Raw genomic sequence first — 58,801 nt, forward strand, 5'->3', positions numbered from 1 at the left:
AAATGACTTAAAAGTATTTTAAAAGTAGCTAACGTAATACAAAATACAAAACCAATGGTAAAATACCGGTAATCTACCTCAATTATCTCAACAACTATTAGCAGAATCATCACACATAATTAAAGAATCTCAAAAAACATTTATAAGGATTTTATGTAAATATTTTCATAAGTGCTTAAACTATGAAAAATTGCCAAAATAAATAGCCAAACAATAAAGCACGAATATCAAAACTTTGAATTTATATTTCGCCGTTTTTTGTTAGTTCTATCAACATAACATGACATAAATTAATAATATAATTAACTGAAAATATTTGGTTTGCGTTTACAACCGAAAATTTGGGACACGTTATAATTGTTCCGAAGTTAATGCAAGTTATTTTAATAACGCAAGTAAGCGTATCAGATATATTAATTCATGTAACAATATGAGCTAAATTTATTTTCTAAATGAAACGTATGAACATTAATACTAATAGTTCAGTTTATAATAAACTTGCATCTGTATGTATCCTACATACAAATCTGTGACAAGGTTATAATTCAGAAATTCATTAAAAAATAAAATAATTATTGAAATGCTGTGCCTTTATTTCAATAAACTTTACTCAGCTGTCAAAGTTGAGGCCTACACAAACAAAAAAATCATTTTCTCAAGATCAGTTGCTATAAAAACTTATTTTGACCATTCATATAACCCGACCTCCCTTACTTTGTGCAATAATCTTTACTAAAATTAGTCTTTGTTTGCACAATAACACTCAGTTCTGACACGTTATAGTTTTAAAAGAGATGGTTATTTATTATTTAATTCATTTTTGTTGTTTTAGTGTTATTTGGGTAACTATATTACACACAGTCTAGCAGTTTGTCAATTCATATCATCAAACTACCATTCAAACCCGCGCTCGTCGGCAGTATCACCAACGAAAAGTATGCGCGCAGAACGTGAAAATATTCGTCCGCGGATCGGGCAGGCCTGTACACTTAGGCCATTCGATTTTTCGCAGTAATCACTCGACAGTGCACCAACTCATACGCCTCACTGAAGAGATAACAAGCGCCTTCAACGTAAAAGATTATGTAGTTGCGACGTTTTTAGACGTAGAAAATGCCTTCGACAGAGTTTATCACGCGGGGCTAATCCATACAAACTATATCAAACTAATTTCCTGGTCTGCTATACCAAGCTAGTCGCGTCCTACCTAGAAGACAGAACGTTTACAGTATCAACTTAAAGAACTATGTCTGACATCAAACAATTAAGAGCAGGCGTACCACAGGGCAGTATTCTGCGCCCTGTTCTATTTAACATATATAGCCTTCTAGAGATTTGCCACGCCCCGAACACCGCCTAGTGAAGTTAGGCTGCTATGTGCTATGCAAACGACACGTTTCTGTATAGCAGATCATACACACTTCACCTAGCCACTACCAGACTGCATTAGCTTAGATTAAATTAGGCTAGGAAAAAAAACTGATGCATTAGCTGTGTGCTAGCAATGGTGTACGACCTGGCTTAGCAAAGTGAACACAACGATGTCCGAAGCTATTTTGTTTACTCGCGGAAATCTTCCACCTGTAGAACACAGGCCATAAATACGTTTGTTTGGCGAACAAATCCCACACAAGGACGTCGTAAAATATCTAGGCGTCCACATGGACAGGAAGCTTCTCTGGCACCATCATATAGATAATAGATGCCTAGAGAATTCAAGCTGAGGTTAGACTAAGCTCACTATATCCAGTAATGAGCAGGCGATGTGGAGGCACAGTAACGAACGGTTTACTGCTCTACAAAACACTGATTCACCCTATTATTACGTACGCAGCCCCAGTCTGGGCAACCACTGCGAAAACACATTTATTAAAGCTGCAGCGAATTCAGAATAAATGTATTCGAATATCTACAGACGCTCCAATGTATTACCCTACAGAAGCCTTGCATTGTGAAACGGACACGGAAACTTTGCAAGACTTTTGCATTCGAACCCCAGAAACATTTTACGATAAATGCGTAAATAGTTTAAACCCACATGTTTTATCGCTCGGAAATTTTGATCCGGACGTAAGACAAAAATATAAGCGGCCGAAATCGCTCCTTGCCCACCGGCCGCCCTAGTCGCGCGTGATTGGCCGCGCAGACTGCCGGCCTATGCGCGCGGAGCGAAAAAGCACAGTTCTTGCAATCCTAAGCTGGCAGCTCATAGTATTAAGTATTATTAAGTATAATATGGTTCTAATTGACATACTACGCCCAACACCGACGCAGCGCTCCCTGTAGGTCCTTCCGTGTAGGCGAAAAATACTGTCGTGTTTCGGCCCAGCGCAGCAGGGCTCGAATTATCGTCTGATTTTCCACTTTTTTGGTCTCCTGAGACCCTGAATGGCGAAGCGCCCAAGAATAATCCCATACACATGTACACATTCATACTGATATTTCTAGTTTAAGCATGTGTGCTGGCTGGCATCATGGCGGGAACACGGACCAAACAGTCCAAGCTCACCACCTTCGCTTAGTAGTGCTTTTTTACTCTGTCCAACTCTTCTTCCAGAACAACTCTTCTGTTCCCGTAACCAACCTGCTTGCTAATTAATACATTAATTTTGCATCCATCATGAAAGAGCCCAGGGTTTTCCCTCTGTCAATAGAGGTTTCACCTGGGCCCACCTTATCTAGTGTTAGTCTAGAGTAGTCAGTGAGGGGAGTTTGTCATGGCACCAATGGTGGCCATGGCTGACCAATTCCCTCCTAGCACATGATGCATGCGACCTCTCCTGCATGGCTAACCCCTGCATGTAGGCTTCGGCCTGAGACGGACCTAGGTCTCTCCCTAACCCAGACCCTCCCAAATACATTTGGTTTTAGTTAGGTTAAGAAAAAAAAAGGAAACGCACAAAGCATCTAAGTAATCCATAAAACTTATTTTACTCTTAGCAGTATTTATACTTATTTCACTTAAAAATTTTAATTTTGTCATCACATGTATTCACTAAAATAAAGAAAATAATTATTTCCTCATTAATGGAGCACTATGATACAATTGTATCTGTAGGAGACTTTAGGGATAATACTTTAGAAAAACAATGAAACTACATATTTTGATTATCATGTATGAATAAAATGTTAGGTATCTGTTACATAACAACACTGACTGACAGCATTTTGACTCATACTCTAGCTCCTATTTTTAGAGTTAAAAGTTATTTTATCTAATTATCGTTAGCTTTAATTGCAATAGCAAAGTTAAGTCTTCGAATAGGCAGCAATAGAAGTTTTCCCGTTTTCAAATAGAATAACAGTGAACTATCACAATGGCAGAAAATGTTTTATACACCTGAACCGCGTCCTTAAGGATGGCTCCTTGGTGCTACGACTCTCGTCTTACCAGCAACAAAGCGTGTTGCATGGTTTGTTCTCACCACGTAGAACAATACCAAGTTGTCATAAATAAGAGCACAACGCTTTGGTAGTGTAACGTTTTACACGCAACTTTTTGTCAAAATTGAATTATTATAATATTCTCGTTCCTTTCCCATTATCGACTTGAAAAATCGGCTTCCACTGATCTTCTCAGGGCCGACGATACAACAGCGACTTCCGCCAGATTGTCCGCGAGTTGGTATTCACTATGTTCCCAACAAAGAGCTCCTGTATTGGAAACCTCCAGGGCGTGACTGACTTGCCTCTTCGCCCTCCCCACATGCACACAGCCCGGGCGGGCGCCCCCGGCTCCAGAGTGCCTGCAGCTGTCGCCCCCGGTTCTTGTTGCGAGGCGAGCACCCCGAGTCGTCCAGGAAACAAAGCTTTCAATCTGTAAAAAATTTGCCCAAAGCTGAATTTTTGCACAGTGGTAGAGCCTACTATGCTTAATAACATACCGAAAGTTTACTGCTGTAGACCTTGTACGTATCACCGAAAACGTGCAGTTAAGTCCTAGATGGCAGCGACTTACAGCAGTTCATTAAAATGATTCGCGTATACGCAGTTATTAACGTAGACTCTCCGTAAATGCATCCAAATAATCTAGAAACGCCATTTTACACATTTATGTTAAAACATTTTCAAAATGTTAATACTAAAGGTACGATATTAATCGATGAAGTAATAAGAAGTGTCTTTTATTCACAACAAAAGAATTAAAAACACGATTAACATAAAGATATATGGTCCGCCGTAATAATCACTTTTACAAACGTTGTTGCATATTTTTAAAGCTTTAAAATGGTATATTGGTTAATTCTCTGACTCAATTGACCGGGCCTCTGAAAGGTTCCGAGCGTCGTAGTGTGTATCCTACCGTGTGGGTACTTAAGTCGCTCGGGTTGGAACAAATTTTGGTCTTAGGAAACAAAGTTTTTTAACATATGGAAAATTACATAAAACCTGAAATTTTGTACAGCAGCAGTATCAATATTTCTTAGTAACATATCAAAAGTTTACCGCTGCAAACCCTGTGCGTTGTACCAAAATCGTGCAGTTAAGGCCTAAGTTACAATTTCTTGCATTGACGCACAAAAATAAATTTTGTAAATGCAATTTCTATAAAATAATCTCATAATGAAGCCCAAAATGTTCTAGGAACTTAACTTCAATTGTTAAAAACAAACACATTTATAAAGATTAAATATATTTTCATTAAATAGGTAGTAGATTTCATTTCACTCCTTCTTTGTATCAATACAAAATAGTGATAATTCAATAAAATTGATTCAATTTTATTCATAAAAGTATGCAATCATTTCATCAATATTTTGTTATGACGTCACGTTAAACTATCGTCCATAAACCGACTTTACAGACAACCAATTTTTTTTTAATTTAAGAAAATAAAAATACAATTACATAAACATGAAAGGCCCCACGTAAAATTCATTTAAACCAACGAAGTTGCATATTTTTTAAGCTTTAACAAATGGTATATTGCTTAAGAGTGTGACTCCATTGATCTGCCCGCTGGCGCTGAAGCGTTCCGAGCGTCGTAATGTGTAGGCCTATTCTACTGCGGGAGGTGCTGAAGTCACTTGGGCTGCGGTGAATTTAGCTCTTAGGAAACTAACACTTTTAATATAAAAAAACATAAACGCTGAATTTATTTAGTAGAGTTAGAATCAACGTTCTGTAGTAACATATCAACAGTTTATCGCCCCATACCTTGTGCATCACTCAGAAAACTAGCGGTTTTGTCCTAAATCTTAGCTCCTTGTTGCGCTCTACAAATATGAATTCTACAAACGTTTTTATTATTGTATCTTCTCAGTTATCAAATAAAATTAGTTTTCAAAATCTTTTATACTTTTTAAAGTTTAGAAGTGTGTGTATATATATATATATATATATATATATATATATATTAATTCCTGCGATTTTGTAAAAAAAAACATTTCGCAAAATTTTGTTGATACAACTTTCTTATTTTGCATTATATTTTTTACAAAATCGTAGGAATTTATATATATATATATTTATATTTATATATATATATATATATATATATATATATATATATATATAATGCAAAATAAGAAAGTTGTATCAACAAAATTTTGCGAAATGTTTTTCAAAATCGCAGGAATTTATATATATATATATATATATATATAAACCACAGGAACTTGAAAGTCTTTTAAATTAAGTTTCTTGATATTTATTAGTTTTTAAATGGTATATATTTAGTTGTCTACAATAACCTATTGGGTCGCTAGAGCCGTTAGAGCGTCGCAATGTGTACTGCTCTAGGCTTCATGCTAAAGTCGTTTGTGTTGGAGTGTTTTAGTCACAGGCAACAAACATATTAAAAATAATGATAAAAATCGCTAGTAAATTCCTCCAATTAACTAATGTAAGTAGATGCAAAAGTTTATTTGATTTTATTACAATACATCAGAATGAAAATATTTACCTAAGATAAAAACCACAAACCTTTATGGGCGCTATGAAAACTGTAAATGTTTTGTTTCTAACAGACCATGAAGCCTGGATAAAAAATAGATTACGTTACTGAAGTGATAGAATAAGACAATAACTATCATATATTTATTTGTTGATTAGTAATGGTATTAATTTTAAATTCTTTACTTAGTTTTTCTAATCTGGTTTTTCAGTCTTTACTAAAGCATTTTTTTTTTTACGTTTACGAACTGAAAACATGCTCTCAAATATTGATATTGTGCCTCATCTCCAATGTGACGTCATGCGTCCGATGCCTAGAGTTATTACTTTAAAGTTCATTAGTGTTTCGATTTTACCATTTCAAACAGATTTAGTCAAATAAAAAATAAAAGCTTAAATCGTTCTTTATGAGAAGGAAAGCTTTCCCAATTTTTTTTAGATATTTGTATACATAATTGTTAAACTTGGTATTTTTGGGTGTTCCTGTTGACAAGTTCTAACAAAATTGTTTATTGCAACTTTATGGAGCCATCATAACTTAAGAAAAAATATTAGATTATTATCTTATTTGCGATAATTTAACTGATTTTTTGTTAAATCGAATAAACGTAACATATCTGCAGCAATCCCTAAACTAAATCTTCGGAACTTTGAAACTTGGCCATGAAGGTCGCGTGCAACGCTCGTCGCGCCGGCTTGCTGCGACCAAAGCACCGCCGCAGGACGGCACACACGCCGACGCTTAGGCTATTCTAGCGATTCAACTAATTGCGCTAGACTATAATAGTTATACCGCCTTAAAGCTGAATAAGTTAGCAAAAACATCTATACAGAAGATTTTCACATTGGACCCTTGTTTTGTATGTAAATCATACTTTTATTTCAATGAATGTTTAAAAAAAAAACATAATCAATAACGTTATCAACTTTGTTTCATCTTTTTATTCAACATTGAATTTTTTTTAACGTGATCGTGTTGAATAGTGTTTCTGGATTATTTTTATGCACTTACAGAGAGTCTACGTTATTAACTGCGTAAACGGGAATCATTTTAATGGACTGCTGTAAGACTCTAACTTCTAGGACTTAACTGCACGTTTTCGGTGATACGCATAAGGTCTACAACGGTAAACTTCAGGTATGTTATTAAGCATAGTCAACTCTAACAATTGGCAGAAATTCAGCTTTGGACAAATTTTTCACAGATTTGTGATTCTTTTTGTATTTCCTAGACAAGGGCCTGGGCAGGGCGACACACCCCGCGCATGCCGTGAGTAAACGCTACGGTTCCCGCATCAACTCCCCTTCGGCGAACTGCAGGGCACTCCCGGCGGCCAGCACGCGCGAGCGAAGCTAGCGAATGTACGCCCGACGACAAGAAGGCTATAGGGATGTTAGCTTCCCGGGTGTAGCCAAGTCGGGTGACTATAAGTTTATAGATGAGTTGACACTTTTATAGCCTGAGCGTCTTAGCAGAAACGAAACCTTTCTTTATACTTTGAAAGGTCGGGTCGTTGCGCTCGTCATTAACCATTGGAGCAGCTCCACAACACGTCCTCTTCCGATGGCAGCGCAGATTGAAAATTTTCCACCCCTTGCAGAATTAGTAAGACATATCAAAAACGTATATACAATAATTAAGTATGCAATAAATAATAAAATCTATAATATTGGTTCAAATATAATGAAATAAATAAAAATATCAACATATTTGTCGGGTGAAGCTATTGCCTGCAAGGAAAACAGGGCGTGTGAACTTGTTTAGGTACGACGGCATTAAAAGTGTCGGCCCAGTAAAAAATTATGAAAGGAATATTTTGTTAAGAAAGATTTCAGCATTCATTTGATACATGGCTGATGTTCGACCAATACTTGCTATCAGTCCTAGACTCGTTATCATATAATGGCAGTTTTTGAAATATGTACCTTGTTAGACCTTACATATATAAAAAAATACTTTTAAAAATACTTATTTAATTAGTTAAATAACAAGCTTTACACATTAAGTTTAGGATCCCGTAGTTGGAATTTATTATTTCAGTTTCTGAACGGAGAAATAAAATGGTTTTTTCAGGGCCTGTAATGGGCGGGTGAAGCTATTGCCTGCAAAGAAAACTGAGCGCGCGATCTTGTTGCTGTCCGTCGGCATTAAAAGTGTCGGCCCAGACAAAAATTCTGAAAAGTATTTTTTGTTAAGAAATGTTACAGCTTTCATTTGGTACATGGCTGATGTTCGGCCAATACTTCGTATGAGTCCTGGAGTCGTTTTAATGTAATGCAAGTTTTTGAAATATGTACCTTTTTTGACCTTATATAATTTAAAGAATACTATTAATAAATACAATTTTTTTTAGTTAAATACAAAGCGTCATATCTTGCGTTTAGGACCTTGTAGTTAGATTTTTATATTTCAGTTTTAAACGGAGAAATAAAATGGTTTTTTCAGGGCCTGTAATGGGCGGGTGAAGCTATTGCCTGCAAGGAAAACTGGGCGCGCGATCTTGTTGCTGTCCGTCGGCATTAAAAGTGTCGGCCCAGACAACAATTATTATTAGTATATTTTATTAAGAAATGTTACAGCTTTCATTTGGTACATGGCTGATATTCGGCCAATACTTGGTATGAGTCCTGGAGTCGTTTTAATATAATGCAAGTTTTTGAATTATGTACCTTTTTTGACCTTATATAATTTAAAAAATACTATTAATAAATACAATTTTTTTTTAGTTAAATACAAAGCATCATATCTTGCGTTTAGGACCTTGTAGTTGGATTTTTATATTTCAGTTTTAAACGGAGAAATAAAATGGTTTTTTCAGGGCCTGTAATGGGCGGGTGAAGCTATTGCCTGCAAGGAAAACTGGGCGCGCGATCTTGTTGCTGTCCGTCGGCATTAAAAGTGTCGGCCCAGACAAAAATTATGATTAGTATATTTTATTAAGAATTGTTACAGCTTTCATTTGGTACATGGCTGATGTTCGGCCAATACTTGGTATGAGTCCTGGAGTCGTTTTAATATAATGCAAGTTTTTGAATTATGTACCTTTTTTGACCTTATATAATTTAAAAAATACTATTAATAAATACAATTTTTTTAGTTAAATACAAAGCATCATATCTTGCGTTTAGGATCTTGTAGTTGGATTTTTATATTTCAGTTTTAAACGGAGAAATAAAATGGTTTTTTCAGGGCCTGTAATGGGCGGGTGAAGCTATTGCCTGCAAGGAAAACTGGGCGCGCGATCTTGTTGCTGTCCGTCGGCATTAAAAGTGTCGGCCCAGACAAAAATTCTGAAAAGTATTTTTTGTTAGGAAATGTTACAGCTTTCATTTGGTACATGGCTGATGTTCGGCCAATACTTGGTATGAGTCCTGGAGTCGTTTTAATATAATGCAAGTTTTTGAATTATGTACCTTTTTTGACCTTATATAATTTAAAAAATACTATTAATAAAGACAATTTTTTTTAGTTAAATACAAAGCATCATATCTTGCGTTTAGGACCTTGTAGTTGGATTTTTATATTTCAGTTTTAAACGGAGAAATAAAATGGTTTTTTCAGGGCCTGTAATGGGCGGGTGAAGCTATTGCCTGCAAGGAAAACTGGGCGCGCGATCTTGTTGCTGTCCGTCGGCATTAAAAGTGTCGGCCCAGACAAAAATTATGATTAGTATATTTTATTAAGAATTGTTACAGCTTTCATTTGGTACATGGCTGATATTCGGCCAATACTTTGTATGAGTCCTGGAGTCGTTTTTATAAAATGCAAGTTTTTTAAATATGTACCTTTTTTGACCTTATATAATTTAAAGAATACTATTAATAAAAACTATTTTTTTAGTTAAATACAAAGCATCATATCTTGCGTTTAGGACCTTGTAGTTGTATTTTTATATTTCAGTTTTAAACGGAGAAATAAAATGGTTTTTTCAGGGTCTGTAATGGGCGGGTCAAGCTATTGCCTGCAAGGAAAACTGGGCGCGCGATCTTGTTGCTGTCCGTCGGCATTAAAAGTGTCGGCCCAGACAAAAATTCTGAAAAGTATTTTTTGTTAAGAAATGTTACAGCTTTCATTTGGTACATGGCTGATGTTCGGCCAATACTTGGTATGAGTCCTGGAGTCGTTTTAATATAATGCAAGTTTTTGAATTATGTACCTTTTTTGACCTTATATATTTTACAAAATACTATTAATAAATACTATTTTTTTAGTTAAATACAAAGCATCATATCTTGCGTTTAGGACCTTGTAGTTGGATTTTTATATTTCAGTTTTAAACAGTGAAATAAAATGGTTTTTTCAGGTCCTGTAATGGGCGGGTGAAGCTGTTGCCTGCAAGGAAAACAGGGCGCACGATCTTGTTGCTGTCCGTCGGCATTAAAAGTGTCGGCCCAGACAAAAATTCTGAAAACTATGTTTTGTTAAGAAATGTTACAGCTTTCATTTGGTACATGGCTGATGTTCGGCCAATACTTGGTATGAGTCCTGGAGTTGTTATAATATAATACCTGTTTTTGAAATATATATAATATTTGACTTTTAAATAATTTTAACATTACGTATAAAAATTTACTTTTTTTTAATATTATTAACTAGCCTTACGTTTTGCCTTTATGACTTCGTAGTTGTATTTTGGCTTATATTTTGTCTATTTTATGATTGGGTAAATGTTTTTGAAACGCGAAAACTGTCATGGCCGCATTGTATGTGTGCGTCTGTTGGTGTTGCTGTCCAAATGCATAATTTTGACTCCGGTTGGCCAACACCGGTGTTCAAGAACCTCATGAGTTACGTTTCATATGGTGAATTGTTTGGTAAGTTTTAATTATTTATTTGCCAGTTATTGTTATAAGATAAATATTTGATATCCTTGATATTTTAGATTTTTTTTTTTGTTTACTGTTGCGTAAGACAGTTCGTAGTTGTTATTGTGGTTTTTTGTTATAATATTTTTGTGTAAATATGATGGTATTTTTTTTTTACTTAATTTTAGCATACTAAGAATTATTGTTTATGCTAAATACACATGTCTCGCTACACTGATAAAAAGTTTTTGAAGTTTTTTTTATGCTATTGTATTTTAAAGAATGATATTGTTCAGTACCTATTAAAATGTAATTAAAAAATATAAATATCGTATATTTCCATCCAAAAAAATTTTCAGTGACTGTAGATCCTAAATAACTTGTTTTTGTAAATAGGCAGAATTATGGATTTAATTCATTTTCTTTTAATTATAAACATAATTTTTCAAGAAAATTAAAGAATAATTTGGTATACAGAACTAGTAGGTTATATGCTATGAGGTTATTAAACCACATTTGGATTATAATAGCTTTTCGCCTCCATCCAACATCTGTTTGAAAATCACTCTTTCGACCATGAAGCTAGGCAACCGATTTATAACTTAACTTAGTTCAGCTGTCAAAACATTTAGGCTACCCAGATCTATTCTGCCAATAACCCAGGCTTTTTCTCGCTGAGATTTATTTCAATGTTGTTTGCTGTTTATATCATACATGAAAAGGAACTGGAAAAATTCAGTAAAAGCCACACGGCTATTGTAATTCTAGCTTAAGTGTTGAGAATGCTTCACCTGGTTCTGTTGTACCTGATAACAGTGCATTAGCATCTGACCTCATCTTGGGCCTATAGTGACATCATTGTGCTGTGACTGATGTTATATGTTTTCTTTTTAATAGTTATCGAGGAGAAAGTATGTGCTGACAGTTACATTTTGTTGTTTTTTTGTTAAACATAAACAGCAATAAATCTAGTGTACCACCTCTGTTGAAAAATATGACCATAATGGTATTTTTTAATACGGTACTATGAATATTCCCAGATAGTCCCACATATTTCTAATTTTTCAATATCAGCTAGACTCTAAGAAACTTGGAAAATAATACATGGAAGGGTTATGATGACCAGGGAAATTGTGGGGTAAAAAATTATTTAAAAAGTAAAAATATATGTGCTTAAAACTGAAAATAGTGAAAACTCTTTTCATAATAAAATAACTTAAAAACAGAAAATAATCTAAAAATATTACCACACGCACTCCGGTAAGTAAAAAGGCGAAGTTTTGTGATAGCACAGGGATTAATATTGCCTAATTTATTTTGTCTTCAATTGACTTTTTTTTAAAATCCTTTCTCTTCAGAAGGGATATTTCTTGCATCAGTGTAATTTAGGCTATTTTAAGATTTTTTGATTAATATTTACTCATTAACAGCTCCAACCACACATTTTCATTTATTTCACAGCCCTTCATGATAAGCGAGATTTTCAGACTCAGCTGGACTTTAAAAAATAGCATTCTGAGAAGTTCAGTATTTGGTAAATATGTAGATTAGCGGTATTTGCGAAAAAAAAAATGTTAAAAATCCGAAAATACTTTTATTATAATTATGCTCTTTCACTTCCTCTTTTCATATTTAACAAATATCGCCCAACTATCAAAACTAAAAAATTCGATATCTCCTAAAGTATTTGGAATTTCTTATATCCGCCGGGTTTAATGAAAAGAGGAAGTTAAGGAGCATATAATAAAATAATTTTTGGATTTTTAACATTTTTTTTCCACAAATACTGCTAAACTACATATTTAAATTACCCAGTATTTTATTAAAGATTTTTAGATATTTTAACTGTAGCTAACTAGATATAAAAAACCTTGATCTTTAATTGGTATGGGAGAGATTTGTATGGTAATGGTTCCTTATGACATCCTATCCAAGTTTATCCCTTGATCCTAAAGACATGATCCTGAATACATTGATCTTAATGGCATGATCCTGAATACACTAATCCTGTGGTACATTATGCTTGCTGTTTAATTTAGTAATTTAAAAATCCTGGACAAAACAAAAATATTGAATTAATAATATGTTAAGAAGTAAAAAAAAATCATTTTAGTATTTTTGTTTGATCTGATATTACGATCATAATTCATTATTACAACACATTTTTGTAGTATCCAGGATTTTTCGATGTACTTAATTAAAACAGCAAGCATTATTTACTACAGGATCAATGTATTCAGGATAATGCCATTAGAATCAAGGGGTAGACTTGGATACGCAATACAAAATTTTGACCCTCGATTTAAGAAACGGGGACATGAGGAAAAGAAAAATCAAAAACCCTCCAATTTTGTAGGCAGTTTAATCTTTCTTATGGCACATGCACTCATGATAATTTGAAATAAAATAATATTTAAAGAGCAGAGCAGAACCGTTAAGTTTGAGAGGCTTAAACAGTGGGACAGGCTTTGCTTTTTCCCAATTGTACTTTTTTCCGTCCAAGCGGAGCAATGTTGTTTTCATCTATTTCCAACAGTTGCACGCACAGAACTACCGGTTAGATGGCAATAGAAGGAGAAAAAAATAACACTCCCTCTTGTCCCATTAAACTTATTAAACTTTTGGGGGGGGGGGGGGGGGGGGGGTGTTATGCGGCAATTTGCACTACATTTGTGAAGATAAAAAAAATGGAATGAAACAGACAATTTTCCATTCCTTAATGATGATTGTTTTGACGACTGTCCCAAACTCACATTCTGTCAGTTGGGCAGGAATGAAATTTGTGTGGAAACAACTCGTGGGAAACACTCATAACCTCGGATGTAAATGTAATGTCTGACCAGGGGAAAAAGAACTGTGAACTTGGATCTAAGTTTCCTAGCGGGTTGGGGTTAACCTTGATAGCCTTTAACAATGCTTGCCTGAAAATGTGCTTGGCCTTGGGAGGTGTCGGAGTTGTCACTCGTCAGCTAACAGAATGTTAACTCCCAAGATTGTTCGAAGGCCACTGTTGCTACGTCTGCTTGGTTCTTCCATTGTGAAATTCTTGGTCTGTTGACTTCATTTAATTCCACTCGTGTCTGGATACAAATTGTGATGGTAGACGATATGAAACACTTATAGCTCATTTAATAACACAACAAACATTAGATATAAGTACTGCACATGTTTGCTTCACCTAAGAAATTGATATAAATTTATAAAATTTAGATTTGTTGATATGTTTGTTGATTAATTAAAGAACTTTCATTCCACCATTCTGATTTAAGTAAATGTACTTACATAATTTTATGTAGAATAATACAACATGCAACTAAACTGCAACTAAATAAATAAATAATAAATGTACTTACAGAATTTTGAGTAGAATAATAGGTACAACATGCAAATAAATAAATAATTCATTCATTTTATTTATACAACTTTTGACTGAACGTTAAGTTATGTAATTATGTCGGTACTGCAGAACATATATATTAAAAATAACATATATTTACCCATGTCTAGACATTTATAATCATAAAATATATATTTTCTAGTGGTCAGTATGTAAATGGGTTTATTATTTTCTTTTTAACTTACAAACTAATGCCTAAGTATTGAATTAAACTAGTGCACAAAACCTTAGATTAAACATAATGGTTAAGTATAATTATAAGTGAAAGGTTTTAACCACACAGATTTTTATTTTTACAGGTTAAACAAGAATAATAAGAAACTTCTGGGCATATGAATCCTCACATGTTATCATTTTTGTAATTTTGAGTTTTTTATTTATTTGTTTAAAATTTGTTACATGCCTACCTATGGCTCAAGGCCTAGGATGGTAGGTACAATACAAGCAACACAAATATATAAAGACAAAGAAAATTAATACCAAGACAATAACAAAACAATTAAAAACACAAAAAATTAAAATAATTATAGTAAAAAATATTTATACATCACAAAAAAAAACAAAAAAACAAGAAAAACAGTTACAGATAGCAAACCATGTAGCATGATAACTTAATGAATCTCACAAATGCAGGATTGGGGAAAAAAACCTGTAAGGTCTGTTAAAAAAAGAGTTTTAATTTTTTTTTGGTGAAATCTTTAGTACTGGAAGTGACATAGCTTTTCCTGTTCTGTACGGAACAGGAAACAAGTGTGCAAGTTTAGTCACGGATGCAAAAACTGGAGTGGCGTGTGACGCAATGCTCTGATAGCGTCTTCACTTGATAAGAGTGGTGGCCAGATGTGATCAGTTTAACCATCCCTTCACGAGCAGTTGCAAGTGTTAAATTATACTGTGTGCTAAATTGTTGTTGATTAGGGGGACAGTTCACGTCATGAGCTCACTGTAGTGTGCTCGATATGCGCGTCAGTCTTGCTAGACGCTGCAGAGTTCTGCTTAGTAGTAATTATGGATATGGCTTGCATTTTTAAGTAGGCATTTTAAATATTTGTGCACTATTAAACATTTAATGAGTTTTATGGATTTTATTTTATTAGTTTTATTCATTATCTTTTTTTATAAAATATTATAACTGCTTCATTATGCCAACTTAAGTTACTATTATAATTGACTAACTATGCATATAATTATTTTAACAGATTGGATAGCTTTGATTGTAATAAACAATGTAGTATATATGTAATAGCTGGAGAATCTATTTCTGTAAATCATTGGTAGAATTATTTTGTTTTGTATAGAAATTAAATTAATAACTTTATACATTAAAGAGTTAGTTTGTATTCATTATTATGTAACTTAAATCTTAGAAAAATTGTAATTAATTGAAATTAGGTTGCAGTAAAATGTTCATCAATTAAAATATTACAAATTTTAATATTATAAGTAGGTAATGAATGTTTCTTGTTATAATTTTATTGTAACATTTGTTTCACATTAGAAACAATAGCTTTTTCCTAGCCAATTGTATAAAGTTTTTTTTAATTTCCTTTTATAAGTATAGTTTTCCTTATAGGAGATTACTATCTGTTGCCCAAAACTTATTTAGGAAGTTTTCCACAAAGAGTTTATGTAAACTGTGGGTGTAAAGTTGTGTACAAAACTTGACTGAATTGTACTGCCTGCAAACTTTTATTTGCTTACATTCTTACTTCCTGCAGCTAGTAGAATAAACAAACATACAGTTTAATTCTAGGCATTAAATAAGATCTGTTTCACATTTTCACAGAGGTTTTCTGTTACTTTGTTAGCATCATCAGCTATATAGTAGAGTCCCGCTAATCCAGACAAGACGGAACTGGATCTTCCCAGATTGGGTGGAATTTGACTTAAAATGTGTGTGTACCAGTTTTAGATGTGTAAAACATAAAAAAATATTTCTCCAAAAATACAACTTAAGTAGTTTTATGAATACTACTGCATACATAGATCCAAGTCTTTATCCCACAAACTGATATAGGATAAACAAAACATCAAAATTTATTGATTGTTTTAAAAAAATAACCACAGTACATTACTGATAAAAAAATAAAGATTAAATTCTGAACATGTATGTTGAAAATGAGTAAATCCTTCTCTTTATTTTAATCCACTGCGGATTAACCCGATATCCGGATGAGTCAGGTCGGAGTAGCGGGATACTAGTGTACTTGAATTGAATTGCATGCCTGTTCTGTTGGGAAATGTGAGGTTGGATGATTGTGTTTCTAATTAAGTTGTTGCAAATGCATAGTTGAGTTGGAAAACCAGTCACCTTATTTTCCATCTCTGTTTGGAGGCAGTGGTGGTGGAGTATTTGGATCCCGCCAAGACGATCCGTGTTTGAATCCCGTGGTGGGTTTGCAGTGAGATGGGGGCCTTCCATGTCCCCACTGCTCATCATTCGGTTAGTGTTCCATTCTCATCTCTTCACTCTATTCCTCATCATCTGTAATGACTCTGATGTTGACGTGAATATTAATCCCTAATTCACATTCATTTTGATCATTGGATCTGCCAATGGTAAGCGAATGACCATGTTTCACAGACTCAGTTTTGCTTGTTTTAGGATTGATAATAATAGATCATTATTTTTGGTTGCACAGATCCGTACACTTCCTTAATATCCTTAAAAAAAAAGTCCTTAATATCTTTTAAGGTCCCATTAAGGATACTTATATTTTACTCGGTCCTTTAAAAATTCAATTTTTTTATTTTAGACATAGAAAAAAGGTGTGATGTGTGTGCTTTTTATTCCTTTGTTTTGTACTGTGGCTGCAAAAAAAATGGTTTGCACATGCATTTTGCAAGTGTTTTGCAATGCTGAATATATACGTATTACCAAAAATACTCTTTGTGCCTGCATTTCATTTATCAGTGGCGAAGCATTTATAAGTTTAATTTTCTGATTGTAAACTATGGGGTAAAAATAAAATTATTGATGGTCATGTATATTTGAAGTTGTTAATATACTTAAACAGGGTGGCCACATTATGGAAAATCATAGAAAATTCAGGGAAGTTGTAACAGATCAAGGAAAGTCAGTGAATTCTCTGGAAATTCTGGAAGAGGCACAGAAGTTCCCCAGTGATAGTAATTTCAGGGAAAATATACTCCAGTGTGTACACCCAGACTGGGAAAACTTTTTTTTATGGTCTTTAGTGCATAGTCATACTATAAAAGGGCGTATGCTAGGTTGTATTGGAATTTTAATTTTTGTTACATTATTTTAGTTTCAAATTAAGTATGATGATTGTGGTGGAGGCTGAAATTTCTTACTTTGTTTCAAAAAATTGCAATATAGTTAAATTATTTAAAAAAAAAAACTAGTTAGGAATATTTGAACTTTTTGTTAGGGAAATTTCATTACAAATTTGTATGGACAGCCTGTTACAGCTCTGTTACACATGTCATGTTAATTTTTTTTTTTTTCATTTTTTCATCATTTTAAAGGCTACTTCTAAAATTTGAACTTAATACCACCATTGCATTTTGGTTGTTCTGCCACAAATATTTTCAACATATTTTCACTTAGTTTAATATCATCATTAACTACTTCAAGCCTGTGGTCGGGTCAGCAAAGAAAAATGTCTATCTTTCTCCGTAACTCCACTATTCCTCATCCTAAACTCTATTCCATTCTTCTCCTCTCTCCTGCACGTCTTCAACTATCTGCTCTGCCCACCACCTCCATGTTCTTGGGGCCCTTTTTCTGTGTACTATAGTAAATAGCAGTGGGGACAATGCTGCTTCACTCCATTGGCTTGTTTGAACTACTTCATCATCCCGCTTCCAGTTTTCACACTGCTTCTGTTTCCCTTGCACATAGTCCTCACTCTACTTTTAACTCTTCTTTAGTCCCAGATTCTTCCAAAGCTTGCCAAACACACTTGTTTTTTTTTTTCCTCATGCTGCTGTCGTACGCCTTCTCCACATCCAGGGATATTATTACTAAATCTTTCCCAAATGCATATCTTCTTTCCATCAGTTGTATGGCCAAAATCAAGTCCATGGTAGACCTCCCCTCTCGAAACCCTTGCTGCTCCTCACGCCATTTGCCTGCGATGCCCTTCCTTATCTTTTTTTTTCCACGATCTTCTCATACACCTTTGCCCAGTGGCACGTCAAAGTGATCCCCCCCTATATAGTTCTCACATCTGTTAGTGTATCATCATGTAAAAAGGTGTGCGTATCCTTGTAATTTTTATCGAAGGCAGGTTGCCGTGGTTGCAGGATGCGTAGGATGCGCCGTCACAATCGCCCAGGGGCACCATGGAGACAATAGGGCTGCTGTACGAGGCACGTCCCACCCGCCACACGCTGTCGGCGCACGACATCAACCACCGCCGGTACCTGCGCTGCTTCGCGGCGTGCTTCGCCTGCCTCTGCCTGTGCGTGCTGCTGTACGTGCCCGTGTACAACCAGGCGCGGGCGCGGCGTACCGATGCCCGCTCCGGTACGTGCCTCTCACCGGCGGCTATTCCGGTCAGCGTTCGTGCCAATTGCATGTCGTGTGAAGCCTATTATCTTTGAAAGATTTGTGCAATGGGAGTGCATGACTTGATATAAGATTTTGTGTTTTTTTTGTCATTTGTGTTTTTTTTTTTTTGTAGTTTTCTTCTACAGACATACATGTGCTAAGCAATGGCGTATGTCCAAAATCTTACATCAAGATATGAAGCTTGTCTTTCACAATTTATTAGGTTAAGTGCGGTGGAAGGTTAAAATGATCGCAGGCTTTCACGGTCATTGTCAGAAGTTGCTTGGCTTCCGGATTCTAGCCACTTCGTGGCTACAACTTAGAAGCCAAGCAGCGACAATGAAAAATATCTTCAATCCGGCATTCCATGGTTTGGTACGTGGCAGGGTGTCCCACATTCTGGAAAATTCAAGGAGAGTCAATGGATTTACTTTAATTCCTGGATAAGTTGTGGAAATTCCCAAGTGATAGTAATTTGAGGGGGAAAATATCACGCTCCAGTCTGCGATCACACACATTGGAAGTTTCCCCCCCCCCTTCAGTAAAATAAGTGTACATATATGCAAGATTCAGTTTGTGAGAAAGAAAGTGTAGTGGTAACGAGGCCTGGCGGATGTTGAAAGCTGGATTTTGTTTATTCGTTTCTGAAAATTTTGCAGAATAGGTAAATTGTTAAAAAAATAATTCAGGGAAATTTTAAATTTTGATCAGGTGGAAGTAAGGGAACTTTTATTACAGAGTAGTGTGGACACTGATTCACTAATTCATAATCAATCAAAGAGCTCATGTCTCGGCTGTAGACCTTAGCTGTGAGGTCACATTTCTACGCTGTAGGCATTAGGTAGCTCTAGAGTTTTTCATTACTGTCCGTTTTGATTTCAGTACTGTTTCTCCTGTTTTATAGATGATTATATTTCACAAATAGCAGGAATACATTTTAGTCAGTCAGCCAGGCTTCGTGGGTTGTAGTATAATCAGAGCCAGAGAATAATTCTTCTATGTTAACCACACACTACAGATAACATTTCTCATGTAATCTACAGCTCATGTGTATATGAAAAAAAAAAAATGTAAAATTTTTCATTTTATTTTTTTAGAATTGTTTTATTTGATTTTTGTTTCATGAGTTTTATGTAAATTATTTTTTTACTAACCAAAATATAATTTGATTTTTTTTTGTAATATACACAACATCCCATATTTTACCAGAAACATCAATGGTAACCAGTAATTTTATTTAAACATTAATTTTTTTCTTTATAATCATTAATTGTTGCCAAGATCTTGTGCACAAGTACTGTGCAAATTGTGGGTTAAATCCCCATTTAAAGTGTTCTAGATCCATACTCTTTCCCTCTCCCCCATTTTTTATGGCCCTTTTTTTCATCTATAACTTTGGTCTCATTGGTAGTTAATATCTTTCAAACCTTTTTACTTCACACACATTAAAAATCACGTGAAGTGCAATCCCTATCTTGCATTACCTAATTGTCCACTCTTGTCAGTTTTTTTCTTTCAATTTTTGTTGTTTGATCACAAATAGTGATAATTACACATAATTAATGTTCCAATTTTTTTATTTTTTTTTATTTTGCCTTCTTTTGCAAAATGTTTTGTTTGGATTTTTAAAGGGGTTTCACTGTAATTGTTTTTGATAAAAATATTTTTTTCTATTTTTTTTGTTGACAACATTGTTTACTGTATTTTTTTTAATCCCAGAATTTCAGACAGTTGACAGTCCAGAAGATATGTTGTTTCGACAAAACATGCACAGTAAGAAAAGTGGTGTGAATTCTTCTGTAGTTAGCAAGCAGTCATCTTGGAATATTAAGAAAGCAAAGCAACTTTCACGTGGATTAAAAGGTTTGGTTGCTCTTACGTACTTTTGTTGTGGATACCATGTCAACTTTTCCCATGTCATGTCCCTAGTTTTTGTATTAACAAGATTCAATATGTTGCCCTTTGCAGACATGCCAACAATTACGAATCAGTCGTAATAGTTACAAATTTTCCTTTGCAGTTACGCTTGTATGAATTTTACTTCAGAAATTATGATTAAAGTTTAGTTTTACAAATATTTTAAATTTTGTACATGTCAACAACAGTTTGAGATTGTGGCTTCAACGAATCTCTTCAGAAGTAGTTGACCATTTTCTTCGCGTTCAATTTGTCTTTGTTTTGTGACTCTTCAAGAAGGAAAATTGATCTTTTTGGGCCTCCCACATTTGATACACACATTTTGTATGCAGGTTGCTTCTAACTATGCGGTAGTTAGTAGTTTTTCTGATTATTTCAAGAAAATGAAAATATTTTAGAGTTGAACTAATTTTTGTTGCGAATTTTTGTGGTATGGAATAGAAGGTTTTTTGATAGTTTTTGACCACATTCAATTACAACTAATTAACTTTCTTAAAAGTTGGCATCTCTGCCTTTGTCTTTGTGATTGTTTTGTAAACTCTTTGTCATGTCTTTTTTTCAACTATGTAATTTGTGATTGGTACTATAGTCGTGCCGCTGTAGGAAAGGACTCCTGGAGACCTGCCAACGACGACGCACTTTGCGCGAAGAAGTGTAAAGATTGGTCGGCGAGGTCAAAAGGGGTGGGAGGCAGTCCAGGTAGTCGTTGGACACAACAGGCAGCGTTGCCACATCTTTGTGACACCCTGACGTGACATCACACCCTGAGCCGCCACTGTTCTCGGGCACATTCTACAATCACATTCACGGATGCGGACACGAACACGCAGCTGGTAATATAACGAACGTATTGACTGACACGTAATAGTTCAACATTGCCGAGGTTAGCCTTCATTTCGCAAACATTGCACACTCCCGTCTGGGGTATAGTTTAAAGAAAACAGAGTTTGTTGTGTTTCCGGGAGTATGATCTGTTTCCGTATACGTGTGATTGTAGAACGTGCCTTAGTCTGCATAACGTTAATCATAAACCACTATTTACCACTAAAAACAAAACAAGTAAGGCGTTTCCGTAGTTTATTGACAAAAAATATTTATATTGTGTATTAAATAATTGCATGACACACATTATGGCCTACCAAGTTAAATGTTTGTTCACAAAAGAAACAAATTTGTATTAATTTATGAACCAATATCCTGGCCATTTATACGTGTTGGTGGCGACTTATAGCAACGAATTTGCAGATTACGTGTACAAGATAAAGTACAACGAAAATTGTTGTCGTGCATTGTTATGATAATACATAAGCGTAACCGCATCAATTCGTGCTCATAGTTAGAGACTGGAAAAATTTGCGGTTCCAATTACCTCTAGGATAGACTCCACGATTCTCTATGTACTAGAACAAATTGCACCTGCTCATTGGATAATGACTCGTGACATGCGTTACCTGGGATGCTTGTGATTTGATTTTTCTTTCGTTGAAGGTTTTTCACTGGCTTAGAGACTTTCAGGTAAACGGTGGTCCAATCACTGACTCAGAATGAAGGTGAACAAGTTTGGAGTGTAGCCTACCGCGAAATGAATCCGCGAATTTTTCCGGTCTCTACTCGTAGTGAACATTCAGTCACACAGTGGCGACACACCAAGTTCGTCGTACTGCGAACTGGTACCAGCTGTAGGAGATTCGTCAACAGAACTGACGTCACTGTCGCTTTGGCTACTGCTGTCTTGCTGCCCGAGGTTCACAATAATCGCCTCAACAGCAATGTCCCTCGCTCCTTATTGCTCCCAGTCACGAAGAATAGTCTGTTGGGTGTGTTCAACAGCTTTATGCCACTTGTCTGGAGTGATTTCATGAACAGCTTCTTGTAGCAGTTTACTTTTGCCTGTTAAAATGGCGGCAAAGTATTACGTCTTGCAACGAGCCCTTTGACGTGAGCCCAGATAAGTTCTATGGCATTGTAAACAGGGTGGTACGGTGGCAACCTGATGACTCCGTGCCCCGCAATGCGGGCCATTTCATCTACTTTGTAAACAGTGTGTTGCGGTTTGTGATGTTTCACTAATTGTAGTAGCTCAGCTTTCTTCAAATCACTGGTACAGGGAACATTGTGGCGATGTAGCCACTGGATAATGTCATCTTTTCTGTTTCATGTTGTTGGAGCTTTATCAACCTGGACCGAATGATAGTAGGCGTTGGCCATGACAATAATAGACGCGGCGGGTATATTTGGCAACAGTTTGCCTTCAAACCACGACATAAAACCAGCGGAATCCAGCTCTTCGTGATAGTCCCCCGTTTTCTTTGACTGGAACGCCCACAGTGCACCATTAACGAATCCATGAACGGAACCTGCATGACACACTATAACACGACTACCCTTGCCTGTCGGTTGTCGCAGCAGTGCGGATGACGAGTCATCGGTCCATATCTTCGAGACACCATGATTGCTGTTTACCCATGTTTCGTCGATGAATATCACTTTTTCAAAGTCAAAGTTTGACATTGCCCACAGAATCCTGCACCGCAATGCAATTACGTCTGTTTTTTCCATTAATATCTTAGTTCTGTTGAATTTCTTGTACTTGAACCCCAACGAATGTATTATTATTTTTAATGATGTCTTGCCTCCAGAAAATAAACCTGCCTCAGCCAACGATGCAAGTAGTTTCGTTACGTTTGGTATCTCTCCACGTGTGTAGTACTGATATATGTGCCGTCGAATAGCATCTTGATCGAAGTTGTCAATGCTGGTCACAGGCTTGCGTCTATTATGATGTTTCCCTGGCGTCGACAGTCTTTGGTTTTGAGTATCAGCATAATCTTTCTCGTTGCAGATCCGTATAACAGTTGTCTTTGCAATTCCAACTGCTTCTGATGTTCTGTTTACCGCTTGCGAAACAGGTAACAACGGCCCATTGTTTGCTTTCTCACGCTCGAAATACTCGCGCACTCGAGTTACCACCTCTCTGCTTTGCGACCGCAAAACGCACCGTTTTCTACCACCTCCCATCCTGGTGTGTCAGCACACAGCAACTGGCCGTACGCCCACGATACTGCATGGAGCGTTACTGCTGGACGTGGCAACGCCACGCCGCGGCCAGCCAGCGGGTCGTCGCCGGTTGGCTCTTGCACGCGTCACTCTGTCTCTCTCGTTCACTGATGCAGGCGGAGCCAAGTCTGTTCCTACAACGGCGCAACTATAATAACGCACTTTGGGATTGAACTGCGGGTCTGAGTCATGTTTCATGTCTGAAATTTGAAAGTTTTCAAAAGTAGTGCCAATGGTCAATGTTTCTCTGCAACTCTCTGTTTTTGGTTGTCTGTATTGGTAAACAAACATCATTTGATGCTTTGCAAGTGACAGTTGGGAAATGGGTATCGCTGATGCTACTTTTGAGAACTTGTCAAATTTGAGACAAGTTATGTGACACACAAAGTAACATCTTACGCTGAGCTTGATGTTTGACGGATGATGAATGCTGCTTATTTTCTTTTTTGATGCTGTATGTGCTGAGGACTGGCAGATTTTATTGTCAGGGTGGACAGTCTTCCTGATAACTGTCAAGCCAGAGAAATTATATGGTAGCATATTATCATGTGTGTTGTGTAGTTTATGTATTATTGAGATTAAAAATTTTTTCAGTTATTGTGATATTTCGTAATTTTTTTTCAGCCACTACTTTAATTATCACTTTGTTATAATCACATAATGACAAGTTTTTGTGGTCTAATAATTTTAGAAGAGTAAGCAGGTTTATGTGCTCACCACACTACTACACACACTACTACAGAATACAATACTACAGAATTGACTAAACTCTAATACATACTTTTGTTGTGTGAATTTTAGAGCTCTAAAAATCGGATGTATTCTTCTGAATTTGAGAATTTGAGTTTGAGAATAGCATATGTTACATTTTATTACGTGCTTAACAACTAATACACATATGCACACTTTATTTTACAAAACAATGCACTCTCAGGCATTTTAATTGTGACTGATTGATTCACACTTTTTTTCTGCATATATATATATATACACACACACACACGCGCGCGCGCGCGCGCGCGCAATGAGATGATTTCTACTCAAGAAATCCATTAAGTTTAAATTTTGCATCACTGTTATAAAATTTGTGGTAAACCTCCACCAACTCTGTAATACCACAAGTGAAAAATACTTTGTTGCACATGATTTCTAGTTCTTCATTAGAAATATAATCTTCAATGTTTTTTTAGTAGTTAATGTAAACCTTTGATTACTAAGAAAGGTAAATGATTTAGAAGTCTCTAATTTAAAAAAAAAAAGATCTGTGCTGTTTATGTACATTAATGTGTAATGCTTGTTACAAATATTCGTACCCGGTGATTAATATGAATTGCCAATTTATTGTAACTGGTGATGATCCAAAAATTTAATTACTAACACTGATTACTTTACCACCTGATTGAAAACTGAGGATGAGCTATATCATTTATACATACCTCTTCCTATGGCTGTTGTATACTGCCTGACCATCCCTGCACCAGATCTGACGCATTGCACTGCTGATACACGTGCCACTGCAGGGTTCCTTCTGGCATGTTCATTTTCAAAACAGTGGCATCGTGACTGTTATCTGATTAACAACTTGCCATCGATGGAAAATCAGCACTAGTATAAAATGGGAGGGAAAAAATCTTAGCTGAGATCTATTTTGATGCTTTTGGGTACATTATTCATGGTAAAAAAAATCATAATCATTTGTAGCTACCTGTTTTTTTTTTTTAAATTTACTTGCTAAAAGTTATGTTGTAGCAATCTATAAATGAGTCATTAATGGCTGGTGACATATTTGTTGAAATATGCACTGTATGAAAATACAACTTCACATTTAATAATTTTTACGGAAGTGTGTATGTTGGAGTGGTATTTGTTAAACAAGTGCATGCATCATCATTAGAGACAATATTCTATGGTTTTATTGTTTGTATTTTCATAAATTATGTTACCAATTAAAATATGTTATATCAATACTACATTTGGTAATTACTTATTTCACAAAAATTGGGTTGTTTTGATTGTGAAACATGATGCATTTTCAAGATAAAATAATTAGTAAAAGGAAATCTATGGCAGAATTACTTCAAACAATATAAACAAATTGACAAGCATTTGTGTGTTAGAAAATGTAAAAAGGGGTTAGTATGTGAAGCAAGATTAAAATAGTAAAATAATTTTTTTCCCTTTCATTTGGTTGTAAATTTTTGTACACACTTCATGCTAAATATATTATACTCTTTGATTGTGATACATTAAAATATTGTTTTATTGAGATTTGAACATAATTTTGTTAAAATCCTGATAAATTTCATGAGATCAGATGCATTCCTGTGCTATATAATGTTTTAACTTGCATTTCAGCGTCCTTTGGTGTGTAAATCGTGTCATAGTAATTGTTTACATCCTCTGATTTAGGCAGTTCTGCTGGCTAATCATAAGTGGATCTTGGAACCGCTTGCAGAGGACAGTTGGTCCACGTCGTCATTAGTCTGTGGAAGTTGTTCTCAAACTTTTTGTATTTGGGGAAAATTTAAAATCCTACCATCAATTTAAGGTGCATCATGTACAAATTTATGAGAAATGAAAATGAAAATTGACGTGTTGATTCTTGCCTCAGGCAGGGTCTACGTGGATGGTATGGGCCGACACCCGTAGTAGCCGTCTGTCCTGTGACATAATAATTAACACTTGCTTACAATACCGTACTGCAGCAAAACCTGTAGAGTCATTCAAATAACATAATGTGTTAACAAAAAGCGCTGTATATCTGTAATGAAATGATATGATAGAGTAACTATGTTTATTTTTATATCTGGACACACATTTCTCTGTAATACCGTGGGGCACACCAGGGGTGCAGGGAAATGATGGTCTGCGGGGCCGGCTGCTTCCAGTGGACATCGCAGGCTGGTCGCGCAACACCAGCCGCGACCTGCGCCTGTACGTGCGGCCGGACAACGAGACGGCGCTGGTCGCGCAGCCGGAGATCTGCGCGGGCGACCTGTTCCTGCTGATCGTGGTGTGCTCGGCCGTGCCCAACTGGGAGGCCCGCGCCGCCATCAGGGACACGTGGGGGGGCGCGGCCTCGTCTAACGCCAGCTCGGCCGTGCGGGTTGCCTTCCTGCTGGGGGATCCCGACAACGCCACCCTGCAGGTATCCTCTGCTGGCGTCGCACGGGCTGAACGTGACTGAACCTCTGCTCACGTATCGGCAGTGCTCCCAAGAGTTAAGGAGCTATTATTACTGATTCAGATGTCCAGTTGTGCAACTTTGGGGTGTTATTTATTACTGAAACAGAGAAACATAAACATGTACAATAAATCTCGCTCATTTGGCTCGTGCAATAAGAAGGTAAACTGAAGTAACTTAACATTCATATTAATAATGGAACTTATGTAATCTTTTTTAATATTAAGTGGATTTAAACCTTTGTGATTTTTAAATTATTTAGTGGATGAGTTAGCTCATTACTGCATAGGAGTCAGTGTTGATTATTTTTGTAGAGCCTAGAATTTGGCAAAAACTTTATGGCATTTGTTTTAGGCACTTTTCATTGTGTGAACGAATGTGTCGAAAGTTATGCTAATGGTAATTATTGACTAGTATTTTAGTAATGATCTGTCTGTCACAAAGTGTTATTAACTCCTCTATTGACAACTGCCATTATTTTTTTGGTATTCCCTGTGCCCCAAGATCAGGATCCATTAACGTGTGAACTTGTTGCTATTGAAAATATGAACGAAAGCAAGATTTCACCCATGGAGATATTTATGAAAGGTAAAGAATCAAATACTGTAATTTGTACGCCAATGTCAACTGAGGCATGTAAACTAACTGAATTAATTGATATGGTGAATTTTTAACCAAAGTAGATTATTTAAAAGTGAAAATCAAGTGCTCAAAACACTGCTTGATAACTCAAGAAACAAAATCTAAGAGTTAAAGGTGAAATCATCCAAATTAAACAAGGGTTAAAAAAAACAGATACATTCAGAACAATAAAAATAAATTAGTGAGCATTTATGATTTAAAATTGATTAAATAAGAGATGGACAATAAAACAAATTAAATTAATATTTAAGATCCATACATTTTGTGGACAAATTTTTGTCCAGAAATCATAACATTCATTGATTTTCAAACATTAATATTATTATTTTTTTTAAATATGTTTTGAATTACGTTTTGGTTAAATGCTGCTTAATTCCATGTTATAACTTGCATTCCGGTGTTACGCTGTGTTTTGACATGCTTTTCTGTGGTTTCCGGTTTTATCCCATTTCACCACATAACTGAAAAGCTTAGTTACCCCCTCGATCCACCCACCCAATCACGTGCAGTCCTGAGATTGAAGGTGATACATCCTTCCCTCGTGGTGCTCAAGCTCATAGATATACGTGGCATGCAGTATAGCTGTCCCACACAGCTCGTGCAGGGCTGCGTGTCTTGCAGACTCTACTGCTGGGGTGCTTTGTCCTGTGGCCAATGTTTACTTTACATTGAGTTGCTGCTTTGAATTTCACTTTTTTTTTTTTACAAGTGCTGGTAGAACTTCTTTAACTATTTGTTCTTCCCGTCTCCTCCGTAGTTAAAGCAGTGCATGAGAGAGAATAAGACTGGAATAAAGTGAAGGATGAGGAATGGTAGAGGGATAGAGGATGATGGAGATATTCTACTTTGCTGACCCAGCCACAGGCTGGAAGCAGTTGATGTTGATGGTGGTGATGCAGGTAGAAAGGTTTTTTAACTGTATTTCTGAGGCCAGATGACTTGGCACAGTGATAAAAAAATTTGTTTATTGGATGTATTGGATGAATGGTTCTTCCGAGCTTAGATTATTTTTAGTTAGTATTGGCTCAGAATCAAAAATTTAGATTAATTCTGGAGTGTTGGAATTAAAACATCACCCCTTAAATCAACGTAAAACTAACATAAATTTATATTTTTATAATGAACACACAATAGTTTGTTATATTCTCAAGCACGTGTTCCAACTACTCAACATTCTACTTAAAAGATTAATACTCTGTTTGCCAGTGGTGGCCCTAGAATTTGCGGGGCCCTAGGCCATTTAATTTTATGGGAACATAATATTTTTAAGAGGGAACTAGCCGTTTGGAGGTGGGGGGAGGGCTTAGGAGTATGGAATAGTCCCCAGGCCCTCGCCCAATTTGAAAAATAACATCTTTCAAACAAAATTTTTAAGCATGTTGCCTGAGGGGCAACAAAAGAAAGGGTTGATTAGAGCGAAAACTAAAAGAATGTTGTGATAAACATACAAAATGTTTATTGAAATTTTTTACAAAGTAAACTAAAAAACTACTCATGTGCTCTTCAAGATAAGTATAGCTGTGTATGGTTACTGTGAGTACTCCACAAACCCAAACTATAAACAAAGAAATGTCAAAAGTTATCAGAGTCTAACTTTATCATGAATACAAAGCAATTATTGAACCAATTCTAAAATCAAAACTTTTATTGGCTCCTCATTGTTAAAGTGAGACAATTGTTATTACAATAGTGAAGTGAAAAAATTAAATTAATACAATAGTAAGAAAATTACAAGTAACCTCCAAAAAGTCTTAATAGAGCCTTAAAGCAACTGGGCGAACATGGCACTGAGACAATTAATTGACCTAACTACTAAATTAATAATTACTGAAATACAAAAATTCTGCAAGTTCATTACACCTAACACTTGTTATGATGCACCCTTTATCAATCACTAGCTCATATTGGATAGGTCTGACGTGAAAACGAAAATGACAATAAGGTAAACCCCTTGATTAAGATCACCTTAAAGATGGTTGAAAGTGAGGATCCATTCCAGGGCCCCACTGCAGCGAGTCTCTCGTAGTCGTGTAGCGCACTCCTCCCTAATGATGCTGAACACGGACATCGGTGGCATGGACAAAGTGCGGAACACCAAGTTCCGAAGATGACTTCCACAGCTGGGCGAAAGAGCAGCTACACACCGTCCTTTTGGCAATGTGTGTGTTATTGTTTTTATTCTCAAAAGAATGCTTTTTTTTTCATAAATGCAAGTATATTATTCAACACATATGACACTGGAAATGATACTTAATGCATATTTTCCGTAGGCGAGGTAAATACAGTCAAACTTCTCTGAAACGACCCCTCACGGTTCCCAGGAATAGGGTCGTAATAGAGCGGGGGTCGTAATAGATGTTTTCCGAAATTTTCAGTTGATTTCACACAACCCCCCCCCCCCCAACCGCTACTCACTAAGAAACCAGCCGTACAATGGCAGGATGCTGTCACTCACAATGCTAGACGGCTTCGCTTTAAACCCACTTCAACCATCATGACAAGTCCGTCGCCCTACAGGCCACCTCTAAAGAAAAGATGTCAAAAGACAGTTTATTTTTACTGGTTAGTTTACATGTACGTTTTCTGCTTGCCGTAGTTAAATACACTAGAACCCCGATGTCACGAACCCCGGATTTAACGAAGCAGTGATTTTACGAATACATTCTCGGGAACCGTCAAAAAATTGGACATTTTGACCAAAATGTGAAAATCAGAAAAAAATTAAAAAAAAAAAAACGAAATGAAATGAAAGATCATTAAAATCTGTTAATTTTAACACACAGCGTATTTTTGTGTTGGCTTTAATACTTCCAATAATGTTCATGTAAGAATAACAAAAAAATTATGGGACATTTCCTTTAAAAATATGGCAGCAGTAGGTTCTGCAACGCGAGTGGGCGCACACGAAGCTCGCCTGGCTGGCTGGCGGCAGCGGCTTCATGACGCATAAGCTCACCCCTCCCTCCTCTCGGTAACATTCTTCAAGGCTCATCCCTCCCAGACACACAAACCATCTAGTGTCCTCCCTTATAACACCCCAACTTCGCTCCCCTTTGAAAAACCTTCAGTAAGAAAATGCTCTTTTCACCCTCCTTTCTCCCGTAAAATTGGGCTATTGTGAGGGAGGGGTAAGACCGTAGTAAATATTTTCGGACCCCTCCCTCCCCACTAAAACACGCCCAAAAAAAAGTATGTCAAAATATGTCACTTTTCACACCAAGTTCGAGTTTATTCATCTCTGGCAAGGAATTTACAAGCTTTCAAACTTAAATATAAATGTATTTTAATAGCAAGGGTCCTATGAAAAGGAATGTAGAATCCCGCTGATGCGACCCCTTATGGTTTCCGGAAAAACTGACTTATAAACGGAATGGTCACAATAGAGAATTCGGGCCAATTCCCCCCCCCCCTCCCCTCCCTAAATATATCCAAATACATAAAATACTCGCGCTAAAGGAATTCGCGTCACGCGAGTTCGGCTATGCTAGCCGGCTGGTGGTTATTTTCGTTCAAAACGTGGTGAAGGAACTTGTGTGGATCAGGTAGAAAACATTCGGCTATAAACGAACGATATAAGAACAGTGCTATCCTGAAATGCTGTGACATGTTTTTGGAGTAGATAATCACAGCGACAGACCGACAAGATGCGCTCCTGCCCTTGCCGTCAGCGATGTTTATTTTGACAGCTCAAGCAATTATCTTTCCCACGTCCCTTCGCAGCGTAAAAAAAAGAAGAAAAAAAAACATGTTGGAATGCAGATGGAAAAGTAACTATGCAGTAAAATAAATATATTTACGGCCCTGCTAAATTTTTCTATTCAATAAAATTCGAGGTATTAGTGATTTTTCAGCAGAAACTGTTGTGTGACTAATAAACAAATTGTATCATAATAACTTAAACTTATAAAGTATTTACTAACGGCGAAGGACAGTCGTATAAGCCCATAAAAATATTTATTTTACCGAGAATGGACTATACAACCTGTCTTTTGTCACACGCGGTGTGGGAGGGGAGGAGGATGCTGGCCGGACGAGTTTCTTACGCTCTTGCAGAAGCTACCACAGCGACTTTTCGTGCGGGCGGGTAAGATAACATGACAGCTGAGACTGCTTTTCGTGCGATAGTGGACGCGCCAAGCTTGGCTAGACACTGCCACGTTGACAGTCCAGCTCTCGCCAAGATAAACGTGAACACATAGTGCCCAACAAAGTGTAACAGACTTGTTTTTCAGCCGATTTTACTCAAATTTTTGACTTTCTCTGCTCAAATTTTTCACTGTATCTCAAAAAACAGTCGTATAAACGGAATGGACGCATCAGAGGGGGTTCGCATCGGCGGGATTCTACTGTACCGAATAAAATAAGCTGCTGTCACCAAACAAAGCATAAAACGGCCCAATGCGTGGTCGCTGCGTTATTGCTCGCGCGAGAGGTGAGACGTGGAATGTTAGAAGAAAGATAAATGCGGGGGAGACAGACGGCAGCCTTTGTGTTTCCTGCGTGGGGAATAAGTGGCGTAGCTTTTTTTTTTTACCACAAGAAACTGATTTTCTTCGGATTTTCGGCAATTTTTTCACGGTTCCTCGAAATCGGGTTGTAATAGAGAGGTGGTCGCAATAAATGGGGTCGCAACAAAAAGGTTTTAGTGTATTTGTTAATAAGAGATGCAGAATCAAACAATGCAAGATTGTTTTTTTTTCCTTATCAATTTGGTTCCATACATCTTGGTACACACTTCTTGCCAAATAAATGACAGTCATTAATGTAATATGTTAAAAGATTTATTGTGAATAATTTCACAGTTTTAATGCATTTTGATGCTGTATGGTTTTTTTTGGCATTTTATGGTGTATTGACCTGCTTTTTGATATTATGATTGTTTCACATTTCACCATAAAATCTTTTCCGTAACCAAAGGCAATCTTCACCAATTTCCTTCACTTGTGTTGTGTGTGTTAGAATGTTATGATCTCTGTGTCAACGAGACGTTTGTACTATTTTGTGCCGAATTAGCTAGTTTGCTGGGTTATAAAATATCGATAAAGTTTTAATGGGAATAGTACCAAATAAAAATTAATGCAGTACTACAATGATGTTCAAAGCAAGTTGTAATGAGTTGCTTTAGGGTAAAAATAAATTACACATGAGATTTACAGTTAACGCAGTGATGGGTGGCTCGTGAGCCACATCTGGCTGACGAAAGTGTTTCGTACGGTCTGCCTAAACGATCTTTGAACAAAGAGACATTTTATCAGGTATACTGTTGTGGTATTAGCCATCTTTGTTTGCATATATGTAGGCAAATTTGTTAGCTTCAGCTTACACTTTTAGGAGGCCATAATATTATCAGAAATATATTGAATATATTTGTTGCAATCCTTTTATTTAATTTAAAAAAAAAAACATTTTTAAGGAACCATTTTGTATCTTCAGGAATTACAGCATTACAAAATAATTAGAAATTAAAAAAATGTTGAATGACAATTTAATATTAATTAATTTGGACCTTGCATTAGTTTCATAATATGTGGCCCTCAAAAAGAGTGAAGAACCCTGGAACAGAGAATGCCCGGATGAAAGAGCGTCAGAGGTACCGTGGCGAGATAGTGAGTGGTCGCTGGCTCGCAGGATCAAGTGGAGGAGGAGAGCCTGCAGTTCGGGGACATCATCCAGGAAGGCTTCATCGACAGCTACAACAACCTGACGGTGAAGTCGGTGATGCTGCTCAAGTGGGTGGTGCGGCGCTGCCGCTCGCTGCGCTACGTCATGAAGACGGACGACGACATGTTCGTCAACGTGGGCGGCCTGACGGGGTTGCTGCGGTCTCGGGGGCCCTCGGCCCCCCTGCTCCTCGGCACGCTGATCTGCGGCGCGCGGCCCATATCGGACCCCCGCAGCAAGTGGTGCGTGAGCGTGGCGTCTGTGCATCCAGGCTGTCTCTGCGGGTCACCAAAATATCAAAAAAATGTGGAATAGAGTTAATTTTGGGGTGGGAAAAACAGTAAATGCATGACCTTGCAGTTGGCATATTTCCTGGCTGCACAGATCTCAGGATTGAACAATACGTTTCAGAGTTTGTCACTGTCAAGAATACTTATTTCACCCTGCATAGCTGAATTATTTTTGGGAGTACATATAAGTTTAGTTACCGTCAAGGGGATGGTTGGTAATTTTTTAAGTCAGTGTCTCAATTTTTTATTTTTATTTTTTTTTACCACTACTTAAGACTGCAGAAAAAAAAATTATTACCAGAGTAATTCAGAAATAATGTAATTTAGATCCAGCTTTTACATTTGTAGACAGCTTACTGTGAAGGCATGCAGATTGATACTACAGTAGAGCACCCCTCAACCGTAATTCCCACAAACGGAACTCCCGATATTCGGAACTAATTTTCCATGCACTGGAACGAGGCGTTTTTGCTTTTGCCTGACTGTACATGTCTTGTAGGCGCGCGCGCGCACGTCTGTCAGAGAGCTAATTATAGCCAGTTTTTCCCGCGCACTGTGTAAATACACAGCTGGTTTTCGCGACGGACGTGAATTACTATAAAGATGTTTGTGCTATAAGTCGTTTAATTGTTTCACTATGTCAAGTAAACGGAAAATTCCGGCCGGCCCGAGATATGTACACCGACTCCAACTACACTCGCTGACACACGTGATAGCGAGTAACATTTACTTCCAACGTGTGATGCTTTCAGTTTGTAGACAATAATTTAGTGTACAAATATGTATTATGTACATATTTATACGTTAATATATGGTTAAACAGTCTACATTTACCAGTATTTCTCTATCTCTGTGTTTTTAAACGAGATGCTTGAAGTGTTATTCTTGTGTATGTGAAATGTAAACTGTGTGTGGCAGTGACTATACACTCTCCAGGAAGTGTGAATCACTAGCACATCAACACAGAAGTAACACAACACTGCAGCTGTAGTCCTACCTCCCCCGAACCCTCTTCATCATTCTCTTCGCTCACCCACGCACCCAACCACAGAGATAAGAAACACCCGCTTGCCAGCTTGCTAGAATGAAGGTCATTCAACCAGCCCGGAGTTTTACGACCCGGCACGTTTTGAAAACAGTATGTATGTAGATCATATTTTTTACTGTATGGTTTTATAACGTGGAAAATATTTACGTACAACTTTGGCTATACATATAAGTTAATACGTGCAGCATGTAATGGCTTTTTTCTTTGCCTCCCTACCGTAACTCACCTTACCCGGAATTTTCCCATAACCAGGAATAGACCTCCCCCCAATCATTCCGGTTGAGGGATGCTCTACTGTAGTGGGAAATGTAATGCAGGTAAGGTGTTTACCAGGATTTTCAAATAAGTATATCCCTTAGGAGAGAGGATTTTATGGTTTTGTTTTCAAAACAGGAGTTTTTCGTGGTGTTCAGTTTTTTTTTTTTTTGCAGATTCTGTATTTATTCATGAAGATAGCACATTATTCAACAATTATAACACTTAAATGTTTCATGATAATTATTTTACAAAAAGTTTCATTTTGAGTGATATATGATGCACTTTTACAATATAATAATTTGTAACAAGCATATCTAACTACTTAGAACAATAACAAATAAATTGACTGGTATTTTTGTGTATAAAATACATAAAAATGTGTTACTAATAACTAGAGACAGGTGTTTTTCGCGATGCACGAAATCGCAAAATATTAGCAAAATTAATATACACAAACTTAAAAACGCGAAATTATCAATTACTTGGAGAAATCACTAAAAAAATTAAGAAAAAACACACTGACAATAGCTAAACGTCCGTATTTTTATGACTCGATAACAGTAGATTATAATCGATTGTTAACGACTTTCGATAGTCTAGGAAGTCGTATTCGTGTCGCGCTATCGCCTCGCCAGAGTCGCCACTCGCCACAGTTTGTTAAAATGGCGTGGATGTAATCAAACGTTTTTGCTCTGTTTCTTTTTGTATAACGTTGATTTTAAAATGGTTGTGACAGTATTAGACAGGGCGGCGGAGTTTGCGAGCGAAGGATTCTATGTCTTCGACAAAGTGCAAAAAATTATCATGTGCAAGTTCTGCAACGTTAGAATAGAGTGGCAACGGAAAGACATGTGCTTGAAACACATAAAAAACAGTGCCTCGCATAACAAAAACAAGGAAAGTCAACAATCCGGTGCAAAAAGGAGAGTTTCGCAGGAATCAGTCTTGTTGACAGCAAAAAAAGCAAAATTTGACAAGAATGAGATCATTATGTCAACAACTCGAGCTTTTATCGAAGCGAACATCCTGATTTAAAAACTGGATGACCCGAAACTTCGTCAATGGATGCACAAGTGCATTGCAGGTAGGGCGTACAATATTTTAACAGTTTTGTGTATTCTTAAGCAGATAAACAGAACGTTACGAAAATAAATTTTGCTAGGCCTACCTACTCTTGAAATATTCATTTAGCTGCGAGTCGTGTTTTTTACAGCACTTATTGGAAAAAGTTGATATAACCTAGCCACAGGTAAATATAGACGTAACTTATTTGTTTTTAGGTTAGGACTTGAGCTTTTTTTTTTTGGTCAGTAAATTTTCTAAAACAGTTTCTAGTACTGTGCTTTGAAACATGTTTAGTCCTAGTAAATATATGCATTTTGTAAAAACCGACCAATGCAGACAAAAAAGTTTGTATAAATTGTGCAATAATATCTTGTGAATTATCGTACTCGGAATTGTGGTAGGCCTTACAGGTTACAGAGTTTAAAAGGCATACATAGGTCTAGAAAAGTATGTATTTTTGTGGTTTGTATAAGAGAGAGAGTAGAATATGGAAATGCTCTGCATAGTTGTTGAATTGTTGCTTGTTCTGTGCAAATATTTGGTAAAGTTATGTATGGAACTGTGTAGTTATACTCTTAAATGACATATTAAACACATTCACGTAGAACTTATATTTATAAACCTCATACTGCAGTTTTAAAATCAATGAAATTTTTGACGAAACTACTGATAAAATAGCGAAAAATATACCGAAATCATCTCGTAAAAAGTAACGAAATTGTGCAAATGTTTTCACCCAAAACACCTGTCTCTACTAATAACAGTTATAAGATTTAAAAAAAAAAAAAAATGTATCCTGACTATTTAGTGCATACATTTTGCTTCAAATTTCCTGCTAAATAAATTACATTTAATTTACTATGTTAAAATACTGTATTTACTCGCATATAGATCGCCATCGTAGATTGGTCGCACCCATAATTTGAGGTCTTGAATTTGGTATTTAAGATTCCCCCCATATAGGTCGCACCGGTAATTCATTACACATACACATTGCACTACAGTAAAAAAAATTAAAAAAAAGGGCCGCAAATTGATGGATAGGTCATTGTTCTCGGTCAGCTGCTGTTACGGCGCGCCGGCTGGCTCTCTTTGTTCTCTGAGTTGCGCGTGCGCAGTATAACTCACTCAACGCTCCGCCCAGACTTGTGACCTTCTATCAGCAGCCAGCCAATAGATGCGAGCTTAGCGGAAAAAAATATAAGCTCCACCTCCCGTGTACCAGTTTTGTCCAGTTCTAATACCAGTTTATTGGTATACGCACCAGTTTTCTCACTGCCGTGACATGTTCAAGTTTACGTTCATCTTGATGTCTTGATACCAATAATTAATTAATTACGATCCCCAGGAATAAATTGTTAGTTTAAAAAATATGCGTCAACTGTACAATACTTCCGAAATTATAAAATACGTATAAAACAGTTACAAGACTCCGCTCATTTTATCTTGTGAAGTTTGTCTCGTACCAGTATTTCGGCTAAGTTGTGACATAAATACAGTATCAGAACTTAACAATCAGCCACGTTTATACATTCGTGAGTTTACGTTTTTCTCTCGTGCATTTTAGATTGTCTCCTGCTATAATTACTCAGACTTTTACTTGCCTAGGCTTAAATTATTACATGTTTAGAAATAAAAGCAACTTCTCATGTTATAAAATATGTATATTTTGCGATTTAAAATGTCCATTTCCTACTATAAACGTTACGTTTTTCAGGATGTTTTTAGGCCTACTAGCTAATCTTATCTACTCTTAAAGTACCCACGGTATTTTCTGATTGTTTATGGTTGTTACGTGACGTAAATAGCGGGATGGATTCGATTTTTGAGACGTAATTTGCGTAAAAGTATTGTATTGGACTAAATTGGAACTAAACAGGACCTGAAGAATATAGTGCAAATAACGGGAAAACGTAAATAACGGTAACGTAAATAAGGGGTTTCGCTGTATGTGTACATTGTAAATAAATTTGCTTATAGCTATATAAACTTCTTTTTCGTATTTTAAAGCAAAATTTTGCAAAAAATATTCCTCAAAAATTAAAAAAAAATTTTTTTCACATATAGGTTGCACTTCATTTTTTTCCCATCAAATCTGGTAAAATTGCCGCGACCTATATGCGAGTAAATACAGTATTAATTATTTGTTACTTGAGCTAATTTTTTTTATTAATGCTCAGTTTTAGTTGCAATTTGGGTCTATGTGTTCTGTTAACTTGGATTTTGATGTACCTATATATCGTATTGAGATGCTCTTCAGGTGTATCGCAATTCAGCATTTAATTTTGTCCCTAATTACGACAGAAAAACCCTGTTAACAAAATCATTAAATGTGCAAGTTTAAAAAAGTAACTGAGCAATCAACAGAATACCTGATTGAATGTGGTGGTAGTATAGTCATAGTCGGCGACCCTGGGTGCAGGTTCGCCCCGCTGTACATGTTCTCGGGGCGCGTGTACCCCAACTACCTGTCGGGCACGGGCTACGTCATGTCGACGGGCATCGCCGCGCTGCTGTACCGCGCCGCGCTCGGCACGCCGCTGTTCCACTTGGAGGACGTGTACGTGACGGGGCTGTGTGCGCGCGCGGCGGGCGTGCGGCCGCGCGACCACCCGGGCTTCACGTACGCCCGCCGCCGCCTGGACCCGTGCCTGTACCGCCACCCCTCGGTGGTGACCAGCCACCGCCTGACGCCCGCCGAGCTGCGGCGCGTGTGGGCGCTGGTGCGGGCGCCGGACCTCGACTGCTCCGTGTTCGCGCTGCCCACGACCAGCCGGCCCGGCGCGGCGCACGCCACCCCCGCGCCGCGTCGCCAAGTGCTTCTGAGCGCGCCGCTGGACTGCGACTGCCACACGTTAACTCACTCTTCGTAGTGATTAGAGCCACGGAAATTTTGCGGGTTCGTATAGTCGCAAGCTAGGATGCAAACCTCCACACTGTCGCACTGTGTTCATGATTGGACCGCAGTTATCTGGACACACCCCTCTACGACCGTGAGCCGACGATGCCCAGCTAGGAGAGAAGTAAGCGAATCAGGTAGTGCCATATAACAAGGATAAAATTGTTCTCGCTAAGAAATCAACCAATGGGAAAATAAATATGGGTCGAGCACACCTATAACTTTGAATTCTATCCTGAGGCCAGAGGAATCCGCGAAATTTCCGGGACTCTAGTAATGATGCTTCTGCATGTATTTACGTGGTCGTCATATATTTTGAATGGGTATAGCACTCTAAAGAAAAAAAAACCACGGCCAAGGAGATTTTTCAACCTTCTTGCCCGCACCACACTGATAAGTATTCCCTTCCCAGACTTCTCCTTCCATCTCGCTTACCTCTCGTGTTCCTCACTCCATGCTGACAGCTCAGTAGACTTCTGGGCGTTAAGTGCCATGGATTATGTTTACAAGTGAGCTAGTCCTTTAAGTGTGTCATCCTAGACGTTTTTTTTTAAAACTGCTGCCTGAGGTCGCTGGGCCAGCGAGAGTGGTGGAAACGGTGAAACTCGCTCGAGAACTTCTCACCTTGCCACGTTTGGTGGTTTACTTTATTCTTGCCACCTTGAAGTTCCTACTTAAAATTAAAAAAAAAAAAAATTAATAAAGCATGATCATGTCAAACTGCTATATTTTCTTAAAATGATTCTTGAGTTATGGCATTCTTAGTGCTAGTTCACAACTTGTAAATATTAGTGATGGGTATGTCTCGGTTCTGCTGGTTCTCAGCTTATTAACAGACACGTGGATCCGTAAATATAATGTCTGTACTGGTACCGGTACCACGGAAAGCATAACAGTGAAAATACAATATTGTCCCGGTAAAGCGTGCGCAGTATATCGCCGGCAACCAACATGCACACACACGTCTTTTTAACTTCACGTTAAACCCCGTGTGACAAGTGAATGGTTGGTAAATATTTGAAAACTGCAGGCGACTGACTTCCTTGTGCTAGCTGCTAGCCCGCCCAGGTAGAAAGATAATGCCGGCAGGAAGTGTCTGAACATAAACAGAGTTATTTATGCCTAGGTCCTGAACCTTTTTTTGTCTTTTTTTCTATTTCACTAGCAGCCAGGAATGATCTTTTCAACTAAAAGGTTCTTTTAAAAATATCAGGAAAATAAACTACCATGGTTTAATTTGTCTGATACTTATTAAATCCAGCTATTACCTATGAAGTTTACAGCTTTATATCACTTATAACTAGAGACCCGTAAATATTGCGACTCGTGAATTTGCGAAAAATCACAAACAATATTTAACTGTAGGAAATGTTTTTTAATGAAAGTTAAATACGATTTGAAAGGTATTTTGTCTTTGGAGTCACTCGCGAACTTTCTTGTAAATTATTTTAATCTTGAATTTTCGTATCTATTAACAAATATCCACAAATTTGTAGTTATTTAATTTTTTCTTTAATCATAAAACAAATAGGTGTGAATGCATGATAACAATGGTACACTGAACCATAATATGGTACAGTATACGTGATTTATTTGGCAGAAGCTGTGTTCAAGTAGGAATGATTCAGCATTCAAAATAAAAACTTCCTTTGCTCTGTCCACTTGCCCTTGCTGTAAAAGCCTTCAAGGCCACACGGTTTCACATTCCTCAAGCACTGACTGGCCGATTTCCCCCTTCCCCCCTCCACAGTAAAATTCCACCCCCTACTCCAGTAAGATGTTTTTCCCTTCATATGCCCTTCTGACAAGCCTGGTCATACCAGCCTCAGCACTTCCACCCCAGACTACCATTGTTTCCCAGCCACAGATTTTCAAGTTAAATGACCCAATGACAAAAATAAATAATTCTATTATTCTTGGGGGTTAGTTTTTGCAAGACAAGGGATCCTTTCATCATTTCAAGATTACAAACATCTACTCACTTTTATTAAATATTTATTATATAAGTATTAAAATTAGCTTCTCTGATAATTTTGTTGTAATTAGGGTATAAATGGGATATATATATACACATACACATAATTGCATCTAGTGACATGAGAAACAACTGTGCTACTTGGAGCTAGTTGGCTTGATTGTGGTTTAATTATGGTTAAGTGGGGTGCTGAAAAGCCATTTTAAACAAACACACCATTTATTAGAGTATCTTTGATGTGACTTGAAGTTGTGTGGAGGTGAACCTAAACTTAAAACTGAGAATCGAGAACTGAACGGAGAACCGAAAAACAAGTAGAACCGACATATCACTAGTAAACATGTAATGTGGTTAGTAAGTTCAACATAGGAGTTCACACAAGAATGTGCTTCAGTCTTAGGTACATAACATGCATAATAATAGTTGGCCTGTATTGGATGTTAGCTAAAATTTTTCTGTGGGCTAACGAAATTGGTTCATTTACCTCAAATTTTAACAGTTGTGCGTTTTATAATAATACTTCCAAGATTTTTATAATATTATTTCAAATTTTTTTTATAACTGCCTAGAAAGCAGCGTGGACCCAATTATAGTTAAGGAAATTTCCAACGTTCATAATAAATAATATTATGTCTCAAAAATTTTCCGTTATTTCAATGCAGCAGTGAACATTATCTTACACAATTGCCTCATATGATATTACAATGATAAATCGTGGTTTAGACATACGAGTAGCTTTTAATCTCGGTGGTGATTTTTAAGAATCTCAAGGGGTTATGCAGTTGGAGTTTTTAATTCAGCTTTCTTTGGTTTGGGAAAATCTTTGATCTGGCACTGTTGGTGCCACACATTTGGATTTTCTTGGGGGGATTTGGTCTTGGTCTTTTGTTGACAGTGTCCACTGGAGAGATATCAGAGATTTGTTTTTTTCAGTTGCTACTTGTGTGTATTAAAGTTGATACTTGCCTTCTACATGATTGTCATTTGTGCAGTGTGAAAAAAGAACTTTTAAAGATTAGTTGTACAAGCTTTTAAAAAATTTGGTAATAATACAAATTAAATATTTATTTATTTTTTGCTAATGTGTTATCTATTTTTTTTATATATGCACATGTTCTAAACCTTTAAATAATATTTGAATATATGTATACTTAATGTAATAATTTATTATGATAGTGAAAAACTGTTAAAATTTAAAAATTTCTTGCAAATAATAATTTTATTCCTACTGGATTCTAGACAAATCCGTTGGGAACAGCTTTGAAGCAATGGAAAATTTTATGGTCTAAGTAAATTATAAACAAGGAAATATTTATAATATTTTTACAACAATTTTTTTCATTAATTATTGTGCCCTTACAATTTGCTTTAGACTTAGCCTAAGTGTCCTCCCAACTAACAAATTATTTTTGACATTTTTGAAAAATGCCATTTTGCAGGATATCAATCAACATGAAAATTACTCAAAAATACTATTTTTCAAATATTTTAATTAATTTTTTTGTAGAAACTGCTATTTCAACATAAAATTTTTTTTTTACCATTCAATGGATGTTTGGAAAAAGAACTACATAGCATTATCCATAAAATCATAAAATTAGGTACTGTAATGAAAAGTGTAAATGACCGGGAGAAAAGTTAACTTTGCATTATGTTTAGTTTTTTTCTTCTTCTGCCATTTAGGGTTAGGAATGATTTTTCACACTTCAAAAATGACAATAGTACTTAGGAATTTTCAAACCATACATCACATATTTAAGAAAAAGTATAATTTAACTAGTTGTAAAATACATAATACCACTAGCGTCTTTAAAAACAATAATAAAGCCGTCCCTCATTTTGACTAGATTATCGAAGATGTGAAGACTGATACATATGTACCGTATATACCCGAATATAAGACGACCTCGAATATAAGACGACCCCCAAACTACAGCCTCATGTTTTCAGGAAAAAAATAATTTTATTGTATTAAACACATGCCAACAAATTAGATATAAAATTGAAAATATGGATGTTACAAAGGATTTCAAGCATCACTTTTGAAATACTGTTAACAGTTTATGTACAAACAGAAATAAATACCTAAATGGCTGCTACTGTAACTGTTATAGAGTTTCATTATGCTGATGCATCATCTTCATTGTTGTCATATTCACTGCTGTCGACTTCAGCTTCAATCGCATCTTCTTCCCACATGACACTATCTTCACTGCCATCCAATGCATTAGAAATGCAACATTTCTTGAAGCTTTTGATGATCACTTCCGATGAGATTGTGTCCCATGCAGCCATAATCCACTGACACAAGACTGCTATACTTGGTTTTCTGATTTTGCCTGTTGGTGTTAGAGCATGGTTGCCTGCCAAGAGCCATTCAGAGTACAGTACTTTTAGACGGTCTTTAAATGGTTTGTTGACACACACATCTAATACCTGCAGCTTTGAAGTCATGCCTCCAGGAATAATAACAAGGTCGGTGTTCATACCTTTAATACATGATTTCACCTCTGGCGTTAAATGTCCTTTGAATGCATCTAACACTAACATCTTTCTTCTTTAAAAGTGCCCCAGGCCTTCTATCCCAAACTGCCTTTAACCAGTCTTGCATCAACTCACTTGTCATCCAACCTTTTTCTTGACATCTCACTATTACCCAGAAGGCAATTTTTCTTTTGGCATAGTTTTACGGTTAAGAATGACAAAAGGGAACAATTTTCTACCATCAGCTAACACTGTAAGCATCACTGTTATCCTCATTTTCTCATTGCCACTTGTCTTCACAATAACTGTTTTATTTCCAACAGCATCCACTGAATAATTTGAAGGCATATCAAAATATATAGGCGTTTCATCAGCATTTAAAATGTAAATAACATAACTCGCGGAACCGTTCGTCTAACTTAAAATAATAATCACAGCAAAGAAGTACTGTATAACCTACATTAATGTTTTTGTACAAGAAAATAATCGATAAAATGGGTGCCATCTTGTGCTATAGAACATTCCAAAAACATTGGTCGTAACATGTGCAGCCAGTAACTACTGCACAACCTTAAACATTGACCTAAAATAAGTATTTTTACCTAAAAATCAATGTATCTGAATATAAGGCGACCCCTATGTTTTGAATTATAAATTATGGTAAAAAATGTCGTCTTATATTCGGGTAAATACAGTATTTTATTTATGTTGCTATATATTTGTATTACAAACTAAATAGTAGGGATGGGCATGTTGATACTTTGGTGCTTGGATTCCACCTGGAATCTGAACCGATTATTCTCAAGCTGTAAGGAGGAATTGTAGAATTGTATCATATTTATAATGGTAGGTCATGAGAACTGCCAAAAACTTGGATGTAAGATAGATTCTCATTAATTGATTCTTACCACAATTACTGTATTTTCCGGCCAGTAAGTCGACAATGTTTACGCAACTTGCCTAGCATTAATATACAAAAGATGCAGTAAATTATTTTCAGGTTAGATCACAACCACAATCACCTACATATATCTGTCCTTAACTTTGTATTAACTTAAGTTAGATTTATATACTTGGCTGGGATAACTTTGTAATCTCATTTCATTATAATAACTTTTCATAACACAACATTAATATTACTTTTCTCTCTTGTAAAAATAATATCTTTCACTTCCAGCAACGACGAGAAATCATGACTCCTTGTTGAATTGATATCTCAATCTTTTTGTGTTTTGTCTGTAAAACCATTTTAACATTTAAATATTGCATGTAAATGCTCAGAGCGATGCTGGTTGAGTGGTCTGGACATGTCATGTGCCTCCCACCTAATTGATCATAGCTTTTCTTCAATAGAGGGCGATCCCAGACATCTGGCGAGAGGGAAGATGTATAGCGTGAGCCAGAGAGTTTTTTGTGGCTTTGGTAAACCCATCCCCCTGCTTCCTCCCTGAACTCTTTTGTCAGTGTTGGAGTTTCATCTTATCACTCCTCGTCATTTATAACGACCCCAATTTTGGCGAGACGTGTGGTTCATAATTCATTCATCCGGCCAGTGCGACTCATATCAGACTAGCTTAAATAAATTCTTAACTGAGTTTTACTGTTTAGGCACAGAGAAGTTTGGTGTGTGTGGACACGTGTGCACTTAATTATGCGTGAATGTATTTAAGGTTTCAAGATGCACTATGTCATAAAATCTCTGGGGAAAAAAAGCCATCAATTAATGTGACAGAATATGTTATTTTGATTTTATGTTTAGTTATAAAGAGATCTGAGTATCAAGTGTCTTTGGGAATTGAAGATGAGTGTGTTTAGTATATCATATATGTACTGTGAAGTTTTTTTTTTAACTGGAAAACTAGTCTTAATGGTAGATTTAAAAAAGTGCCATATGCTATAGTTTAGTTTGCAAGGAAGAGAATGTTACTTTAGGAAGTGCAGGTTAAATGTATGAAAAAACATAAAAACATTACCTTGTTTGCTCTGACACTTGCATATTTTTTTTGGTTGAGTGGGGGCTGTGATCACTGAGGCATGCTGATGTGACAAGGTGACGGTTGAAACCTCATGGCCATTCTTGTGTATTACCAGGGTTTCCATAATCTTAATTAAGCTCATTTCCCTGAGTATTCCATCTCAAAATAACAGAAATACTAAGATAAAAATTACCAACCAACACACTTTGACTGACACACATATAGTGGAAATTTTACTATTGTTTCTCTGCATAATATACATTTTGCGCTGTTTTCATTACCTTCTAAACTATACAGCCAAAACTGTGCCAGTTTGATAAAGATACTGAAATACTTTGAAAATATTATTGATTAGGGGTGGGCGAAGCTTCGAAAGTTCGAATTCGAGTCGAACATTTGTTATATGAGAATTCGTACTCGAAAAAAATGAAATTATTCGAAGTTCGAAAAATAGAACAAAACATTTCAAGTTTTTAAGCTAATCTTTTACTATACATACATTACCTAAAAGTTAAAGAATGCCTACGATCAATAACATCAACTGGGAGTTAACTTAGCATAATGAGAAGACACACATGCTTAGCCTAAGCCTATATGCCTGATCATTAAAACTAACCTCAATCATAATACAAATATGTTCGTCATACTTTGTTCAACTTACATTGGCGTAGAGTATAATAATTGTCAGTATCGTATTTTGCTGAGAAAATGGTAAATAGCAACTCCGAATCAATTATTTTCATGTTTAGAAACGTGCCAGATTTATTCCCGACTTCGGTATTAGTCTTAATTTCCCCCCACAACAGCTCTTTTCCCATGCATAAATAACGTCAATAATGATTTAACGTGATACAATATTACCAACGGACTTATAAAACAGCAGTTACGGTACTGAATCCAATCAAATAAGATTATTGAATTAAATTCATTTGTAAATAAACGGGGAAAATATTCCATGGATGAAACAGTAGAAAAAATGAGTTACGTGAATAATCGTAAACAAAGATGGCGACCATATAACCACTCCGTTTTTCACCCACACATTTTCTACACTTCTTACGCCGGGCCTGCTTTAGTGCAAATAGTAAAGATATTTTTTTTTTTACGTTGGACGGATTGTAATAAACAATTAGTAGTTTGTCTCTAAACGGCTGTGCGCGTAAACTGAAGGCCAAAAGTTTAAAAAAAAAAGTTTATATTTACCTTCAATCGTTCTTATTCAATATATTATTATTACTTAACCTGCAATTGGGCTTTCACCCGGTGGCAAGAACTCCCACTCACTCCCCTCTCCCCCCCCCCCCCCCTCCATCAGCTTTCTCCTCAGCTCCCTCCCATCCCTGACCTCCACCATTTCCTCCCCCAGCCCATTCCACTCCCTCCCCGTCCTCAACAGGAAGGTGTTCCGCCCTCTCTCTGTCCGCCTCCACACCCTCTGGAGCTTACATCTGTGGTCTCTTCGTCCTCTGTACTCCCCTCTACGTACTTTGCTTCCCAATTGCCCCCATCCCCCTTCCCCCTTCAGCACCTTGAACATCCTGACCAACCTTTCCACTCTTCTTCTCCTCTGTAACGTTTCCCACCCCAACTCCTTAATCATTTCCGTTGGGCTATGCAGTTTCCCATCCTGCCCCTCCCTCCTTCTCCACATTCCCATCACCCACCTAGCCGCTCTGTGCTGCACCCCTTCCAGCTCCTTCACCTCAGTCACCAGGTAGGGGTCCCAGACCGCCGCCGCATACTCCAACATTGGCCTGACCAATGTGGAGTATGCCTTCTCCTTTGTCCTCCTCCCAGCTCCCTGCAGGGTCCTACCAAGCAACCCCAGCGCCTGCCTTCCCCTCCTGACCACCCCCTCTATGTGCTCCGCCCATCCTAGGTCATTTTTCAGTGTCACCCCCAGGTACTTATATCCTGCTGCCTCTCTTATCTCCTGCCCCTTCCAGTAATATACATTTCGTGTGACTTTCCTCCTCTTTGTAAATCTGACAACTTTTGTCTTACGAACATTCAAGGACATTCCATTTTTCTCCGTCCATTGCTCCAACCTTATCAAGTCCTCTGCTAAACATCCCCCTTCCCCCACAACCTCATACACTACACAGTCATCTGCAAATAGCCTCCATCTGGCTTTCATGCCCTCCCCCAGATCATTTATCATAATTGTGAACAACAGAGGCCCCAGCACACTCCCCTGTGGCACCCCCGACGTCACTTCCCCCTCCTCGGAGCTTTCCTCACCCACTCTCACTCTTTGTCTTCTATTCCTCAGGAAATCACCCACCCAGTTTACCACCCTTCCATCCCTCACCAGCAACTCAACCTTTTCCATTAACCTCCTATGGGGGACCTTATCAAACGCCTTTTCAAAATCTATAAAGATTGCATCTATCTGCTTCCCCCCGTCCACCGCTTCCACCAGGTCTTCCAACAGCCCAGCCATCTGGGTCTCGCATGAGAACCCCATCCTGAATCCATGCTGCCTGTTATCCACCCACCCCAGATCTTCCATTTCCCCCTTTACGTACCTTCCTACCAACCTCTCCATCACTTTTCCTACACAGGACGTCAAACTGACCGGCCTGTAACTTCCTGGCTCCGCCTTATCATTTCCCCCCTTGTAGATGGGAACTACCACTGCCTCCTTCCATTCCATTGGTAGTTTCCCCTCCTCCAGAGACTGCTTGAAAACCTCCAACAGGTACTTCCCAATCTCCCTATCACCCAACTTCAAATGACTATTCCCTATACCATTATTATACGATAATAACGTTGAAAGTTCAGCCGGCCGTATATAATATTACCATACAGTATTTAGTTGTATACAAATAGTAAATGTTATGTGGCTAAGTTTTTGGCAATGGTTCAAAAGGCTAATGGAGAATGTTGCGTTGATGGTTAAGTTAGGTTATGTATTAGCAAACGTGTGTGAAAGATTTTTAGCAGTTTACATTATTTGTAGTTGATATTCAAATAATGGAAGAAAGCACTTCTGGTTTAAATCAGGGGCCGCCTGCCAAAAAACCAATAAGTCCTATTTGGTTGTTTTTTTTTACCAAGAGTGCCAATGGGAAAGAAGCAACTTGCAAAGCATGTCAAAAAAACATATAAAATTCCAACAGGTACTACTACAACTCTACAAAATCATCTGAAACAGCACCCTGTACAATTAAAACAACTAAAAAGTCATGAAATATCTGTCACAGAGATAAAAAAAGAAAATCAGTTGTCCCTGAAATGTGCTTTCCAGAAGCATTTGCCTAAACATAGCTAGTTTACTGTTGTTTGGTGTTTGCATTTAAGAAATTCTTTGATTTGGCCTAGTATTCGATATTCGATTCGAATTCGGGAATATTTATAAAAATTTGCTTCGAATTCGCTTCGAAACGAAAATATCTATATTCGCCCACCCCTATTATTGATGATGATTAAAGTAAAGACTAGGCCTTAAGATATTTTATTCTTCAAAATAATACACATTAAGTTGTTTGTGTCAGTTACAATTAATTAATGTTAGTGAAAATGACATATGTATTACGAACAGCAAATTAATTTATGATTACAATACATCAAGTTTTAAGACGAGATGCTGTGCATTATGAAAAATTACCAATATTGTTTTGTGCTTGAATGTAGATAATTTCCTTGTTTTTTCTAGGTTTTGGGAACAAATTTTCAGTTCCCCAAGTTTTTCCTGTTTTCAGTACTTTCCCTGTTTTTGGGAACCCTGATAATCATGTGCATTAAACCGCACCTTTACCTGACTTATTTGTTGTTTGCCTGAAAAAGAAACTATGCAAATGCTTGAAAAAATATGTGAAGTCAACCATGGAGGTAAGAAGTAAGGAAGTTGGCATGTGTAGTCTGGATAGTAAAACAATTTTTTTTAGTTCTAATGAAGGTTATCGTTAATTCCTTCTACACGTGTTATGTTAGTTTGATAATACTCACTACATGGTGACAATTTTACGATTATTCTTAGCAGGTACCTTTCAAGGTTTAAACAAACTTCTAGCATCTTAGCTACAATTTGTTTTACTATCCAATTGGTAACCATTTGACTTCATCCTCAGATCAGACACCAACTCCAAAGAATAATACATCCATGAAGTCAACACACACAAAAAAAAGTTAATCCAAGGCATAATAGAATTTGTTCTTTTCTCCTTCAACTTTGCATTCTTTTTCTTTTTGTTCAATACTGTACAATGTTGAATTTTGCGGAACTTTATTCTAAATTAAGATGTGTATGAAACAGTAAATAATATGCGAGTGTTCCCATATGTCATCCTTACAATGTCGAAACAACAAAAAGTCAATTAAGTTGGACACAGAGATTAGGAAAGGATACAGATGGATCATTAGCTGTCATACATGAAGTTGATTTTTCCCCCCCATCTTTTTCCTGATTTTCATATACCAATATGCCAGATGTTTGTTCATATTCGTATCATCTGTTTTAGCCTGCTTTTATTAACAAATGTAGTTAAGTAGTTAGGAAGAAAATTAAATCAAAATATTTTTAGTTAATATGTTTATATGAAAAGTCTAAAGCGAATCTTCATAATACAAATGTAATAATGATATGAGTTGACATTTTTCTCAAATTTAACCTCCAATACAGTTAACAGTTGATACATTTGTAAACGAACGGCCGCCATTTTGGAACGCGTAGCACACTGAAACTACCCTCCCCTTTAACTTCAACCCCGTCTTCTAGAATCTGACCTTAAGCTCCATCTGTATATTACCCTAATCCCTGGTTGGATGTTACGATGAGAATATGCAACCAGTTTAAGGAAAATTTGTCATAACTGTGGTATGTATAGTTTATTTTTTTAAAAAAATACTGTTTTTTTTGAGAGGAATAAACATCATGCATTAAAGTAACTTTTTTATGTACTTTTTATCACATACCATAAAAGGTGATATTCATACATAATTACTACAATAAATTTGAAGTTCAAAGAATAAACTTTTTGTTTACTTGAAACAAAAAAAAGATAATTGTACACTTAAGTACAGTAATGGGGATAATGTTCTCCAAATGACTTAGCTAGATGATGATTGAAGATTGTTCAATTAATTGTTCCTTTATGGAATACGGGTTGTAAAGTGCATTGTCTCAGTGTTTGTTAGTTTATAATTCCACCAAATTCCACCAGTTCTGTGAATTTTTCAGTGTGTTGTCACAGTGCAGAATGTAATTAATTCTTGCAGAGTGTAAGCGAACGGATTCACAAAGTCTAAAAATAGAAATGTACCGTTGCATAGGCACTTGTGCCTTTTTCTTAACCATGAATCCTGGCCTAATAGCATTAGTAAAATGGAGATGTGGAAGTGAATGTATCTGTTTTTTAATATTTTAATACTTGGGCTAATGTAAGCATGATTGAGAGAAAGAATTTGATTGGAAAGCTAACTGTTCTTTACCACATGATGCAAAGGTCTACTTGATAACAATTTTATATTATTATTTGTAAAGAATTCCTACTGCATTAGTGTAGACATATGTACATTATCAAACTGAAACTGCTTTTATAAGTTACAATAATTAACAAAAAAAGGACATTATAAATGCAGCAGTTACATATCAATCCACTCCTGTTAATAGCTAATCACCTAAAGCATGTAGCATGGTTTCTACAAGCTTGGAATTCCAAAATTCCCTGGCTTTTCCATGTTGTCCAGACCTGAATTGAAAAATTTCCCCGACCGTTAGTCACGAAAAATCTCGCAGCGCCATTTATTGTTAATACTTTTTCTGCAGGAAATGAAGGTTGTAGTCACGAAAAATCTCGCAGCGCCATTTATTGTTAATACTTTTTCTGCAGGAAATGAAGGTTGTATGTGCTGTTTAAATGTCCCATTTTCATATGAAAACATATGCATACCAAAATAAATTAATCTATATATATAAAAATCAATGTGTGTATGTATGTTCCCTATGAAATCTAAATTGCTGGACCAATTTTGATTAAATTTTCAGGCAATTTTCAGATTAGCCCAGCAGGTGATCATTTGAAGTTTGGTAGTGATTGGATTGACTCTTTATTTTGATTTTTGAACATCCACTATTAAAAGCGATATTAGGGTTGCTAGTTACATAATAAAATATCTTTACTAGCACAGAATTTCAACTGCACCTATAATATGTTTTTATCAGAAGAACTCACTCTATTAAAATTAATTATTGGTCATTATTAAAGAAAGCCTCATTTCTGGAAGGAAAAAAAAGTTATAAGTTGCATTTTTACTGCCTTACGCAATTTACAATCATCCAAGTGTTTCATCAGTATATTACTACCCTTGAGTGGTTAGGTTAGCTTTTATGTATTACAATTAGTGTGATATACTTTATTAATTCACAGAAGCCTGTAATATCCAGAACTATTGTAAACAAATTCAGTGTTGAATTATTTATTGACGAGTTACGCTCTTCTCAATAAATGGCTGCTTAGTAAAATTAACGCAGTTTGAGATCAAAATACTTATTTTCAAATGACTATTACTATCGATTCTCCTGAAACTATTGAATACAGGCTATCGAACTTATATATAAACATGCGTAAATACAATCCCCCCCCCATTTTTAAATTTAATTATTTGTTTACAGAAAAAAGCTTGAGAATTCACGAAAGAAGGAAAATCAATCGAATTTTGTGAAATTAAAAGTTTCAGAATTTGATGGTGTCTAAACGTCGATGGAAGTTGTAATTTCCGTTTTACTTTTGTTAGCACAAGAAAGAAATTCTTACCATTTTAAATTCCTTGACTTCCCGGTTTTCTAGTCCTATAGCAACCATGATGTAGTGTAATATTGGATCTTCTGTTAAAAAAAATTAACTAGAATTTGGTTACTTTTTTAAAATTGTTTCAAGACATCTCTACCTAGTAGTCTGATAGTCAGCTGTTGGATTGAATTTTGAGTGTGATATTGTGAATAAACTCCACTGAACTTTCCCAAATAGTCATCTTTATCACTGTTAACAACAATCTTTCTCAATTTCATTTCTGAGGGTTGTTAGCTCTAGGTTAACCAGATGTAAACTTTAACCAAAAGATCACGGAAATAGGTATTACCTGAAAGTTGTACAACAAAAATAAGAGCTATCTAGCTGTTACTTTTGAGCTCTAGGTTTAACAGGTCATAAAACCAGCTGCAATAGTAATGGGTGAAGATACTTATATTTCAGTCTGTTAAAGTTTCAATAATCTTTTAAAGTTTGTTATAAACCATTTCTTTCGGGCTCAAAAATTCAATTCATTTAGAAACAAGTTGTTGATTCTTAAATAAGCACCTTAGTAGTGTATATTTTAAGTAATTAATACCACTGGTATCAAATGTTAACAGAATTGGAAAACATAGTATTTTTGTTAAAATATTCATAACATTTGAGAAGATTCCAAAACGATGATCATTCTGTATAGTATGTAACTTTCTTGAGCGTACGGAGCTGTGGAACAAATTAAGTACATGTATAAATGTATATGTACGGTATGTATAAATGTATAGATGTATAAATAATACCTATAATTTTTTTTCTTCCATTGAATGGGTATTATGTCACACGAACATCACAGAGACAGTAAAAAAAAATACATTCTTTGGTTTGAGCACATTCTATGACCTGCACTGACTGAGCCGCTCCCGTTATAATATTTCGAGGAGAATCTGGCATCTGAAATCCCATCAAAAATGGAAGGAACATGAAATTTTTTATTTAACATAATTTTCTATCAATAAACAATTAATTCTTGCTGTTGTATTCTCACTAACCCTAATTTACACGCTCCAGTAAGTTAAAAAATAATATTAATAATCGGAGTAACGACTATGGTAACAATACTCGTACCGCCACCTACCTAAAGGCAGGTCCTTTCGCAAAATCTATGGCACATTGGCATCTTTGTTCTTCACTCGTGTGTACAATTCACAATAATTTGATTCGAACGTATTGTTTGCTTCCACAGAGCGATGGTTTAGTAAGTGAAAAAGTGATGCATTTAATTAAAAGAAAAAAATCGTAGCCTTCTATACACGTAACATCTACTTATATCTTTCAAAGATTTTGGAATACTTAATTTTGTATGTTAGATGGCCGAAGCGTGCGGCTGTATGGAAAGTGTTTTCCAGCTGAAAGTACTACACTACTGATAATCCCATTTTACCAGCATTTAGTGGCATCTGTGGCAGTGTTATTTCTCCCTGTTCCATACATTGTGCGCATGTGACTTACGATTGTGTAAATGATAACTTTTACAAAAATAAATATAATGAAGAAAAAAAATAAGATGAAGGAAGTTATAGTTTTGATTTAGACAGAAATTAATGCAGGATTCAAATATGTTGATTATAATTACAGTCTATATATAACTAATCAATATTACGAGTGAAATAAGAATATGCATAAGGAAGTTAATAATTGTACAATGGTTATTCTGAACAAGAACACAAGACAAATATCTCACAGACCAGTTTAATATACTTGGTTGCAAAGAAACTAAGGTACCTTAAAGCATTAAAAGATGACGAACTGCCAAATTTCAAGACTGAGCATCGATGAGCACAGATGTCCATGATGGATGCTGCTATTGTGACAGGACAGCTGAATAACTCACGTAGACTCGGAAACAATATGTACAAGTACTGTGTATTGTGACAACGAAGTTACTAAATCTATACCATATATTATGTATGCTGTTTAGAATTTGTATTCTAATTGAAACATACAGTGCCCACAATTTTATACTTTGTTTCACAGCTGTATGCATAAGAAAAGTGAAGGGTACATACTGTAAGTGCAGAACATAATAATTGGGTATGATTTGCTAATTGTTAAATTTGTTTGATAACTCCTTATTTGGGTACTGACTGAAGGATGATGATAATGGCCTGGAGGTTGGTTCCTGTTTGGTTGCTGATCATAATGAAATCTTGAGAGAAATTTTTTCTTTCAATAATTTTTATATTACATTCTTTACGCCTAGACAGATGCCAGAAAAGATTTTCCACCATTGTATGTGGTGGTTTGGCCAGTGAAGGAGATGAACTTTGGAGCTTTGGAGCTTTTGAACTATATTCTGCATGCTTAGGAGGTCCTTCCTATGCTGTTCTCTGTACTGTGTGAATCTCCTGAGATGTTTTACGAGCGTAACTTAAACAGTGCTGGAAGGATAGACTCCATGTCTGGCTCCCCTTTGACTCTACACTAACTGTATATTATGTTGGCCCAGAGATAGTTTATGTATTCTACCTACTCCTATGTAATCCACATTTTAAATTATGGGCGGTCCTGGGTTTGATAACTATTGGTTGCTAACCCTGCTATTTTGCCATACTGCTGTAAAAAACACATTGCTTCAAGTTGCTGCTGTTAGTTGAGTACACGTGCTGATGCATGAGGTCCTACATCCATGCCAATTGAGAGAAACATTACCTTATGCACAACTTTTTTAAGTACCCACCATTTTAAAACAAAAATGTGGAGACTGTAAACATTACTATGGCTATAACTGTACACATGATCTGCATGTATCACATAGCTTGCAAGGCTTCAAATGAATTATTTTATCATAAAAATTGAAATTTTCATACTATCAGAAGACCATGCCACAGGGGAAAAGAAATTTTTTTTGTAGCTTTTACGACAAACTTAAATATGAGAAACATTGCCACAATAATAATCAATATATACATTTTAACTATGTAAGGTATATAAATATAGATTTTTGCATGGTTTTGTATGAGCTCCAATTTATTTAAGCATCTCAAAAAAATTAATGATTTAACTTTTTTTTAAATATTTATGGGTCCACCTTTTTAGTTTCTGTAGGTTTTTTCCTTCATATTTATTTAGTTCATGGATATACTTTAAATCATTAGTATCTTCAAACTTTAGATATGAAAAAGTGAAACCCACAAATTCAGATAAATCATGATAGTGTACATTAAACAATTTTTCTTGCATCAGTATATTTTATTTTTGGTAATGTACTACCAACTTTGTTTTGTTTCAAACCTAATGCATTTACCTTAGTGATATTGCATATGTTTGTGATAAGTTCATTACAAAGTGTATATATAATCTTATAATTAGGATTTTTGCAAAATAGTTTGTTTAACCTGCTTGAGAAGCTGTGATTTTTTTTGTCTTTGGTACTTAGTTGTTTGAAGCATTGTAATGTGTAGTTTTTAAACAAAATAAGTGATCGTTGAGATTTTTGTCTTTAGTAAATTGTATATAATATTGTAAAATGGAAAAGGAAAAAAAAAATCTGTTTTCAGCTATTGAAATAAGGATAATATTTTTTGTGATATAAATTATAATTTAAACACTTTTTGGTCATATTTTGTAGTCTAGCATGTGATGTACCAATGTATAAAGCAAAGCAAATTTTAGCTATTGGTTTAATCCAAAATGTGACTATTTGTAACAACAAATGTGTATATGCCATTTTGTGTTTTTAGGTTACCACAAACATGCATTTGCATGGTTTGTTTCTGTGTACATTGTGACGTGAACTGTGCACATGCTCAAAGGGCCGTATGTCCAGTAATGATCCTGTGTCTACCATCACACTTCCATGTTCAATTGGCCACCGCGATTCCGACTGGGCACGTGACCATAAGTCCGTACTTTCACTTGTGAGAAGAATTGCTTTGTGCGGGTTGCTAGATTTAAATATTTTGATTATATGAGCAGACTTTTGTATACAGTTAGTTGAAGAATCTAGTCTGAAATGTGTCTTAATCTTTGACAGGTTTAAAAAATATTTTTTTTGTGTGTGTTTGTAAATTGCTAGTCCAACACAGGTATGTCCAAATGTACATGGTTTTCTTACAAACTGTATATTGTTGTAAAACACAATAACCATGTACTTAAAAAAAAAAATTACATACCCAAGTTAAAAAAATCCTGCAATTCACATAACATTCCTTGGGCATTACAGTGAAATCTCATTACAACGTACCTCTTAATAAAAGTACTTTATACTGAACTGTTACTAAACATAAAACATCTTGTAGAGATCTGAAAATTCTCACTTTTACAGTGAGAAATCCTTTATAGTGAGGTACTATAGAATGAGGTTTCACTGTATCCTCCAGAATTTATTAAATTTTTTGCCTGTTTAAATACTTTTAACAGCTTTGAAGTTTTTCAGTCTCATAAGGCTCACATGTTTGTTACAGTTGAAGATAAGATTGTGCAGAGTGTAAACAATGAAAAGTAAACAATTGCAATTGAAAACTTTAGAACTTGTTTTTCATTCTCAACTGCCTGTCAGGAGACACATGGATGGGTACTTACAAGCAGGCAGAATGTAATGTAGCGCCACTAAAAATTTTACATAAATATTTTGACGTGATAACTTCTTATAAATCAGTGAAAGCTGGCTGCACGCACGAAAAAACGACTCGTCACGTTCCGCCTGAGCCGAGCGTGCAAGAAAATCTAATTTTTAATATTATCAAAGGTGGGCTTTTTAACTAATTGTTTGTGATTATATTCAAACAAATTATTTAAATTAAATTTGCAAAAACTGTAAATAATATTTGAAAATTAAGAAGAATGCTATTTTTCATCAATGTTTTCTTGTGACGTTATCACGTAAAATTATTGTCCGTAAACAGTCTTTAGACATCCCCCCTTTTTTTACTATTACAGTAGAGTCTCGCTAATCCGGACCCCGCTAGTCCGGACATCCGGTTAATCCGGACGGATCTAAAAAAAAATGATGAAAAATAATGTTGTGACAAAGGATAATAAGACAATACATTTCTAAGAGAGGGTCCTCTTGCCCTCAGTTGCCGGGAGTCTTACCGCTAGTTTTCCGCTCATCGTCTGTTGTCCAAGAAACGACTCGCTCTATACCTGTGAGTGGTTTTGTTTTGTTCCCTCCAGTCAATGGTTACTCGTGCTGGTGATAGGTGCTTGTGAAAGTTATTTTTATTCGGTGCGAGTGTTGCATTGTGTGCACTTATTAAGAGCAACGTAATGGCTACTAAACGTAAGAAAGAGACTGTAACAATGGAGCAAAAACAAGTCTTATTTTCGTATTGATGCGGGTGAATCATTAACTAGAATCGCGCAAAATTTAGGAATGGGAAAACCAACTATTCCTGATTGGAAAAAAAATTTGAAAGAAATTGAAGATTTTTTTGCCAAAATGGTGAGTAAAGACAGTCTGGGTAACAGGAGCACGTTAAAAAAAATGAAACTTTAGGCGAGGCTTTGTACATCTGGTTTTGCCAACAAGGTGAAAGTCATTCCGCTGTCGGGCGTAACATTACAAGCGTTCGTGCTCAAACTAAAAAAAAAAAAAAAATTAAATGTTAATTAATTGTAATTTTATTGTATTGTATTATTTATAAGTTACATACATGTGTACTTAGTTTTTTAAGTACTTTATAATAAAACACAGTTGATTTTTAAGCATAAAGATTTTTCTTTAGCCAATAAAACTTATTTTTGATACATTTTAAAATTGATTACGGTTAATCCGGACTTTCGGTGATCCGGACAGGGTTCGATCCGGACAAGTCCGGATTAGCGAGACACTACTGTACTTTCTTAGAAACTACTGCACTTTCTTAGAATTTTCTGTATTTTTTTTGATGCCTGACTTTTACTTGTTTTCTATGTAGTATTTACATGTTCATATTTTTGTCCATTTAGGGTAACTCCATTTATCTAATCTCTCACTGGACTTCCCATATGGGATGCAAAACTTAATCATTTCAATTCTGGAAGGAAATGTTTTTATATTGGATAAACTGTAAGGCTAATAAACCTCTTGCTAGTTAATGCCAAGTAAGTGTTCTTAGAGCTACTGGCTTCCCCTAATTGTTTTAAGACTACTCTATACATTCCAACTTATTTATTTTTATTTAAAGAATTTTACATTATTATTTTTTTATTTCAACCTGACCTTGCAACATTTGGTGTGAGGCTTCAGGTAGGTTCTACTTCTTGTTTTGGCTCTTGTCCCAGATGGGTCATCGACTCATCGTAAAGTTTATGTTAAGGGTGGATAAGAAGGCAAAGGCCCTCTAGATGTAGCTGCTTAGAGATAAGTATCCATCACCCACAAAATTTAGTTTTAGGAGTTTTATCCCTTAATTAATAGTTGGATCTGCTGTGACCGTAGATGTTCTGCCGTTACGTTGTCGCATTTGTGAACGTTGTTAATTCCATTTACAAATGACTGGATGCCAGGTTTTAGTACCAGTCTAAACATAAGTTTGATAAACCTAACAGTAAAGTAAAATTTATACAAAGTTTGAGGGGCTAGCAGGCCTTGCTTGTTCAATAGTTTTTTTATCCACATAACTAATCGTTACCTGATCTTGTTTGTAACATTTTTTTAAAAAAGAAAACACAGTTTAAAACATTTATGCTGAATAACAATATTAATACTCCTAAACTTGTATTGAAAACTTTTTATGTAAGTATTATTTCCTTTTCTGGTCACTCAGATTTTGTAAGACTTTAATCATGGTGGCCACTCACAGTCACCAAAAATATTCCCTGATTTTTCCCTGATTTCCCTGATTAAAAATTCAAAAATTCCCTGATATTTACAATTACAAAAAAACATACTTTTCATAAAAAATATAATATTATAGAAAGAGATTACTCATATTTTAGCACCCTCCTGTATTTTCTTCATTATATACATACGGAAGTTCGTTAAATAACAAATACATTTTAAATATGTCACTTTACA

The 58,801-nt window shown here is 36.1% G+C and overlaps 1 protein-coding gene across 9 annotated transcripts; it reads left to right on the forward strand.

Moving 5' to 3' along the window:
- The first annotated feature begins 10,647 nt into the window (after positions 1-10,647).
- On the forward strand, positions 10,648-57,885 carry LOC134528150 (beta-1,3-galactosyltransferase 1-like). 9 transcript variants are annotated; one of them, XM_063361485.1, is made up of 7 exons: positions 10,653-10,710; positions 16,434-16,541; positions 18,368-18,590; positions 20,334-20,477; positions 26,477-26,736; positions 33,043-33,317; positions 38,159-57,885. In XM_063361485.1, the coding sequence occupies exons 3-7, from the start codon at positions 18,407-18,409 to the stop codon at positions 38,607-38,609; spliced, it is 1,314 nt and encodes a 437-aa protein (XP_063217555.1). In that variant the 5' UTR covers positions 10,653-10,710; positions 16,434-16,541; positions 18,368-18,406; the 3' UTR covers positions 38,610-57,885. The 9 variants fall into 9 exon arrangements, with proteins under 9 accessions (XP_063217559.1, XP_063217555.1, XP_063217556.1 ...); XM_063361486.1 differs by having other exon boundaries at positions 10,656-10,710; positions 16,438-16,541; XM_063361482.1 differs by lacking the exon at positions 10,653-10,710 and adding an exon at positions 14,347-15,129.
- The last annotated feature ends 916 nt before the right edge of the window (positions 57,886-58,801 follow it).

Source organism: Bacillus rossius, chromosome 1 (genome assembly GCF_032445375.1).
Source record: "Bacillus rossius redtenbacheri isolate Brsri chromosome 1, Brsri_v3, whole genome shotgun sequence".
Lineage (NCBI taxonomy): Eukaryota > Metazoa > Arthropoda > Insecta > Phasmatodea > Bacillidae > Bacillus > Bacillus rossius.

What these genes read in the sequence shown, in the direction of transcription:
- LOC134528150 (XM_063361489.1), top strand. Translation starts at nt 18,407, where the DNA reads ATGGAGACAATAGGGCTGCTGTACGAGGCACGTCCCACCCGCCACACG. An exon ending in GCGTACCGATGCCCGCTCCG is followed by an intron (nt 18,591 to 20,333) that starts GTACGTGCCTCT and finishes TTTTAATCCCAG; the next exon opens with AATTTCAGACAGTTGACAGT. An exon ending in CCGACAACGCCACCCTGCAG is followed by an intron (nt 26,737 to 33,042) that starts GTATCCTCTGCT and finishes GCTGGCTCGCAG; the next exon opens with GATCAAGTGGAGGAGGAGAG.